Below are 68812 nucleotides of genomic sequence, written 5' to 3' on the forward strand. Positions count from 1 at the left end.
CCCCGGGGAGCTGCCCAGACGGGTGACCCTGCCCGGCGGCGACAGTGACAGATCGAGCAGCCGGCGGCGACAGACACAGCGCAGGCAGCGGGGGACACCGGCACAGCCCTGCCCTGCTCAGCCCTGCCCTGCTCAGCCCAGCCCAGCCCGGTTCAGCCCAGCCCAGCCCGGTTCAGCCCAGCCCAGCCCGGTTCAGCCCAGCCCAGCCCGGTTCAGCCCAGCCCAGCCCGGTTCAGCCCAGCCCTGCCCTGCTCAGCCCAGCCAAGCCCGGTTCAGTTCAGCTCAGCCCGGTTCAGCCCAGCCCGGTTCAGTTCAGCCCAGCCCGGCTCAGCCCAGCCCTGCCCAGCCCAAATGAAATCCCTGTCAGGGAATCCCTTCCCACCCCACTTATTCCAAATGGGATCTCTCAGGGAATCCTTTCCTGCCCCATTTCCACCCCAAATGAGATTTTTGACAGGGAATCCCTTCCCACCCCAGCCGGGAGCAGAGGGGATGTCGGAGCAGAGGGGATTTGGGAGCAGGGGGGATTTGGGAGCAGAGGGGTTTCGGAGCAGAGGGGTTTCGGAGCAGGGGGATTTGGGAGCAGAGGGGATTTGGGAGCAGGGGGGATTTGGGAGCAGAGGGGATTTGGGAGCAGGGGGGATTTGGGAGCAGGGGGGATTTGGGAGCAGGGGGGATTTGGGAGCAGGGGGGATTTCGGAGCAGGGGGGATTTGGGAGCAGAGGGGGATTTGGGAGCAGGGGGGGTTTTGGAGCAGAGGGGATTTGGGAGCAGGGGGGATTTGGGAGCAGGGGGGATTTGGGAGCAGGGGGGATTTGGGAGCAGAGGGGATTTGGGAGCAGGGGGGATTTCGGAGCAGAGGGGGTTTGGGAGCAGGGGGGATTTGGGAGCAGAGGGGAATCCGGAGCAGAGGGATTTGGGAGCAGAGGGGATTTGGGAGCAGAGGGGATTTGGGAGCAGAGGGGTTTCGGAGCAGAGGGGATTTCGGAGCAGGGGGGATTTCGGAGCAGGGGGAAGGCGGGAGGGGCGATTCCCTCACCCGGGGACGGGGACCCAAAATCCCGGCCCGGTTTAATCCCGGTGTGAGCCTCGATTTCCCCGGGGACACCAGCAGGGGACGAGGGGAGGTGACTCAGGAGTGTCCCCGCCCTGTCACCCCCAAACCCGGGAGCAGCCGGGGGTCCCCGGGCTGGGGGAAGGCACCGAGGCTGTGGCTGAGGCGACAGTGCCACCTGCTGCCACCAGCCCGGGGACAGCGACAGCGACAGGGACCGGCCCCACCGCTCCTGCCCTTCCTTCCCAACTCCCAGCAAAGCCCCGACCCGCAGGACGGGAGATTTGGGGGTCAAGGGGGCACAACCCTCTGAAAAACCCTCCAGAAAAGCTTCAAAACCTCCCTTAAAAACCCCTCCAAAATCCTCACAACTCCTCCGAAAACCTCTTCAAAAATCCCTCATAACCTCCCCAAAAAAACCTCATAAATCCTCACAACCCCTCCAAAAACTTCTCCAAAACTCCTCATAACCCCCCCCAAAATCCTTCAAACCTCCCTCAAAACATTCCCCAAAAAAAACCCTCAAAAATCCTCACACTCCCTTCCAAAATCCCCTCATAACCTCCCCCAAAACACCTCAAGAAAAGCTTCAAAACCTCCCTAAAAAGCCCCTCAAAAATCCTCAAAACTGGTCCAGAAACCTCTCCAAAAATTCCTCATAATTCCCCCCAAAAAAACCTCAAAGGACCCCTCACAACCCCACCCCAAAAAACCCTCAAAAATCTCATCTCAAACCCTCAAAAATTCCCTCAAAATCCCCCCAAAAACCCTCAAAAATCTCATCTCAAACCCTCAAAAATTCCCTCAAAATCCCCCCAAAAACACCCTCAAAAATCGCCTCACAAACCCTCAAAAATTCCCTCAAAATCCCCCCAAAAAACCCTCAAAAATCGCCTCACAAACCCTCAAAAATCCCCTCAAAATAGCCCCAAAAACTCCTCAAAAATCTCCTCACAAACCCTCAAATCTCCTCACAAACCCTCAAAAATCTCCTCAAAATCCCCCCAAAAAACCCTCAAAAATCTCCTCAAAACTCCTCAAAAACCTCCCCCGAAGTGCTCCAGGCCTCAGAGCAGCAGAGCCCCAAAGTCAAAGGTATTTTTTATTAAATATACATCCTCTCTTGGCACAAATCTTCAAATATATAAACATTATATAACAAAGTGTCTTCACTGCAATAAAATAGAACTCCAGATCCAAGAAAAGCCGTCAGAATCGAGACACGCGCACACACCGATGGTGAGGACACGGGAAAAAGGCAATTAACAGTGTTTGTGCTAATTAAGAGATGCATAGACCACACAGGCAGTGAGCGGTGCTGGGACACCCTGCAGCTCGTGGTGGTTTTGGGGGGAAATGGGGAAAAAGGGGGAAAAAAGGGGGAAAAAAGGGGAAAAAAGGGGGGAAAAAAGGGGGGAAAAAAGGGGGGAAAAAGGGGGGAAAAAGGGGGGAAAAAGGGGGGAAAAAGGGGGGAAAAAGGGGAAAAAAGGGGGGAAAAAAGGGGGGGAAAAAGGGGGGAAAAAGGGGAAAAAAGGGGGAAAAAGGGGGAAAAAAGGGGGAAAAGGGGGAAAAAAGGGGAAAAAAGGGGGGAAAAAGGGGGAAAAAGGGGAAAAAGGGGGAAAAAGGGGAAAAAGGGGGAAAAAGGGGGAAAAAGGGGAAAAAGGGGGAAAAAGGGGAAAAAGGGGAAAAAGGGGAAGGAAAAGGGGAAGGAAAAGGGGAAGGAAAAGGGGAAGGAAAAGGGGAAGGAAAAGGGGAAGGAAAAGGGGAGGAGAAAAAAAGAGGGGAAAAAAAAGGAGGGGAAAAAAAATGAGAAAAAAAAAAAAAGGAGGGGAAAAAAATGAGGGGAAAAAAAGGAGGGGAAAAAAAAAATCAGCCCCTCCAAGGTATAAAGTGAAAATGCCAAACCAGGAGCTCAGGAATCTTCCCCAAAACCACCCCGTGGTGCCTGAAATTCCTGCAGCATCCAGGCTGGGAGGGGAAAACGTGGCTGGGCTGGTTGAAAAAAGGGTAAAAAGCCGCAATTTTGACGTTCTGGGTGCGTTTTTTTGGACCTGGTTTTCTCGAAGTGCCAGTGCGGGGCTCAAAGTGCAGGAAGAAGCAGGAGGGAGAGGAAAATAAAACCAAAAAAGGATGAAATTGGTGGTGATGCTTTAAGGATGAGTGAGGGAGGTGAGTGGGAAATCAAATTTGAGAGGAATAAAGTGAGAAATGAGGGAACTGCAGGAAAGGAAAAAAAAAAGGGGGAAAACTCCTGTTTTGTTTCTTTTCTCAGAGCTCTTCCTGGCCAGCACACCTCAGGAAAAAGATCTGGAAAATGTCTAAATCCATGCAGGGAAGAAGAGAAGGGAAGGGAACGCTCTGTTTCCAAATCAAAAAAAAAAAAAGGGAAAAAAAGGCTTTTTAAACCAACCCAAAGCAGCAGCACACTCTGAGAAACAGAAGCACCAAAACCATCACAGGCTGAATTCAAAGATCTGCCCCCGGACCAACACCCAGCCTGCAAAATTTGTGGGAAAACTGCCTGGAATTCCACTGGATTCACATCAGGTGCAGCTGCTGATTAAGGAATAATTCTTCCAGGAATTCCTGCTTTTCCCAGCTTGGAGGGGGACGAGGAAGGGACAGGACAGGGGGACATGAACACTGCTGGAATTCCTCCCTCTGGATCAGGGCAGGAGCAGGATAATTGGCTTCTCCATTGGAGAAAAGAAATGGGGGGGCTGAGGGAAGGGAAAGCAGAGCTGAGCCTCTTCCAGCAGCCCCCCAAAAATGACACAGAATTCGTGGCCATCACCTCCAGAGCCTCCCAAAAACCCCAGGGATCTTTAATTCCCAGGGAAATCAGGGAATGTTGAGCTCCTGGGGTTAAATGCCAGTCCCATCCCAGCCCTGGGAATGATCCAGTGCCACCCCCACATCCCCTGATCCCTAAGGAAATATTTGGCATCAGGAGCAGGTTCACGCTCCACAGAAGTGCAAAGACAAAACAAGAAAGGAGAAGGCTGCTCCTGCCCCCCTCGTGCAATTCCTTCCATCCCATCTGCCTGGGACAGCTAAAACACAGGAAAAGGACAGGGTTTAAAATAAATCTTGGGGTTTTTTTTTATCCCTTACATTATGGACTCTGTGGAAAGGGATTTTCCCACCTTGGTTTGTGTCATCTGCTCATCAGAGGAGGCTGAGGGCTGCTCTGACCTCTGTTTTTAACAGAGAATCTGTTAAATTTCCCTCAAAGAGAATCTCCATTCCCTCAAAACCTCTGCAAGAGGAACTCTGAGAGGTTCTGGGCCGTTGGTTGGTGAATCCCAGCTGGGAGGGATTGGCACTGCAGGGTTGATGCTGTGGTGATGAAATCCCAAGAGGAATTTTGGGGATAACACAGCTGAGGGGTGAATTAATGAGCAGAAGTACCAAAAAGGACAAGCAGGACATCCAGGAGCTGGGCTGGGCTCCAGGGACAGCCCCAAACCCAAGGGAACGAAGGCCAGGCTGCAGCAGGGTTTGTTCTCACACGGTGCAGAGTTAACACTGAATAAATCAAACGGGGTTTTTGAAGGGTGGGACAGCTCCTGCCTGGAAAACGCTGCCTTTCTCCAGGGCAGGGCAGCACAGGAGGAAAACACCGACGCAGCTGGAGTGGATCCGGTCTGGGAATCCTGGCACAGCCTTTGCTCGGCGACACCGGCAACGCACAGAGGGAAATTTCATTTATAAAGGGCTCAGAACTCCCCTCCTCTGCTGCCTGCAGTCTTTGGTAATCTCAGAGGGGACACCACAAACGAGGGACAGCGATGCAGCTCAGCCCAAAACCAAGGAAAATTCACGGGGAAAGGGCAAAATTCCCAGCCAGAGAACAAACACATTCAGCTTTGGGAGCAGGCGTAGTGTCCTGGGCCTGCCCTGCTTCCACAGCCCAGAGGAATCTGGAATTCCCTACGGACCACGCTGGGGTATTGCACTTGGCAGGCTGCAGGGAGCTACAGGACTGCCACTTCCCACATCCAGGGGTTCATCCCAGCCCCCTCTTCCATCGTGCACCGCTTCCACCTGCCCTGGGGAGCCAGGTGAGGAGCCAGGAGCAGCACAGGTAGGGTGGGGAGGCTCCACTCCTGGGGCAGAGGCCATCAGAAGGGTGAGGCAGCTGCTTTGGAGCACTCAGCTCTGGGAATTTTTCACTTAGGGAGCGGTTAGGCTTCCAAATCCAAAATGAAGGGAAAAAAAAAATCCAGGAACAACAGGAAGAAAAAAACCAAACCAAACCCAACAAATGGGCGAGTTAGTTCTCAGCTGGAGGAAGCCAGGGAAGAATTAATTGCTCTTTCTCTACACGCCGGGCCGGGGAGCCACTACCTCTGCGCGCCCTGAGGGCCGTGCTGCAGCTTGCGGAGCAGGATCTGCGTCAGGTCGAAGGTGGTGAAGCTGATGCCCACGGCGATGGGGCCCTTCACCCAGTTCATGCTGAGCCCTTTGTAGAGCCCCCGGACCAGTCCCTCCTCGCGCACGATGTCCCTCATGGTGCGCAGGATGGAGCTGTAGGTGTGGCCCAGCACGCCGGCCGTCTGCATGCGGCGCCGCACCACGTCCAGCGGGTACGAGGCCGACTGGCCGATGAGGCCGGCGCACGCCCCGAACAGCAGGCGCTCCGGGGGCGAGGGCTGCGCCCTGCCGCTGTGCTCTGCGGGGAGAACACGGGGAATCTGGGGGATTTATGTGCAATTCAGGCTCGGGGGGTGCAGGGCAGCAGGGTTTGATCCTGAGGTCGCGCTCGCCGTGATTCGCTCCCCAGGTCGCGCTCCCGAGGTTTTGTTCCCCAGATCGCGCTCCCGAGGTTTCGTTCCCCAGATTGAACTCCCGAGGTTTCATTCCCCAGGTTGAACTCCCGAGGTTTCGTTCCCCAGGTTGAACTCCCGAGGTTTCGTTCCCCAGGTTGCACTCCCGAGGTTTCGTTCCCCAGGTTGAACTCCCGAGGTTTCATTCCCCAGGTTGCACTCCCGAGGTTTCATTCCCCAGGTCGCGCTCCCGAGGTTTCATTCCCCAGGTTGCACTCCCGAGGTTTTGTTCCCCAGGTTGCGCTCCCGAGGTTTCGTTCCCCAGGTTGCACCCCCGAGGTTTCATTCCCCAGGTTGAACTCCCGATTTTTCATTCCCCAGGTTGCACTCCCGAGGTTTCATTCCCCAGATCGCCCTCCCGAGGTTTTGTTCCCCAGGTTGCACTCCCGAGGTTTCGTTCCCCAGGTCGCCCTCCTGAGGTTTCATTTCCCCAGGTTGAACTCCCGAGGTTTTGTTCCCCATGTTGAACTCCCGAGGTCTCGTTCCCCAGATCGCGCTCCCAAGGTTTCGTTCCCCAGGTTGAACTCCCGAGGTTTTGTTCCCCAGGTTGCACCCCCGAGTTTTCGTTCCCCAGGTTGAACTCCCGAGGTTTCATTCCCCAGGTTGAACTCCCGAGGTTTTGTTTCCCAAGGTTTTGCTCCCCAGGTCTTGTTTTCCCCAAGTTTTGGTTCCCCAGGTTTTCTTCCCCGAGTTTTGCTCCCCAGATTTTGTTCCCCAGGTCGCGCTCCCAAGGTTTTGTTTTCCCCAGGTTTTCTTCCCTGAGTTTTGCTCCCAAGGTTTTGTTTCCCAGGTTGCACTCCTGAGGTTTTGTTTCCCAGGTTTTGTTTTCCCCACGTCTTGTTTGCCCCCCAGGTTTTGTTTCCCATGTTGAACTCCCAAGGTTTTGCTCCCCAGGTCTTGTTTTCCCCAAGTTTTGGTTCCCCAGGTTTTCTTCCCCGAGTTTTGCTCCCCAGGTTTTGCTCCCCAGGTTTTGCTCCTCAGGTCTTGTTTTCCCCAGGTTTTCTACCCCTGGTTTTGCTCCCAAGGTTTTGCTCCCCAGGTTTTGTTTTCCCCAGCTCTTGTTTGCCCCAGGTTTTGTTTGCCCCCCACATCTTGTTTGCCCCCCACGTCTTGTTTTCTCCCAGGTTTTCTTCCCTGAGTTTTGCTCCCAAGGTTTTGCTCCCCAGGTCTTGTTTACCCCAGGTTTTCTTTCTCGAGTTTTGCTCCCAAGGTTTTGCTCCCCAGGTTGTTCTCCCGAGGTTCTGCTCCCAACTAAGCACACTCTCCACCCAGAAATCCCACTTTTTTCCCCTCCCCAGGACAGTCCCAGCCTTCCTGCAGCTCCCAGAGCCCTCAGACCCCTCCATCCAACCCCCTGGAGCCTCCCCAAAGCCCCCCCGAGTTACCTGCGTGGACTTTCTTCAGCGTCTCGTAGGTGAAGAAGCTGAGGCCGGCGTAGGGGATGACGCCCAGGATGGTGGGAGTGAAGCCCCTGTACAAGGTTTTCAGCCCCTCCTCCCGGGATATCCGGATGAAGACGTGGACAATGCTGCTGTACCTGCCGTGGGGACACGGGGAGAGCACACCTGAGCTGCTCAGGGTGTTCCCAGCAGGGCTCCCCTGATGATTGATCGGTAATTAATTGGGCTCCCAGCTCATCAGAGGGGATTTCAGCCCTCCCACAGCCTTAGCTGTGCTGTCTCTGGGGTCTTCCTGCATCCATCTCCTCCCACATCCACGCCTCTGGGAATGGAATCGCTGCTCAGACCCTGGGGCTTTGTTCCACCAAGGGATCCCAGCACGAAATGCCCCCCCAAAAATGGCAATAAAGCCTAAAAACCCCCCAAAAGTTATGCGTGAGGCGCTTACATCTCCTTGGGTGTGACAGCCATGCGGGCACGGACCATGTCCAGGGGATAGGTGACCATGGCAGCCGTGGTGCCAGCCAGGGAGCCGGCAATGAAGCGAGGGAAAGGCGTCAGTGCCCTGGGGTGAGGTGAGACAAGAGACCAAACGTCACCTGCGGCTGCAAATCCCACCTGGCTGTGGGAATGGCTGGGATGGGGCAGACTGGGACTGGGATTTAACCCCAGGAGCTCAACATTCCCTGATTTCCCTGGGAATTAAAGATCCCTGAGGTTTTTGGGAGGCTCTGGAGGTGATGGCCACGAATTCTGTGTCATTTTTGGGGGCTGCTGGAAGAGGCTCAGCTCTGCTTTCCCTTCCCTCAGCCCCCCATTTCTTTTCTCCAATGGAGAAGCCGATTATCCTGCTCCTGCCCTGATCCAGAGGGAGGAATTCCAGCAGTGTTCATGTCCCCCTGTCCTTTCCCTTCCTCGTCCCCCTCCAAGCTGGGAAAAGCAGGAATTCCTGGAAGAGTTATTCCTTAATCAGCAGCTGCACCTGAATGCCTGCTGGGCATTCCCTGCCATTCCCCAGGGGGAAATCCACGGGGAGAAGAGGCTCAGGGCTGGGCTGGAGCCTGCTGCTTCTCCCTGCTCTTTGTTTTGCCTACCCATTCCCAGTGCTGGAAATTGCTCGTTTTACATCCAGGCCATTTCTTGCTCACGCCTGGACATGGCAGGGCTGTGTCCTCACAGAATGTGCCTTTCCCTCAGCACCTCAAACCCAATCCTTTGGAGCTTCCCCCTCAAAGGTTCCACCTTGGAGCATCCTCCTCACAGCTTCCACCTTGGAGCTTCCCTCTCACAGCTTCCTCTGCCCCAAAGCTTTCACCTCACACCTTCTCCCTTGGAACTTCCCCCTCAGAGGTTTCCCCTCACAGTTTCCCCCTCAGAGTTTCCATCTTGGAGCTTCCCCCTCACAGCTTCCATTTGGAGCTTCTCCTCAGAGCTTTCCCCTCAGAGCTTTCCCCCAAAGCTTCCATCTTGGACTTTCCCCTCACACCTTCCATTTTGGAGCTTCTCCCTCAGAGCTTCCATCTTGGAGCTTCTCCTCACAGTTTCCCCCTCAGAACCTCCACGTCAGGGCTGCCCCCTCAGAGCTTCCAGGTCAAAGCTTTCCCCTCAGAACTTCCATCTTAGAGCTTCCCCCTCACAGCTTCCATGTGGAGCTTCTCCTCAGAGCTTCCATCTTGGAGCTTCCCCTCACAGCTTCCCCCTCAGGGCTGTCCCCTCAGAACTTCCAGGTCAAAGCTTCCCCCTCACAGGTTCCATCTTGGAGCTTCCCCTCACAGCTTCCCCCTCAGAACCTTCACCTCAGAGCTGCCCCCTCAGAGCTTCCAGGTCAAAGCTTCCCCCTCAGAACTTCCATCTTGGAGCTTCTCCTCAGAGCTTTCCCCTCAGAACCTCCACCTCCGGGCTGCCCTCTCAGAGCTTCCAGGTCAAAGCTCTCCCCTCAGAGCTTCCATCTTGGACCTTCCCCTCACAGCTTCCATTTGGAGCTTCTCCTCAGAGTTTTCCCCTCAGAGCTTCCACGTCAAAGCTTCTCCCTCACAGCTTCCATTTGGAGCTTCTCCTCAGAGCCTCCATCTTGGAGCTTCCCCCTCACAGCCTCCCCCTCAGAACCTTCACCTCAGGGCTGTCCCCTCAGAGCTTCCACGTCAAAGCTTCCATCTTGGAGCTTCCCCCTCAGAGCTTCCATCTTGGAGCTTCCCCCTCAGAGCTTCCATCTTGGAGCTTTCCCCTCACAGCTTCCATTTGGAGCTTCCCCTCAGAGCTTTCCCCTCAGAGCTTCCATCTTGGAGCTTCCCCCTCAGAGCTTCCATCTTGGAGCTTTCCCCTCACAGCTTCCATTTGGAGCTTCCCCTCAGAGCTTTCCCCTCAGAGCATCCACATCAAAGCTTCCATTTGGAGCTTCCCCTCACAGTTTCCCCCTCAGGGCTGTCCCCTCAGAACTTCCAGGTCAAAGCTTCCCCCTCAGAACTTCCATCTTGGAGCTTCTCCTCCGAGCTTTCCCCTCAGAACCTCCACCTCAGGGCTGCCCTCTCAGAGCTTCCAGGTCAAAGCTTTCCCCTCAGAACTTCCATCTTGGACCTTCCCCTCACAGTTTCCCCCTCAGGGCTGTCCCCTCAGAGCTTCCAGGCCAAAACCTCCATTTTGGAGCCCCCACCCTCCGGCCTCTGCTGCACCCTGCAGGCCCCGAGGATCCCGGCAGCCCCAGCCCCGCCGCCTCTTACTTTCCCTGGAATCCGTAGTAATTCCCCAGGATCTGCTTGTACTCCTCGTGGGCGCAGAACTGGATGGCGGCGTAGGGGATCACCCTCACCATGGTGGCGGAATTCCCTCTCCAGAGGCTCCAGAAGCCCTCGTTGAGGTAGGTGTGATAGATGAGCCTGTACGCTTCCTGAGGGGACAAAGCAGCCTGTGAGCTTCCTGAGGGGAAAGAGCAAGGCTAAAGGGATAACGGGAATGCTGGGCAAGCAGGTGAGCCCACATCTTAATTAATCCTTAATTTTATCTTCCCTGTATTCCAGGCTCTGTGCTGCCCAGGGTGCAGCTCTGAGCTCACAGTCAGCGTCACTCAGCTCTGCACACAGCAGGGACACAAAACAAATCCTTTCCTGCTGCACACCAAGGACAAGTTTCAGCTCAAAAGCACAAACAACTTCCAGCCCAAAAGCACAAACAACTTCCAGCACAAAAGCACAAACAACTTCCAGCCCAAAATCACAAACAACTTCCAGCCCAAAAGCACAAACAAGGGGGGCTGGAGGGAGGAACAAGAAGGATGGGACCTCACAACCTGGAGCTGGAATTGGACAATTCAACCCAAAAATGCAAATGGAGCAAAAGTTATAAAAGTGTGAGGCCTCGTGACCTGTCATTCATTTGGTGACCATTCTTTGTCCATGTTGTGACAATTTTGGGTCCATTTTTGTGACCATTTTGTGATCATGTTGTGACCATTCTGTGACCATTTTGTGCCCATTCCGTGACCATTTTTGTGTCCATTCCGTGACCATTCTGTGACCATTTTGTGCCCATTCTGTGACCATTTTGTGCCCATTCCGTGACCATTTTGTGCCCATTCTGTGCCCATTTTTATTCTACCTTGGGTGCAGCCCTGGTCAAACCCTGCCCTGCCCAAGGTGTGCCCTAAAGGCCTTTCAATAAATCTCTGCTTTATTCTCCAGCCCCGAAATCACAAGGAAAGGTCCCCAAAACACACAAGGAATGGTTCCAAAATGACTACCAGAAATCCTAAATCACTAAAAGGTCCTCAAATCACTCAAAAAGGTTCTATGAACACAAGAAAAGGTCCCCAAATCAACAGAAAAGGTCCCCAAATCACCAGGAAATGTCCCCAAACCCAAATCCCCGAGTGATGTCACATTTATTGTCATGTCACAGGTACAACCTGGAGCTTGAATCCCCCCAGCAATCACTGTGCTAATTAATCCTATAATTAACAACACCACTCCCAGTCTTTCCCTCTCTGTTTTCACAGAATGCTGCTGATACACCCCCAAAAAAGTGAAATAAAGGCCAACAAAAGATTAATCAAACACTTCAGGACAAAAGCAGACAGACATCACCTTACCTTGGCAGAAAATCGCTTTGAAGACACTAAAAGTAAAAAATAAAAAAAAAATTAGGGCTTGCAAGACATAAAAATTAATATTTGATCCATGAATCCTTAAATAAGGGATAAATAAATAGGTGTTTTGGCTGAAGGGATAAAAATAGAAGGAAAAGAACGATTGCAAGAGGAAATAGAGATTCTTTGTCTCCTAAATGCTCCCATAATTTAGCACAAAAGTCCATTTTTTCACCCTGCACTGCCTGTTAGGAAAATTCAGTTTGCGCGGAATAAATGAATAAATAAAAACAATTAATTAAAGGGAAAAACACATCAAAACTGCACTGTTCACTTGTTTTTCAGAGCATTTCCACGCCCAGATCCCAGCCTAATTCCAGAATCCAGCGAGGAGAGAGCGAAGCTCCACGCAAGAGCAGCTCCATCCCAGCACAACTCAAATCAACTCCCTGATATTTTTATTTTTTTTTTCCCTCTTTGCATCCATCCAAAGTGACAGCACCTCCTTATCCGTGGAATCCACCAGGCAGGGTTTGGGAAGCAGGATTTGTTTGGCAGCTCTGCCAAAGGAGAAGGGAACAAACCCTGGCTGGAAAGCTTTAATGAAACGTGGCTCCAATTAAGGGGCTGCTGCAGCTCCTTCCTCGCTCATCTGAGACTTTGGGAGCCTCTGGAGTGTATCCAACAATTCCATGCAAATCCATTTTTCTCCCCACTGCTGCTCCTCTGTGCAATTCCACGCTTTTATTTTGATTTTTTAAATTTTTTTTTTAAGGAATAAAACTGTCTCGATAAACAGTGATGGTTACCAAGGTGGTTTTTGCTCTTTTAAAAAGGGAAATTTATTGAATTTTGGGATGGTTTGGGCTGGGAAAACTCATCCATTTCCACCCCTCTGCCATGAACACTTTATCCCAAGTCCCATTCCTCAGTTTTTAATTCATCACTTTGATGATCCCAAGATTTTTTCCTTCCTCACAGACAGGGAATAAAACCCCTTAAGGCAGCAAGGACCTAAAAAACCCCACCAGATCCCACAAAACTTCTCCAATTGGAACATTTTAATCCCATCCTTTCGGCCACTGGGATTTTTAGGAATGTGGCCTGTCCAAATTCCAGGTGATTCCCTGGATCAGCTGCTGCCTCAGCCCAGCTCTGTCTCATCCCTTCCCTCTCATCCCTGATATTTCCACCCTAAAATCAACCTGGGTGTGTCTTTTTGGTGGGAAAACCCCAAAATTCAGGGTTTTTTTTCCCTGATCCATATTCCAGCAATCCCACAGCTTCCTGTTCTGCCCAGAACAAAAATCATGTGAGTAAAAATCAATTCTAAATTAAATGTCAGCCAGGGATTAGAGTGAGCCCAATCCAGTTCATCTGGGACGTCACCAGATTTCAAATTCTTGCCTTTCCCAAATGCCCACTGAATTAAAGGCCTGTGCTGTTCCCTCTGGGATAATTAGAGGAATTGCACAGCAACAGATCCCAAAATCCCCAAATCCTGCTAAACACACGGAAATTCTCTGCTCCACTCAGAGGAATTTCGTTCTCTGGTACAATCCAGGGGGGGCAGAGGACACAAATCCAGGGATGCAGCAGCTCCAGCTCCTTCTGCCTCCCAGTTTGGGGAGAGTTGGCACAATTTGGGCATCCAGCCTTCAGCACGAACTCCCCCAGCCCAATTCCCTCTTCCCAGAGTCTCCACATCTCCTGGAAAAGGAGCTGGAGGAGCAGGTGGGAAACTGAAAGAGCTTTTTCCCAAAAAAAATTTGGGAAAAGCCCATGGGACTCACCCTGGAACATGATTTTTGTCCTGTCCAGAGGAGCCACTGCAGTTTTAGCCACAGCCCCAGCCAGTGCCCCGGACATCAGCGAGTTCAGCACTTTCTTCTTCTCCTGGTTATCCTGGGGAAAAAATAAAAAAAGCATTGGATAGTGGGAAAAATAAAAAATCAATGCCACAAGGAATAATAATTCACCTTTTCTGCAGCATTCACCCCAGGGCCAGGATTTGGGTCACAATGTTTCACTAGATTTCCAGCACAGTGAATTCCTGGTTGCATAGTGAGGCAAAAAATTCCAAGAATTCCTCTTGCATGTGCTGTTCTCTCTCTGTTATTTCTCTTTCTTTTCCCTCCCCACGATTTAGGCACGGACAGAAGGGAAGTTTCTGGAAGAGAAGCACTCAAGCCCTATTCCCACATCATTCCCAAGCTCCTGAGGATAAATCCAGGCAGTTTTCCCCCCTCTGATGGGTGGAATGAGAGGGATTTTGCTCTTGGCATTCCTGCCACAGCTCAGATTTACAAAATCAGCATTTTTCTCCCACAGAGAGTAACAAAAATGCCAGGAAATCCAACCCCGGGGAGGTTCTGGAGCGAGAACAAGCCCAGGCTTGACGTGTGAACTTCTGACACTTTGTGGAGGAGAGGAGTTAACATTTTCCTCATTTCCAGGCCCTTTCCCAACCCCAAAGTTAATGTTTATGACCCAAAAAACCCCTGGATCAGCTCAATTCCCCCTCCCAAGCTGTGCCTGGTGAAGCAAAGGTGAACTTCAGCCCCTGGGGCTGGGATAAACCAGAGCAAGGTTCGGCATCACCTCCTTTGTCCAGGGATTCCAACCAGCCCAGGGCAGGGAAATCCTGGATTGGTGGCCCTGCTGCAGTTCTGCCACGTCCCCCAGGGCTGGGAATTGTCCCAACCCCTTCCCAAAGGGATGGGAATGTCTGGATCCCCTCACAGGGGACGCATTCCATGGATTGCACAAACGCTGTGGCTTGGGGGAGATCAAATCCCAGCCTGGCTGGGCTTGGAAGGATCTAGAAATTCATCCCATTCCATGGGCAGGGACATCTTCCATGCCAGGCTGCTCCAGCCCGGCCATGGGCGCTGCCAGGGATCCAGGGGCAGCCACGGCTGCTCTGGGAATTCCAGCCCATTCCAGCCAGGAATTCCTGCCCAAAATCCCACCCAGATTCCCCTTTCCCAGCTTGGAGCCATTCCCTGTGTCCTGTCCCCCCATCCCTCATCCCAATTCTCTCTCCAGCTCTCCTGGAGCTTTCAGGCTCTGGAAACAGCTCAAAGGTTTCTCTGGAGCTTTGCTTTTCCTGCCTTGGGCACTTCCAGAGATCCACAGCTGCTCTGGGAATTCCATCCCAGTCCCTCTCACCCTCACAGCCAGGAATTCTTTCCCAATATCCCCCCCAAATTCCCCATTCCCAGTTTGGAGCCATTCCCTGTGTCCTGGAATTCCATCCCTCATCCCAAATCCCTCTGCAGCTCTCCTGGAGCTTTCAGGCTCTGGAGCTTCACTTTTCCTGCCTTGGGCACTTCCAGGGATCCAGGGGCAGCCACAGCTGCTCTGGGAATTCCATCCCAGTCCCTCTCACCCTCACAGCCAGGAATTCCTGCCCAAAATCCCACCCAGATTCCCCATTCCCAGTTTGGAGCCATTCCCTGTGTCCTGTCCCTCCATCCCTTATCCAAACTTTCTCTGCACGTTTCTTGTGGCTCCTTCAGGCTCTGCAAAGTCCCAATCAGGTGACCCTGGAGCTTTTCCAGGCTGGACAATCCCAATTTTCCCAGCTTTTCCCCACAGCAGAGCTGTGACCATCCTGGTGGCCTCGCTCCAACACCTCCACATCCTTCTGTGCAGGGAGCCAGGGCTGGATGCAGAATTCCAGGTGGGATTTGAGCTGCCCAGGGCAGAATTCCCAGCCCAGCCCCTGCTCTCACCTCTGCTGGAATTCGGGCTGTGACGGGCTCCACATCCCTCTGGAATTCCACTGGACATTCTCTCACACCATTACCCATACCAGGCACGCTCCCACGGGGGCAGGAGAGCTACAGCTCCTAAAGGGAACCCAAAAACCAAAGGAAAAACGTCAAAAGTGGGAAAAACCCCTGGGATAAAACAGGGGCAGGGGGAGTGACCCACCCCCAGGGCCATTCTCAATAGGAAAATTCAATTCCCAGAAAAAAAGGGCAATTCCAGGATTATGCTGCCATTTCCTCCCTTTAAAGGTATAAATGGATTTTTAAGGGGGGTGCTTTGGTGCCAGATAAAAACTGTGCCATTCATACCCCCCCTTCTCACCCCACAGCTGTGATAAAACACCAAAATATCCACAATTTCCAGGGGAAAGGAGCAGATCCTGCCCTCTCCCTGTGAGGATTCTGGTGGCTCCTCAGATACTAGACAAGGAAGGTGGAAATTTAAAACCCTTTGGAAAAGGGGGAAAAAATAGTCCCAGGAATGAGTCCCTGAGGCCAGCCATGAGCAAGTGGAGGTTATTTTTGGGAAGAGAGGGATCCAGTGCCTCACACGTGCCACAAAAGCCCTTCTGAGATTTGATCTGGTGCTTTCAGGACTCCCTTTCCTCCCAGGGCGGCTTGCACAGGTTTTTTCCTGCTCTGAGGTGTCCCAAACCTGCCCTGCAAGAGGAAAGGTCATCCTGACCTTGGCTGCAGAGTGTGGATGAAGAAATAATTCTGTTTAAATGGAGTAATTTGCTTTTTCAGCTTTGACTTTCTGATATTTCTGCCTTTTATTTCAGCCTGGAATATTCAGGACTGGAATTGCTGCTGTGAAAAGCTTGAGGTGGCTCTGGAGCTGCTCTGCAAGGACAAAAATCACTTTTCTGAGCCACAAAGCTGCTCCAACAGGTTAAACCTTCCAAGGAATGTTTCATTAGGAAATGAGAATTCCTGAATTCAGGCACTTCTTACCCACAGCAGTTCCCTCCCTCCAAAGCCTGCGAAACCTCAGGCACAACATTTCACCCATGTGGGAAAAAAACCAAATTAAACACCATTTCCAGCCTCTTTTCCCCCTCTTTTTAACAACCTCAGGTACTTTATGCTTGTCAGCACCTTTCACACTTGCTGACCTGGTTTTTTTCCCCTCATAAATTAATGCCAGCCCTCATTTCCCAGGCCGGGCTGGCAGCACATTTTAAACACAAAGCAGACACGGCTCAGTCCTGGCTGAACTCGGGTGTGACCGAGTTGGGATGAAGGAGCCTCGCTCCAAAAACACACCTGGAGACCCTTAAAAATCCCAAAATTAAAGATGCTTTGGGTTGGGAAGGAATTTCGGGATCATCTCATCCCACCCCACACCTTCCACCACCTCATGCTGCTCCAGGCCGGCCTTGGGCCCTTCCAGGCTCCTCTGGGAATTCCCTCAGCACCAAAATTCCTTCACACAGCCAAAAATTCCTTCCCAAAGCCCCACTCATATTCCCCTTTTCCAATCTGAAGCTGTTCCCCCTTTTCCCGGCACTCCAGGCCCTTGGGAATTGCCTCCCTCCATTTTATTTTGCCGTCCCCCTCAGGCCAATTTCCAATTCCAATTTCAATTTCCAATTTCCAATTCCCAATTCCTGAGGGTGTTTTGGAAATTCAGGGAGGGATAACTCCAGATTTGGGAATTGCCTCCCTCCATTTTATTTTGTCAGCCCCCTCAGGCCAATTTCCAATTCCAATTTCCAATTTCCAATTCCAATTTCCAATCCCAATTTCCAATCCCAATTTCCAATTCCAATTTCCAATCCCAATTCCAATTTCCAATCCCAATTTCCAATTCCAATTTCCAATCCCAATTTCCAATCCCAATTCCAATTTCCAATTCCAATTTCCAATCCCAATTTCCAATCCCAATTTCCAATTCCAATTCCCAATCCCAATTTCCAATTCCAATTCCCAATTCCAATTCCCAATTCCTGAGGCTGTTTTGGAAATTCAGGGAGGGATAATTCCAGATTTTAATGGGATATAACCCCTGACACGACCCAAACAGCACCGCCAGAAAAACTCCCTCACCTCAGGCCAAGCCAACAAAAACTCCACCAGCACCAAGAGCAAAAAATAATCCATAATTATTTTGCACTTGAAGAACACAGTTAATAACTTCTAATTAGTTCTAATTATCTCTAATGACCCGCAGTCATTTCCTTCCCTTCTCATTGCTCCTTATCTGACAGGCCTGGAAAAACTGCATTGTAAAATTTCCTTTTCTTTGGGCCAAAGCGTGAAGGAAATCACAGGTGGAGATGTTCTCCCTGCCCTGCCTGCAATAAAGGAATGTAGGTCACAATATCAGATTTATCCCTGCCAAAAATAACCCTCCTTCCTCCCCCCCTGAAAAAATAAAATAGAAATTGTGCTAAAGGGCTCGGGAATGTAAAATGTAATTTTCTTTTTAAATATAATGATTGAGAAAGAGAGGCCTGAAAGGAATTTGGCCAAATTGATGTTGTTTTTTTTTTTTTTTGCATAAAGATGAGATTCATTAACTCCACAAGATTCCCTTTTATTCTGTTTAGACACATTCCTTTTTTATTTTTAGTGCCCACTGCCCCGAGCCTACAAACACCTGTTTATATGCTCAATTTTACACATCAAATCTGCCCTCAAATGCAAAAATAGCATTTATTTATTATTTTTACTCCCTTTTGCTGGCCTCAGAGCTGCATTTTATTTTGGACTCGGGCTGGATTCTGAGCTCAGGGGGTTGTTGTGACCAATAATTCACATTGGAACCACAGAAAATAAAAATTATCTTAAGATTTAGTCTGAATTTAAAGTTTTGGTGTCAATTTTCAGTGCCTGGCTATTAAAAACCAACCATTATTTTGTATCTACATCAACCTGACTCACTTATTAAGTAACGCAGCAAAAGCCACGTGGAGCAGCTGGATATTTTTGTTAAATCCCTGTATTTTGGATCTCTCCCCACACAGTCATTCCTTGTGTTTACAAAGCCAGGAAAAAAAAATAAAAATAAAAAACCAACCCCAAAGTGGGGATTAAATGTGTTTTTTTCCTAACCCACTGCCGGGTTATTTTTATAGGAGTTACACAAGTCCCTGCCACACATCTGGAGCCTGAACTGCTGCAGAGCCCTGAGGAAAAAAGAGGGAAAAATCACTGGAAAAGGAGAATTTTGGAGGGGTTAAGGGTTGATGAGTAACAGATTCTGTGTTTTTACACCAAAATTCAGGAGCATTTATTGAAAATACAAAGAATTCACACTCAGATCCAGAATGGAACTCAGCCAGGGATCAAAGATTATTCCCCAAATTGGGAAATTAGGGAAGCTCCCTCTTTGGAATATCTGAAATTATCCTAAAATTATTAATTGCTCAGCAGAAGGGCCAATGAGTTTCAAAGAGCAACATCCCAATGAAGAAATAAAACCAAATTGGGCCAGGGATAATTAAAAATGAAGCAAAATTAAAAGGATTTAAACCGGTGCTGAATGCTTGGGGATTATCCAGCAATTCCATAAATCCAAATTTAAATTTTATGGAAAAGTTTAGCTCCACAACCTGCCTGAAATTCCCATTTTCTGTATTTCCCCAGGGCAGAGCAACAGCAAATCCCAACCGCAGGAAGAGGAGAGCTGAAATATGGGGAAAAAAAGGAGGAATTTGGGAATTTTAAAGGTTTTTTCCCAATCTGAAGCATTCCAGGAACGGGGCTGGAGCCAGGCTGGGGCCAGGGCAGGTTCAAATTGGATTTTTGGGAAATTTTCCTGCTGGAAAAGTTTGGCAGAGCAGTGGTGGAGTCCCCATCCCCAAAAGGATTTCACAGCTCCGCATTTGGGGACTCAAATTTGATCCTAAAGATCTTTTCCCACCTCAAAAACACCGTGATTCCTAAATAAATGTGAATTTTGAGCTGTCCCAAAGCTCTGGGAGCTCGCAGGATTCTCATTCTCCTGTCCCCAGCAGGGACAGATGAAGTGCAAAGCAAACAGCCCCTGTTTGCTGAGAAATATTTGCTTTTTCCCCAGAAAACCCCAGCAGGAATGAGGAAAAGAAAAAAGTTTGGAGGAGCACAAAATGGCAAAACTGAGCCTCAGTGCCTGCAAAATTCGGTGTATTCAAAAAAATAAAATTCAATGTATTCAAAAAAATAAAATTCAATGTATTCAAAACAATAAAATTCAATGTATTCAAAAAAAAAATCAGTGTATTCAAAAAAATAAAATTCAATGTATTCAAAAAAATAAAATTCAATGTATTCAAAAAATAAAATTCAGTGTATTCAAAAAAATAAAATTCAGTGTATTCAAAAAAAAAAAATTCAATGTATTCAAAAAAATAAAATTCAATGTATTCAAAAAAATAAAATTCAGTGTATTCAAAAAAATAAAATTCAATGTATTCAAAAAAATAAAATTCGGTGTATTCAAAAAAATAAAATTCGGTGTATTCAAAAAAATAAAATTCGGTGTATTTAAAAAAATAAAATTCAATGTATTCAAAAAAATAAAATTCAATGTATTCAAAAAAATAAAATTCGGTGTATTCAAAAAAATAAAATTCAATGTATTCAAAAAAAATAAAATTCAATGTATTCAAAAAAATAAAATTCAATGTGTTCAAAAAAATAAAATTCAATGTATTCAAAAAAATAAAATTCGGTGTATTCAAAAAAAATAAAATTCAATGTATTCAAAAAAATAAAATTCGGTGTATTCAAAAAAATAAAATTCAATGTATTCAAAAAAATAAAATTCAGTGTATTCAAAAAAATAAAATTCAATGTATTAAAAAAAAATTCGGTGTATTCAAAAAAATAACATTCAATGTATTCAAAAAAATAAAATTCAATGTATTCAAAAAAATAAAATTCAATGTATTCAAAAAAATAAAATTCAGTGTATTCAAAAAAATAAAATTCGGTGTATTCAAAAAAATAAAATAAACAGGAGGAATTTATTCTGAGGAGAGAAAAGACAGAGAGGGAAGCTTAAAGGAGTTTTTAATTCAATAATTGGGAATTGCAACAGGCAAATCCCACACTCAGTTCACTGACACAGGCGTGGATGAAGCCATGATTAAATTTAATTTAGTTAAAATCCATTTTTTAAAAAGCTTTGATGATGTCATTAACAGCACTAATGAAAGCACACAATGAAATTAGGAGGGAACAAAACCCTGCAGGAATTTTCACACCTTGCCCTGGCGGGGGAAGTTGCTCAATTAAATTCAATATTTATTGTTCTGCTGAGGGTGAAAGGGAGGGATTGCAAAAACAGCCCGGGAAAGCAGGGGAAAAGCAGGGGAAAAGCAGGGGAAAAATGGGAAAAACGGGGAAAATGGGAAAAACAGGGGAGAAGCAGGGGAAAAGCAGGGAAAAAGGGAAAAAGCAGGGGAAAAGCAGGGAAAAATCAGGGAAAAATCACGGAAAAAACACGGAAAAAACACGGAAAACCCACAGAAAAATCACGGAAAAACCACGGAAAAAAGGGCTGGAATGCTGAAAGGGGCTGAACTATTGCGATTATTGCGATTATTGCGATTATTGCGATTATTGCGATTATTGCGATTATTGCGATTATTGCGATTATTGCGATTATTGCGATTATTCCGATTATTCCGATTATTGTGATTATTCCATTATTGTGATTATTCTGATTATTTCGATTATTGCGATTATTGTGACTATTCCGATTATTGTGATTATTGTGATTATTCCGATTATTGTGATTATTGCGATTATTCCGATTATTGCGATTATTCCGATTATTGCGATTATTCCGATTATTGTGACTATTCCGATTATTCCGATTATTGCGATTATTCCGATTATTGCAATTATTCCGATTATTCTGATTATTGCGATTATTCCTATTATTGTGATTATTCCGATTATTCTGATTATCGCGATTATCGCGATTATTGCGATTATTGCGAGGGAATCCTGGCAGGCAGAGCAGAGCCCGTTCCTTTATCTGCAGCCGCTTTATCTGAGCCGGGCACAGCTCCCGGGGCAGGAACAAATTCCCTTTTCCAAGAAAACCCCAATAAAAGCCGCGCCCTGCAGCCCCTCCCGAGCGCCCCAAGTTCCTTTGGCTGAGGAAACGGCCTAAAAACGGCGGTGGAATATCACTGAAGGGTCTAGGAATGAAATAGTTAAATGTGATATTTGAGACAGGGAAAATATTTAAATAAAATATTCCGAATAGTCAGAATGGTCAGAGAAAATGGTAAAAAAAATGGTCAAAAAAAATGGAATTAAAGCACAATAAAGCCAAGAACTCCCCCAAGCCCCTTTATCTCCACTCCAGGCTGAATCCTTTTCCAGGATTTCCTTTTCCAGGGATTTCCCTCACCAGGGATTTCCTTCAGGAATCCTTTTCCAGGGATTTCCTTTTCCAGGATTTCCTTCAGGAATCCTTTCCCAGGGATTTCCTTCAGGAATCCTTTTCCAGGATTTCCTTCAGGAATCCTTTTCCAGGATTTCCTTCAGGAATCCTTTCCCAGGGATTTCCTTCAGGAATCCTTTCCCAGGGATTTCCTTTTCCAGGATTTCCTTCTCCAGGAATCCTTTTCCAGGGATTTCCTTTTCCAGGGATTTCCTTTCCCAGGGATTTCCTTCAGGAATCCTTTTCCAGGGATTTCCTTTTCCAGGATTTCCTTCAGGAATCCTTTCCCAGGGATTTCCTTCTCCAGGAATCCTTTTCCAGGGATTTCCTTCAGGAATCCTTTCCCAGGGATTTCCTTCAGGAATCCTTTTCCAAGGATTTCCTTTCCCAGGGATTTCCTTCATCAGGAATCCTTTTCCAGGATTTCCTTCAGGAATCCTTTTCCAAGGATTTCCTTTTCCAGGATTTCCTTCAGGAATCCTTTTCCAAGGATTTCCTTTTCCAGGATTTCCTTCAGGAATCCTTTTCCAGGGATTTCCTTCTCCAGGAATCCTTTTCCAGGGATTTCCTTCAGGAATCCTCCTGGATCACCTGGAAAACCCAGGCAGGGTGAACTGCTACAATTTCCACACACAAAAAAAGGGACAAAATTGAATAAATCTTCCTCCAAACAGCAACAAAATGACTCAAAAAAACCCCCAAAAATGATTCCTGCCTCCTGAGGGCGGCTTTTTTCTTTTTCTGACATCAAACCTGTCAGAAAAATAAATTTTCCTCCAAGTAGCAACAAAGCGACTCAAATAAAAACCCAAAAAATTATTCCTGACTCTTGAGTCTTGTTTTTTTTTTTTATTTTTCTGACATCAAACCTGTCTGACCTGTACCAAGCCCATCCCACGCTCGGGGCTGTGGTTTGAGTTTTATGCAAGCTCCAAAAACCACCCAGAGCTTGTGCAAAAGAGTCAAGAAAAATCAAAATTCTGCAGCTCCCGGGGCTGCCAAATTCCCTCGGAGGGAGAGGATTCCTGCTGAAATCCAACACCCAGGACAGCCCCTTCTCCTCGGAGTTTGTGGTCCTGAATTATCATTTTGGGCTCACAAAAGGACACAAAAATAATTGGAATATCCAGAGCTCTGTGGAGATGGAATCCAGCCCTGCCTGGTGCTTCTGGATTATTTTGAAATCCCTTCACCCACAGGTTGTTGGTGTGATTAAATCAAATATTTTTGTAGCCTCTCTTTCCCCTCTGGTGTTTTTTTTCTCCTCTGCTCCAACGTGGAGTGGCTGAAAACTCAGGAAGTTTTCAAAATGTTTGAAAAAATCCACTTAAACCACAGAAAAAAGAATAAAACATGGGAGGAGCAGCCAAAGTTCCACACACAGCTCAGCAGTAAATGTGATGCAGGAGAACCAAAAGTGACAGCAGCTTCCAAATCATCAGCTAGGAGGAAAAAAACACCATCAACACACATAAAAAAAGGAATAAAAAACATCAATACACATAAAAAAAAGGAAAAAAAGTCCATCGATATCCATAAAAAAAGGAAAAAAAATCCATTAACACACAGAAAAAAAAAGGAAAAAATATCATCAACACACATTAAAAAAGGGGGAAAAATCCATTAACATACAGGAAAAAAAAAGGAAAAAATACCATCAACACACTTTAAAAAAAGGAAAAAAATCCATTAACACACACCAAAAAATGGGGAAAAAATCTATTAACACACACCAAAAAAAAGGGGAAAAAAATCTATTAACACACACCAAAAAATGGGGAAAAAATCTATTAACACACACCAAAAAAAAGGGGAAAAAATCTATTAACACACACCAAAAAAAAGGGGAAAAATCTATTAACACACACCAAAAAAAAGGGGAAAAATCTATTAACACACACCAAAAAATGGGGAAAAATCTATTAACACACACCAAAAAATGGGGAAAAAGTCTATTAACGCACACCAAAAAATGGGGAAAAATCTATTAACGCACACCAAAAAATGGGGAAAAATCTATTAACGCACACCAAAAAATGGGGAAAAATCTATTAACGCACACCAAAAAATGGGGAAAAATCTATTAACACACACCAAAAAATGGGGAAAAAAATCCATTATCACACACCAAAAAATGGGGAAAAAATCTATTAACACACACCAAAAAAAGGGGAAAAAATCTATTAACACACACCAAAAAATGGGGAAAAATCTATTAACACGCACCAAAAAATGGGGAAAAATCTATTAACACACACCATAAAAAGGGGAAAAAATCTATTAACACACACCAAAAAAAAGGGGAAAAATCTATTAACATACACCAAAAAATGGGGAAAAAATCTATTAACACACACCAAAAAAAAGGGGAAAAAGTCTATTAACACACACCAAAAAATGGGGAAAAAATCTATTAACACACACCAAAAAATGGGGAAAAAATCTATTAACACACACCCAAAAATGGGGAAAAATCTATTAACACACACCAAAAAAAAGGGGAAAAAATCTATTAACACACACCAAAAAATGGGGAAAAAATCTATTAACACACACCAAAAAAAAGGGGAAAAAGTCTATTAACACACACCAAAAAATGGGGAAAAAATCTATTAACACACACCAAAAAATGGGGAAAAAATCTATTAACACACACCAAAAAATGGGGAAAAAAATCTATTAACGCACACCAAAAAATGGGGAAAAAATCTATTAACGCACACCAAAAAATGGGGAAAAAGTCTATTAACGCACACCAAAAAATGGGGAAAAATCTATTAACGCACACCAAAAAATGGGGAAAAAATCTATTAACACACACCAAAAAATGGGGAAAAAATCTATTAACACACACCAAAAAAAAAGGGGAAAAAATCTATTAACATACACCAAAAAATGGGGAAAAAATCTATTAACACACACGAAAAAATGGGAAAAAATCTATTAACATACACCATAAAATGGGGAAAAATCTATTAACATACACCAAAAAAAAGGGGAAAAAATCTATTAACACACACCAAAAAATGGGGAAAAAATCTATTAACACACACCAAAAAATGGGGAAAAAAATCTATTAACACACACCAAAAAATGGGGAAAAAATCTATTAACATACACCAAAAAATGGGGAAAAATCTATTAACACACACCAAAAAATGGGGAAAAAATCTATTAACACACACCAAAAAATGGGGAAAAAATCTATTAACACACAGAAACACCTCCCTGACACGTCCAGCCCCGAGGGGAGCCCGGGTTTAAGGCCAGCAGCCCCCAGAGCTCGGCTGGAGCAGCCAATTCCACCCTCACAGGGGCAGGGACAGCTCCGAGTGACCCCGCACGGGCATTTCCAGCATTTCCCATCCCTCTCTGCACTTTACAGCTCCAAGAGGCTCCGTCCATTCCCGCCTCTGAAGGCAAAACGGGGAATTCAACGTGAATTTTGGATTTTTTTTGGTTCTGCCGAGGTGGGAGAGGCAGGAGGGAGCAGCGTTCGGCACCTCCTGTGTCCCCCGGGATCCGTCCCTGAGCACAGAAATCCCCTCGGTTGAAAATAAACAGACAAAAATCGCATTTCGTGTCTGGAGCCGCGCGTTTGGATGGGGAAGGGAAAGGAGCACGGACAGGGGGTGACAGGGAAGGGACACGGGGACAGGGACACGGGACAGGCTGGGAAAGGGACACGGGGACAGGGAAAGGGACACGGGGACAGGCTGGGAGGGTGGCAGGACAAGGGACACGGGGACAGGCTGGGAAAGGGACACGGGGACAGGGAAAGGGACACGGGGACACGCTGGGAAAGGGACACGGGGACAGGGAAAGGGACACGGGGACACGCTGGGAAAGGGACACGGGGACAGGCTGGGAAAGGGACACAGGGACAGGGAAAGGGACACGGGGACAGGGACACGGGGACAGGCTGGGAAAGGGACACGGGGACAGGGAAAGGGACACGGGGACAGGCTGGGAAAGGGACACGGGGACAGGCTGGGAAAGGGACAGGGCAGGGAAAGGGACACGGGGACAGGGACACGGGGACAGACTGGGAAAGGGACAGGGAAAGGTGGCAGGGAAAGGGACACGGGGACAGGCTGGGAGGGTGGCAGGACAAGGGACACGGGGACAGGCTGGGAAAGGGACACGGGGACAGGGACACGGGGACAGGCAGGGAAAGGGACACGGGGACAGGGACACGGGGACAGGCTGGGAAGGTGGCAGGGAAAGGGACACGGGGACAGGCTGGGAAAGGGACACGGGGACAGGGACACGGGGACAGGCTGGGAAGGTGGCAGGGAAAGGGACACGGGGACAAGCTGGGAAGATGGCAGGGCAGGGAAAGGGACACGGGGACAGGCTGGGAAAAGGGACACGGGGACAGGCCGGGAGGGTGGCAGGGAAAGGGACAGGGGGACAGGCTGGGAGGTGGCAGGGAAAGGGACAGGGGGACAGGCTGGGAGGGTGGCAGGGAAAGGGACACGGGGACAGGCTGGGAGGGTGGCAGGGAAAGGGACAGGCTGGGAGGGTGTCAGGGCACCGAGAGCAGCTGGCAAGGTGGGAGCAGGGGCAGGCTGGGGCGCGGAAAGGGTGGAAAAACAGGGAAGGCAGGGGCTGGAAAGGCAGGGAAAGATGGGAAGGGAACAGGGAGAGCAGGCAGGGAAACAGCAGGGAAGGAGGCAGGGGAAAGGCACGGACAGAACCGGGGGGGCCGGCGGCGCAGGCACAGACAGAACCGGGGGGGCCGGCGGCGCAGGCACGGACAGAACCGGGGGGGGCCGGCGGTGCAGGCACGGACAGAACCGGGGGGGCCGGCGGCGCAGGCACGGACAGAACCGGGGGGGCCGGCGGCGCAGGCACCGAGCGCAGGCACGGACAGAACCGGGGGGGCCGGCGGTGCAGGCACGGATAGAACCGGGGGGGCCGGCGGCGCAGGCACGGACAGAACCGGGGGGGCCGGCGGCGCAGGCACGGACAGAACCGGGGGGGCCGGCGGCGCAGGCACCGAGCGCAGGCACCGAGCGCAGGCACCGAGCGCAGCCCGGGCAGTGCGGGCCGGGTCCCCCGCGCGGTGCCGCGGCCAAGGCCGGCTCCGCTCTGCCGCAGCCCAGCCCGGCCCCGGATCCCGCCGCTCCCCCGCACCCCGGGGCGGCCGCGACACGCGGGGGCCGCGCCACAGCCCCGCGGGCCCGGGGTGACCCCGCCAATGTCACCTAGAGCCTGACGCCGCCGCAAGGCGCGCGGCCGCGCGGGCCTCGGCAGCCGGGCCGCGGCGTTAGGGCGGTCGGGCCGCGTCAGCGCCCGCGGCGGGGCCGCGCCGGGCCGGTCCCGCACTCACCGGCTCCGCTGCGCGTCCGCCCCGGCCGCGTCCGCCGCCGCCAGGCCGCCCCCGCTGCGCCGCGGGAGGCGGGGCCCGCCGCGGGGCGCGGCCAATGGGCACGGCGGGGGCAGGGCCGTGCGCGGGGATTGGCTGCGCGGTGAGGATTGACAAGGAAGCCGGCCAATCGAGCGAGGGAGGCGGGGCGGAGATAAGCGAGGGGCGGGGCGCCGGTAGCGGGCGGGGAGCGCTCGGTGCGGGGGCGGAGCGCGGGCGGGGCGGCCCGGGGAGCGCGGGGAGCCTGCGGGGAGCCCGGACAGACCCACCGGGATCCCGGACAGAGCCACCGGGGATCCCGGACAGCCACACCGGGATCCCGGACAGACCCACCGGGATCCTGGACAGACCCATGGAGCCCCGACAGCCACACCGGGATCCTGGACAGCCACACCGGGGATCCCGGACAGCCACACCGGGGAGCCCGGACAGACCCACCGGGATCCCGGACAGCCACACCGGGATCCTGGACAGCCACACCGGGGAGCCCGGACAGCCCCACCGGGGAGCCCGGACAGCCCCACCGAGGAGCGCGGAGAGACCCGAGGGGATCCCGGACAGCCCCACGGGGATCCCGGACAGCCCCACCGGAGATCCCGGACAGCCCCACCGGGGATCCCGGACAGCCCCACCGGGGATCCCGGACAGCCCCACCGGGGATCCCGGACAGCCCCACCGGGGATCCCGGACAGACCCATGGAGCCCGAACAGCCCCACCGGGGAGCCTGGACAGCCCCACCGGGGAGCCCGGACAGCCCCACCGGGGAGCCCCGGCGAGTGCCGGGCTGGAGGAGCGACAATCCCGCCCGGTTCCACCCTGCAGCACCGCTGCGGGGCACGGAGATCCCGCCCGATCGCACCGGGGAGCGCCCGGGGTTCCCAGCCCGGCAATCCCCGTGGCCCCTCAGGGCTCAAAGCCCGGGGCCTCCAGCAGCTCTCGGTTAAAGGGGAAGGAATTTAAATTTTGAGCCGCTGTTCGATTCTCCCGCAGCCTCTGGGGCTGCTTTTCCCCCACCCAAACCCAGCAGAAAGGCAAAGCTCGGGAGCCACGGGCTGCACCGGACCCGCCGCCCTCAGCAATCCTCCCAAACGCGATTCTGCATCTCTCCACCAGCTCCTGCCCCTCTGCCGGGAAGGAGCGCGGCCCTTTCCCCACCGCGGGCTCAGAGCAGCGCACAAACCCCTCCGGCTCTGCCCCGGCGGGCGGAGAGGAGCCGGGCAGCCTCTGCTGCTCCTCCGCGGGGGTAGGAGGAGGAGAGGAGCCGGGCAGCCTCTGCTCCTTCTCCGGGCAGCCTCTCCTCCTCCTCCTCCGGGCAGCCTCTGCTCCTCCTCCGCGGGGGCAGCAGGAGGCTCTGCAGGACTCGCTGACCTCTGCGATCTGTGGAGGTTTCACTCACAAACTCAGGCTCCGAGGAGTTTCCCAGCACCTCGATTTTCCTGCCACACACACACAAAAAGGCTCCACGAAAGAGCCAGGCAGCCCTGGAAGGTTTGTATGGTTTATAAGGTCACTGTTTCTACAGAGAATGTGACATTAAAAACATCCACTCACAAAACCAGCGGCGGGCAGCGGCGCAGGAGGGAGGCTCAGCACCACAACAGCCCCGAGCTGAGACTCCAGAGCCTTTCTGGGCCTGCTCTGCCCACAAATCCACAGTTCTGCCTCAGTCCGTGAGGCTCTTGGCCGCTTCAGTGCAGTCAGAGCACTCCTGGATCCACCCCAGGAGGTGACAGATTCCCCCACTCTGGAATCCCCCCATCACTGCCAGCCCCTGCCTGCTCCCCTCACTGAGGGACAACACAAACCTTCCTCCTGGATGCCAACGGTTCCTTTGGGTGTTATCCCAAATCCTCAGCCTTTTGTTTGTTGTTGTTTCAGACGTTACGCTGGCGGAAAAATCCCAAACACAGCAGCGACACAGGAGTGGGGTGAGCAGTAAAAGAACAGGGAACGGGACGGAAGGAGAATTCACAAACGCTGCGAGATTCCTCCTCATCCTGCCCCTGACCAGGGGGACAAACTGGGACCAGCAGCCAAACTCTGGGCAGGAGAGAGCCCCTCGTGCTGTCAGAGCAGCGGGGACAGCCCCGTCCTGAGCACTGCCAGGGGGAGCAGATCATCTTCAGCCGTGAGATGAGCCAGGGAATGATCACTACACAGAGCAGATCATGCAGCCCGTGGATGCAGAAAGCCATTTGCAGCTGTAGCTCCCGAGGACGGGGAAAAGAAAGTTCCCTGCAGCCTCCCAAGCCGGGCGTTCGCTTCGGATATCCCAGCCAGGCGTTGTTTCTGTGCTGGCAGCTCCTCCCACGAGGTTGCAGGGGTGGAATTCACTGAGCCAGGCCGCCCTTCTGGCCCGTCCACAGCGAGGTTGCAGGGGTGGAATTCACTGAGCCAGGCTGCCCTTCTGGCCCGTGCACAGCGAGGTTGCAGGGGTGGAATTCACTGAGCCAGGCCGCCCTTCTGGCCCGTCCACAGCTCCCGCAGCTCCACGGCGCAGCCCAGGTCCCTGAGGGCAGCCCTGGCCACGTCGTCGCAGTCCCTGTGCGCCGCCCTGGCCTCGCAGATCAGGCTCTCGGCGCCCATCTCCAGGATGGGCCGGGACAGGGCGCGGCTGCGCGACACCAGGTTCCGGATCAGCATGCAGGCCTGCTTCTGGGGACAGGCAGGACAGCGTCACGGGGCTGCGGGGGGCACTGGGGAGGCACAGGGGGCTGTGGGGATGTAATGGGGGCTGGGGGGAGGCACTGGGGTCACTGGGGGCTGTGGGGAGGCACTGGGGGTCATTGGGGCTGTGGGGAGGCTCTGGGGGTCACTGGGGGCTGTGGGGAGGCACGGGGGAGGCACTGGGGGCTGTGGGGAGGCACGGGGGAGGCACTGGGGGCTGTGGGGAGGCACGGGGGAGGCACTGGGGGCTGCGGGGAGGCTCTGGGGGTCACTGGGATCTGTAGGGAGGCACTGGGGGCTGCGGGGAGGCACTGGGAGCTGTGGGGATGTAATGGGGGCTGTGGGGAGGCACTGGGGTCACTGGGGGCTGTGGGGAGGCACAGGGGACTGCAGGGAGGCACTGGGGTCACTGGGGGCTGTGGGGAGGCTCTGGGGGTCACTGGGGGCTGTGGGGAGGCACTGGGGGCTGTGGGGTGGCTCTGGAGGTCACTGGGATCTGTAGGGATGCACTGGGGTCTGTGGGGAGGCACTGGGGTCACTGGGGATGCACTGGGGTCACTGGGGAGGCACTGGGGTCACTGGGGAGGCACTGGGGGTCACTGGGGTCTGTGGGGAAGCCCAGGGGTCACTGGGGTCACTGGGGATGCACTGGGGTCTGTGGGGAGGCACTGGGGTCACTGGGGTCTGTGGGGAGGCACTGGGGTCACTGGGGTCTGTGGGGATGCACTGGGGTCTGTAGGGAGGCACTGGTATCACTGGGGTCTGTAGGGAGGCACTGGTGTCACTGGGGATGCACTGGGGTCTGTAGGGATGCACTGGTGTCACTGGGGTCACTGGGGATGCACTGGGGTCTGTGGAGATGCACTGGGGTCAGTGGGGATGCACTGGGGTCAGTCAGAATTTGATGAGCAAAAGTCCAAAAACCCCCCCAAACCCAGCCAAACAGAGGCAGAAGCATTCCTGCCTGAGCCCGCAGGTGCTGCGAGGCCTCACCTGCACAGCCACCTCCCGAGGGTGAGCCCTCACCTGCACAGCCACCTCCCGTGGGTGAGCCCTCACCTGCACAGCCACCTCCCGTGGGTGAGCCCTCACCTGCACAGCCACCTCCCGTGGGTGAGCCCTCACCTGCACAGCCACCTCCCGTGGGTGAGCCCTCACCTGCACAGCCACCTCCCGTGGGTGAGCCCTCACCTGCACAGCCACCTCCCGTGGGTGAGCCCTCATGGCCTGCAGGGCCGCCAGGGCGCCGCCGCCCTCCACGATGACGCTGCAGCTCTGGGGCTTGCGCAGGGCCAGCATGCACAGGGCTGCACAGCCCTGCTCGCAGATCTGCAACGCACGGCGGGCACCAAAGTGGGCTTGCTTCCCTTTCAGGGTGGGTTTTTGGGGTTGTTTTCAGCGTTTTGAGGTTTTTCCCACCACAGCGTGCAACGCAAACCGAGGGGAGGGTTGGAATAATGATCTTAGAGTTGTTTCCAAGCTTTAAAATTCTGTGTTTTGCACGCCAGAGATGTGATGTAAACACATTTTACACACAGAGATGTGTGTAAAACACATTCCCCATCACTCATCTGATTCAGGAGTAAGAAAAATAAAACACACAGTGGGGAAAAAAAACCCTAAATTCACACAGATATCAGCCAGGCATGCACTCCACAGCCGAGCACTCGAGGAAATAAAAAATAAATAAAATTTCACGTCCTGCAGCCCCATCCCCACCCCAGAGGGAATCCCTGGGCTCTGCAGGGTTACCTGAGGGTTGCCCAGGTGCTGGCTGATGGCCACCACGATGAGCTCGGTGGCCCCGGCGTCCACGAGGGCGTCCTTGACGTTGTCGTTGCCGGCCACGGCGCGGATGGTGCCGAGCACCTGCCTCACCACGTCCTGCAAAAAATAAAAATAAACGGCTCAAAAAGAGTTCTGAGAGATGGGAGAGCAGAGCTGAGCACCCCCAGCTCCTGGAAAACAACAGCTCTGCCCTCAGTCACCCCCTTGTCACACAAAGGGACCTCAAAAATCTCTGCCAGGCCAGCAGTGAAGGTAAAATAAATCAGATATCAACCTGTGGGACACAGGAGATCGGGACATCTGCACACACAACCAGTAGGATTAAACAGAAATTGTCTATTGTTTATATGAATCTATTTTTTTCAACATTTTAAGACCATTATTTACGTGTTTATGCATTACTTGATTGCTCTTTTTATTTTGTCTCTGTGTTTAGCATGCATTTTTTAGGTTAACCTGATTGGTTATAGGTTATCTTTTTGTGTGTCCTTTTTATCCAATTTTTGCATTCTTGGCATTTTGTTTTTTTAGGCTCTTCTTTCTTAATTTAGCACTGCTTCTGTTGTAGTAACCTCGATGAATTCTTGAGAGTTCTGCTAGGAATAACTAAAGATGGTTAGGCTGGTGCACATTATTCTTAAAGCTTTTAAATACATTGCTGTATGAGGTTTGAGCATCTAAATCCTCCTGAATTTCTAGCTGGAAACCAAACCAGGAAGGGTTTCTAGGTGGGAAACCAAACATTCAGCTTTGCAGAGCTCTGCTGGTGGAGGACACAGGAATAATAATTAATTCTGCATATAAATTAATATATAATATATAATTCTATAACATATAATTCTATAATAATTCTATTATTCTATATTTTCTAATATCTAATATTTCTATATTTTCTAATATCTAATATTTCTATATTTTCTATTTTCTAATTTTTCTATATTTTCTATTCTATATTCTATAATTTTATAATTCTATAAGATATAATTCTATAAGATAATTCTATGAGATATAATTCCATGAGATATAATTCCATGAGATATAATTCCATGAGATATAATTCCATGAGATATAATTCCATGAGATATAATTCCATGAGATATAATTCTATGAGATATAATTCTATGAGATATAATTCTATGAGATATAATTCTATGAGATATAATTCTATGAGATATAATTCTATGAGACATAATTCTATGAGACATAATTCTATGAGATATAATTCTATGAGATATAATTCTATAAGGTATAATCCTGCATATAAATTAATTAATAATAATTAATAATAACAATTCCTGTGTGCAATAATTCTGCCAAATTTTACCTGCAGAACATTTAATCCTGCAAATAGAGCTGTAAATAGGGATCAGAGGGGTTTCAACCCTAGTTCCACCTAAAATATTACATTTATTCACTAAAACTCTTTATCCTAAGGGGAACCTCTGTCCTCAGAATGAGATTTTCCCTGCAGGGAGCTCCCAGATGCCCTCCCCACGCTCACCGGGTGCTCCCTGCAGTCACCCAGCAGTGTCACCAGGAAATTGAGGCCCCCCAGGTCCACGATGTCCTGGCAGAACTCGTTCCTGACACAGAGGCGGGACAGGGTGGCACAGAGCTCGCTCAGGACCCCCGGGTTATCCGGGAAGGCTGCAGAGGGGAGAGGAGGGAGGCAGGAATTAATTAGAGGTGCTTTGATTAATTAAATGGGAATCAGCGTGGTTTTGTTTTAAATAGCAAACAGGAGAGGTGACAGAGCTGACTCTGCTCCCAGCAGAGACAACAGCCCCTAAAGCTGTAAAATCCTTCCTAAACACAGAGAGAAACTGCTCTGATGGGCTGGCTGCTCCAGGGGCTACCAAAACACCACTCTGGGCTCTCCCAGGGGACATTTCATCGATAAAATTAAACCCCATTTGAGTGACAAACTCCTGAATCAATAAAATTAAACCCCATTTGAGTGACAAACTCCTGGATCGAGGAGTTAAACCCCATTTGAGTAACAAACTCAAACCCCATTTAAGTGACAAATTCCTGAATCACCTCTGAGGATTTAAAAACCCCACAAACTCCTGAATCACCTCCAAGGGGTTAAACCCCATTTAAGTGACAAATTCCTGGATCACCTCTGAGGAGTTAAACCCCATTTGAGTGACAAACTCAAACCCCATTTGAGTGACAAACTCCGGAATCACCTCCGAGGAGTCAAACCTCACTTGAGTGACAAACTCCTGAATCACCTCTGAGGAGCTTCAAGTTACAAACGAAGCACAAGCGACTCCCAAGACAATGAGAGGAGAAACCCCGGGACATTCCCCATCAGGACCAACACCCCCGGGGGGTTTAATTTCACCTTTTGCAGCCTCGATGAGCACTCTCAACCCGTCGTTCTCCAGCACGATCATCTTGGCGTGGTCGTGGGCGTGCCCGAAGGGCACTCGGATGTCGTCGTCGAAAGTCATGACCCTGAGCGCCGCCGCCGCCGCCTTGACCACGTCGGCGCTGCGGCCGTGCCGGAGGATGGCCCCGGTGAGCAGGGGCAGCACGCCGGCCTGCGCCAGGCCCTGCCGGTTCCCCTCGTGCTTGAGGCAGGCGTGGCGCACGCAGCGCAGCGCGCTCAGCGTCGCCTCCGCGTCCTCCCGCCGCTCCCGCAGGCTGCGCAGCAGCAGCTCCCGCCCGGCCGCGTCCAGCAGGTCCGGCTGCCCGTCCAGCAGGGCGGACAGCGTGGAGAGGGCGTGGAGCAGTAAATCCCTGTCTGCTGAGGCCAGCTGGCAGGCACAGAGCACCACGGGGTAGGCGCCGTTGCGGCCGGCCAGGTAGCGGAAGGCGAGCTGCTCCCTGCACTGCGCCGCGAAGGAGGAGAGCAGCTGGGGCAGCTCGGCCAGGGCCGGCTCTGCCACGGCTCTGCTCAGGAGATCCAGGGTCTGTGGGACACACGAGGGTTAGTTTTGAATCTGAGCTGTGCAGGAGCAAGAGCAGTCTTGTTTTAGGCTGATAATCAGTTTGGTGTTACAGGAGCAAGCTGCTCCCTGCACTGCGCCGCGAAGGAGGAGAGGAGCTGGGGCAGCTCGGCCAGGGCCGGCTCTGCCATGTCCCTGCCCAGGGAATCCAGGGTCTGTGGGACACTCCAGGGGTTAGTTCTGAATTTGAGCTGTGCAGGAGCAACAGCCTGTTCCTGCTCTCAAAAAATCTGTGTATTTCTAAGTGAAAAATCAGTCTGCTGTTACAGGAGCAAGCTGCTCCCTGCACTGCGCCATGAAGGCTGAGAGCTGCTAAGGCAGCTCTGCCCAGGGGATCCAGGGTCTGTGGGACACACCAGGGGTTTGTTCTGCACTTGAACCGTGCAGGAACCAGAGCAATCTGAGCATTTTCAAGTGGAAAATCAGTCTGGTGTTACAGGAGGAATGGCTGTGCCCAAGAGCAGCGTTTGGGCTTCGTGCACAGAACCCTTGGAGGGACAGGGCCTTCCCTCTGGCACCACTGGCACACCTCCATGGGCACCAGTCTGACCAGTACCACATGAACTGGCTCCAACCAGCACATTCCAGCTCTGGAAGTGTCCCCAGCCACGTTGGATGGGGCTTGGAGCAACCTTTGGGGAACTGATGCCCACCTTGCCCCCAGCCCGGAGCCCCCAAACCCCCCTGGGCAGCCCCTGCCACCCTCCCCACGAGCAAATCCCTCCTGGTGTCCCCCCTGAGCCTCCCCTGAGCACCTCTGAGGCCGCTCCCTCCTGCCCCAGCCCCACCTCACCCTCCCACAGCCTTCCCTGAAAAGCACAAGCAGCTCTTGGAACTTTTTTACATTTGCAGAATAAATTGCTTCAAAGAGCTTCCAGAGAAATGGGGCAGAGGCAGGAGGTGGCCTAGTACTTATATTATTACTATTACTATTATTATTATTGTTATTATTATTATTATTAATTACATAATCCTGATCCTCAGCACCAATTTGAGCTCCTACCTGCAGGATTTGATGCTTTTGCCTCTGCCCGTTCTCAGAGGCAGGAGGTCGCACAGCCTTCACAATATTGCTCAGGTCCACACCTAAAAGGGGAAATAAAACCAAGTTTAACCCCGGTCCCAGGATAATTAAGAGTCAAATAAACAGCGTTAGTCCCAGCTCTAGGGAAAAGCTGCCAAGTTAACCAAAGATGAACTTGTTGTAAAGATGCTGAAATGCTCAATGTAAGGTCAAATTCAGCCTGGAACAAAGCCAGATTTCAATTGAGGTGGGGGAATAAAGAAGGAATTTAACTTCACTGCCCGAATTTTGCCCTCCAGCTTCCCTCTAAGCAGTTTTGCAGTCATAATTAATCCACAAAACCAAGCCAGCGTTAACGGTGTCCCCGTTCCACTTCACAGAGGCTCCTGCCCAAGGCTGCAGGAGCCTTTCAAACCCTGGGGTTTGTAAAACGCGCAATACCTTGGGACTCGAACTGCAGCACCGCCTCCCTCACGGCCTCCTCGGGCTCCATCTCGAACTCGGTGATGTTCTCCTGCACCGCCTCGTCGAACGTCTCCTGGGCGATCTGCTTGGAGCCCATCTTCCCTGGAGGGGAGGGATCCACCCCTGTGCGCTGCCGGCCACGGAGAACAGCGCTCGTTCGGTGAAAAACCCTCTAATGCCAACCACAGACCGAGCGAGGGGCAAAACCCTCTAATGCCAACCACAGACCGAGCGAGGGGCAAAACCCTCTAATGCCAACCACAGACCGAGCGAGGGGCTGCTTCTCCCTCAACACAAATCCTCACAGCTCCGGATCCAAAATATACACGGCCGCTTTTCTGCTTAATGGGGGAAATGCGGCAATTAAGAGGTATTTCAGGGTTTAGATGGGGTTTCAGGCACCGCTCACGGCTCCCGGCCCCTCAGCCCGCCCTGCCCCGCTTCCCCCGGGCTCCGCCGCATCTCACACCCCCTCAGCAGGCCCCGCCAGCCCGCGGGATCCCGCCCCGCAGCTCCCAGCGATGCGGAGAGAGCCCCGGAGGAAGGCGGCGGTGCTGCGGGAGCCCCGGGCCGCAGCCGCGGCCCCGCTGCCCCTCACGACCCACCTGGGCTCCCGCGGGCCGCCCCCGCCGGACAAAAGGCGAGGGAGGAACGGCCCCACTCGGCCGCCGTACGCCGGCCCCGCCCCATCTGCGCATGCGCCACCGCAGGAATTCGCGCCGCTCGCCCTCACCCCGAGCGAAAAAGAGCGCGGGGCTCCGCAGCGCGCGTGCGCACCGCTCCCGCGCGCGGCCGCCCCCACGCAGGCGGAGTACGCGCAGCGTGCCCGGGCGCGCCCGCAGGGGGCAGCGGCTGCTCCCTTGGAACGGGAGGCCGCCGGCCGCTCCCCTCGCTCCCGTCCCGCTTACCGGCAGCGCGCCCACACCGTTAGTACCGGTCCACGCCCGCACCGCCCGCCTGCAGGGGATGAGGCGGCGCCGCGCGGCGCAAGCGCGGCGGGGTCCGGGGGCGTGGTTTACCCACGAGGGGGCGTGGTCACAGTGAGGGCGGGGCGCGATTAGGCCGGTATTGGGCGTGGCCTAGACGGGGCGTGGCCTATAGAGGGGCGTGGCCGCCCGCTGTCTCCGTTACTCCCGGGAGCGGCGGGAGGGGCGTGGCCATCAACGGGAGGGGGCGTGTTTACCGGCAAAAGGGGCGTGGCCAGCGGGAGCCCCCGGTGTGGCGGCGCCGGGGCCGCCTCAGTGAGGGCGGGCCGGGCTCGGGCTCCGCTCCGGCTCCGCTCCGGCTCCGGCTCCTCCTCCCGGCGCTGCGCGGGGGGCGGCGGGGAAGCGTGAGGGCTCCCCTCAGGCTGCGCGTCCCCCTCAGGCCGCGGCGGGAGCCCGGGCCGCGCCAGGCCGTGCCGTGGCCCCGTGAGGGGGAAGATGGCCTCTCGCAGGATCACCCGCCACACGTTCGAGGCCGTGGTGCAGGACAAAGTGAAGCGGTTCCGCATGGAGCGCGGCGATGCCGCGGGGGACTCCATCCATCGCTTCAAAGGTAGGCAGGGACGGCACCGCCTGCCATTGATTCCCCTTGTGCCGCTGCTTTTCCACACCCCTATTTTATTTTATTTTAATGGAAGAGGCGAACAGCTGGGGAAGGACTGACACGTTAATGAGGGAGGGAGAAAAAAAAAATGGGAATTCAGACAAAGGAATTCTGTTGAGCATCAGAGAGTGGGTCCAATTTCAGCCAGGGCTCCAGGGACGCTGCTGCAGGATGGAATTGTGGTGATGGCTGGTAAGTTAAATAAATGTAGGAGTGCGCTGGAAGCCTTTGGGTCTTTGTGTTTGGTGTTATTTTGGGGGAAAAAAAGCTCAAAGCAGGGCGCTGACTTCATGAGCAGAGCACAAAACGTGGTCCTCAAATGATTTTACCTCCTAAATTTGAGCTATAAAAGTCCAGCATTGGAGCACATTGACAGGGATGGGCATTCACAGGAGAGCTGTACAATGAATTATTTTTAGAGTTGTATGAGCCCTGAAGAAATCATTTCTATTAAACACCTCCAGTTTTTTCCCGTTTTTTACTTTCTGGATTGAACTTCTGGGATTGGGGGACAAGGATCTTGGATAAGGAGAAATACTCGAATTTCCTGGTCTGGGTGACGAGGTGGGGATTGCCCAGAGCTTGGAGATGATGGTCTTGGAGGTCTTGGACAAATTTAATTCTGGCAGAGCTGAAAGCTCAGGGCTTTGATGGTTTTTGTGCCTCAGGAACGCCAGTAGAAGATCAAGACTTGAGCAAGTGAGGAGCAAAGAAAAATTTGATTTAGGGGGAGAATTTGAGCTTCTGTGGGAGATCAAGACTTGAGACAGCGAGGAGCAAAGAAAAATTTGATTCAGGGGAGAACTTGAGCTTCTGTAGATCAAGGCTTGAGAAAATGATGAGGAAAAAATGATTTAGGGGAGAATTTGTGCTTCTGTGGGAGATCAAGACTTGAGAAAGTGAGGAGCAAAGAAAAATTTGGTTTAGGGGAGAACTTGAGCTTCTGTAGAAGATTGAAGCTTGAGAAAATGATGAGGAAAAAAGATTTGATTTAGGGGAGAGCTTGAGTTTCTGTGGGACATCAAGACTTGAGAAAATTATGAGAAAAAAATTTTGATTTAGGGGGAACTTGAGCTTCTCTAGAAGATCGAGACTTGAGAAAACAATGAGCAAAGAAAAATTTGATTTAGGGTAGAACTTGACCTTCTGTGGGAAATCAAGACTTGAGCAAGTGAGGAGCAAAGAAAAATTTGGTTTAGGGGAGAACTTGAGCTTCTGTAGAAGATTGAGGCATGAGAAAACGAGAAAAAAAAAAGATTTAGGGGGAACTTGAACTTCTGTAGATCAAGACTTAAGAAAACAATGAGCAAAGAAAAATTTGGTTTGGGGAGAACTTGAGAAAATGATGAGAAAAACCAATTTGATTTAGGGGGAACTTGAGCTTCTGTAGATCAAGACTTGAGCAAGTGAGGAGCAAACAAAAATTTGATTTAGGGGAGAACTTGAGCTCCTCAATGCATGTAGGGATCAGAACACAGGAGTGGGAATATCCTGAAAAAATCCATCTACGTGGATTCCCATCAGAAATTTCGCCATTTTGACTCTTTTAAGCCTCTGAACGTTTCCTTCCCCCAGCTCACGCCAGGCCTCCACCACGACCCCGCTACAACGAGAACTTCCCCGATGCCACGAGGGCTTTCCCCGCTCACGCCAACTCTCAGCACGAGGACTGGAGCGAGGAGGATTACCCGGGTGGGGATTACCCGGGCGGGGATTACCCGGGCGGGGATTACCCGGGTGGGGATTACCCGGGCGGGGAAGATTACGATTACCCCGGCCCGTCGTACGGGCCCGCCAGCCACAAGGACAGCTATTTCCACGGACACGCGGCGGCGCGCCGGGAGCGGGAGCTGGGCCGGGATGGCTACGGGCGCCCCGCTGGCCAAGGCAGGGAGTTTGGGCCCGGCAGGGAGTACGGGCAGCAGCACGGCGGGGCTGGCAGCCGGGAGTACGGGCAGCAGGACCGCGGGTACGGGCACGACTACGGGCACGACTATGAGTACGGCCCCGCGGATCCCTGGGAGGCAGCCGGGCCCGATTTTGGCGGCTCCTCGGGTGTTTTGGGGGATTTCAGGTCTCCGGGGTTGATGGAGGAGGAGTATGGAGGAGAGGAAGGGCAGCAGTACCAGGCGGGGTTCCGGCTGATGCCACCGCGCAGGGGAGGCGCGGGCAGGGGGAGAGCGCCCAGGGGCAAACGCCTGCCCAGAGGGGCGGCCAAACCCAAGGGCTTCAAGGCAGACCTGCAGAGCTCGCCCCTCAAGAAGTGGAACGTGAAGAACCCGCAGCCAGGCGTGGATCCCAAAGGTGTGGACGAGGCGCCGGACGCGGCCGGGCAGAGGCAGCAGCACCCCCTGGCAGCGCAGAGAGCCGCCCTGAGGCTGCCCAAACCCGCCCACGCCTTCAGGAGCCTCAGCTTCGACCTGGTGGACAAGTCGGACATCTTCTCCACCTTCGGCGTGGAGATCATCAAGTGGGCCGGGTTCCACGCCATCAAGAACGACGCCGAGTTCTCGCGCCTCTTCGGGGCCCTCTTCGAGCTGGAGACAGAGACCTGTGCCAAGATGTTGGCGTCCTTCAAGTGCTCGCTGCGGCCCGAGCACAGGGACTACTGCTTCTTCACCATCAGGAGCCTGCAGCACGCCGCCCTCAAGACGCCCAAGGTGGGTTTGATTTGTGTGGTAATTTGGATTTACGGGGGTCCCCGGGGAGAGTTCTAGGTGTGTTGTATTTAGATTTACAGGGGTCCCCGGGGAGAGTTCTAGGTGTGTTGTAATTTAAATTTAGGGGGGTCCCCAGGGAGAGTTCTAGGTGTGTTGTATTTAGATTTAGGGGGGTCCCCGGGGAGAGTTCTAGGTGTGTTGGAATTTAGATTTAGGGGGGTCCCCGGGGAGAGTTCTAGGTGTGTTGTAATTTAGATTTACAGGGGTTCCCAGGGAGAGTTCTAGGTGTGTTGTATTTAGATTTAGGGGGTCCCCAGGGAGAGTTCTAGGTGTGTTGTATTTAGATTTACGGGGGTCCCCAGGGAGAGTTCTAGGTGTGTTGTAATTTAGATTTAGGGGGGGTCCCCGGGGAGAGTTCTAGGTGTGTTGTAATTTAGATTTAGGGGGTCCCCGGGGAGAGTTCTAGGTGTGTTGTATTTAGATTTAGGGGGGTCCCCAGGCTCTAGGGGTCGTGGGTGTTGCATGCTGGCAGGCAAGGAGAGTCCAGAGGGCTGGTGAGGTGCTGATGGGATGAGGATTTATTGGGAGTTCGACCCCAGGAAGGCAACATGGTCACTGGGGGAGAAGGGGAAGGGGAGAAAGAAGGGGAGAGGGAAAGGGAGAGGGAAGGGGAGAGGGAAATGGAGAGAGAAGGGGAGAGGGGAGAGGGAAAGGGAGAGGGAAGGGGAGAGGGAAAGGGAGAGGGAAGGGGAGAGGGAAATGGAGAGAGAAGGGGAGAGGGGAGAGGGAAAGGGAGAGGGAAGGGGAGAGGGGAGAGGGAAGGGGAGAGGGAAGGGGAGAGAGAAGGGGAGAGGGAGAGGGAAAGGGAGAGGGAAGGGGAGAGGGAAAGGGAGAGGGAAGGGGAGAGAGAAGGGGAGAGGGAAGGGGAGAGAGAAGGGGAGAGGGAAGGGGAGAGGGAAAGGGAGAGAGAAGGGGAGAGAGAAGGGGAGAGGGAAGGGGAGAGGGAAGGGGAGAGAGAAGGGGAGAGGGAAGGGGAGAGGGAAGGGGAGAGAGAAGGGGAGAGGGAAGGGGAGAGGGAAGGGGAGAGAGAAGGGGAGAGGGAAGGGGAGAGAGAAGGGGAGAGGGAAGGGGAGAGGGAAGGGGAGAGAGAAGGGGAGAGGGAAGGGGAGAGGGAAGGGGAGAGAGAAGGGGACAGATAAGGGGAGAGGGAAGGGGACAGAGAAGGGGAGAGGGAAGGGGACAGGGAAAGGGAGAGGGAAGGGGACAGATAAGGGGACAGGGAAGGGGACAGGGAAGGGGACAGGGAAGGGGAGTGCAGCAGAGCCTCTGGAGGCCCCCAGGGCAGAGAGGGCGAGCCCTCTCCGTTTGCACCCTTAACACAGAGGTTCAAAGTGGGTGCAGTGAGATTCTCCAGGGTTACAGACACACAATTCTGCAGGGGAGGTTACAGACTTGGGATAAACCACACACTTCCCAGGAGTGAGCCACAGCAAACCATTTCAATAAAATGCAATCCCACAAAGGTGGACAACGAGTTCCTCAACATGCTGCTGGACAAGGGGGCGGTGAAAACCAAGAACTGCTTCTTCGAGGTGATCAAACCCTTCGACAAGTACATCATGAGGCTGCAGGACCGGCTGCTGAAGGGCGTCACGCCGCTGCTGATGGCCTGCAACGCCTACGAGCTGAGCCTCAAGACCAACGGGGGCTTCAGCGACCCCCGCCAGATGGCCGGCGCCTTCGAGACCACCGTGTCCCTGTGCAGGAAATCCCTGGCCCTGCTGGGCCAGACCTTCGCCCTGGCCTCGGTGTTCAGGCAGGAGAAGATCCTGGAGGCCGTGGGGCTGCAGGAGGTGGCGCCGGCGCCCACGGCGTTCCCCAACTTCGACGACTCCACGCTGTTCGGGAGGGAGTACATCGAGCACCTAAAGGCGTGGCTGGACAGGAGCGGCTGCCCCATCCAGGTGAAGAGGGCAGAGCCCACGGGGCAGCCCCAGGCAGCGTCCCCTGACAGCAAAGGTAACGGGGACGGGCTGCTGGAGAGGCTCTGCGGGGTGGGCTGGGCTTTAGGGGTTCCTTCAGGGCAGGAGTTCCAGGTGAATCCAAGGGTGGGCTGGGCTTTAGGGGTTCCTTCAGGGCAGGAGTTCCAGGTGAATCCAAGGGTGGGCTGGGCTTTAGGGGTTCCTTCAGGGCAGGAGTTCCTGATTCTGGGAGTTCCAGGTGGATCCACAGGGTGGGTTTGGTTTTTAGGGTTCCTTTAGGGCAGGAATTCCTGATTCTGGGAGTTCCGGGTGAATCCACAGGGTGGGTTTGGTTTTTAGAGTTTCCTTCAGGACAGGAATTCCTGGTTGGTTTTTAGGGTTTCCTTTAGGACAGGAGTTCCTGACTCTGGAAATTCCGGGTGAATCCTCAGGGTGGGTTTGGTTTTTAGGGCAGGAATTCCTGGCTCCTTTTAGGGTTTCCTTCAGGGCAGGAATTCCAGGTGAATCCACAGGGTGGGTTTGGTTTTAGGGTTTTCTTTAGGGCAGGAATTCCTGATTCTGGGAATTGCAGGTGAATCCACAGGGTGGGTTTGTTTTTTAGGGTTTCCTTTAGGGCAGGAATTCCTGGTTGGTTTTAGGGTTTCCTTTAGGACAGAATTCCTGATTCTGGGAATTCCTGGTGGATCCACAGGGTGTGTTTGGCTTTTAGGGGTTCCTTTAGGGCAGGAATTCATGGTTGGTTTTTAGAGTTTCCTTTAGGGCAGGAATTTCTGATTCCTGGAATTCCTGCAGGTGAATCCCCAGGGTGGGTTTGGTTTTAGGGTTTCCTTTAGGGCAGGAATTCCTGGCTCTGGGAATTCCAGGTGAATCCAAGGGTGGGTTTGGTTTTTAGGGTTTCCTTTAGGACAGGAGTTCCTGACTCTGGGAATTGCAGGTGAATCTGCAGGGGGGATTTGGTTTTTAGGGTTTCCTTTAGGACAGGAATTCTGGGTGAATCCACAGGGTGGGTTTGGTTTTAGGGTTTTCTTCGGGACAGGAATTCCAGGTGAATCCAAGGGTGGGTTTGGTTCTTAGGGGTTCTTTAGGGCAGGAATTCCTGGTTGGTTTTTAGGGTTTCCTTTAGGACAGAATTCCTGATTCTGGGAATTCCTGGTGGATCCACAGGGTGGGGTTGGTTTTAGGGTTTCCTTTAGGGCAGAATTCCTGGTTGGTTTTTAGGGTTTTCTTCAGGGCAGGAGTTCCTGGTGAATCCACAGGGTGGGTTTGGTTTTAGGGTTTCCTTTAGGGCAGAAATTCCTGGCTCTGGGAATTCCAGGTGAATCCAAATCATGGTTGGGACAGGGAAGGAAATCTCAAATTTCCATGGCGTGAAAACACCAAAAAATTTTAAAAATTCTTACAAAATCAAAAAAAAAAAAATTAAAAAAATTTAAAAAAAAATCCCAACTCCTTGCTGCGAGACAAAACAACGATCAGGAGAGTTTATTTTAATTTTTTTTAATTTCTTTCTCCCCACAGCCCCCCAGCGAGCTGATAGGAAAGTGGTGGACACCATCGAGCAGCTGGTGAGCAGCGTGGTGGCAGGAACTGTGTCTGCCAAGGACAGGAACGCCCACAAGAACTGCCCCGAATATTGGTGGGTGTGTGTGGGGGGATATTTGCAGCAGATGTAATTCAAATTTCACCCTTTCGCTCAGTGGGAAAGATCAAAGCCTTTTTTTTTTGTTTTTTTTTTGTGTGAGGGATGTTTTCCTGGAGTTAATTATCCCTAGAAAACGATGCTGGTGTTGGTGGTGTTGCTTTTGATGTGCCAATAATGGCTCTTTGTGGGTCCAAATTTGAGGTGTTTGAAGGAAATTTGAATTTTAGGAGCAAACAGGCAGCAGGGTTTAGAATTCCAGGAGAAACTTTGGGAAAAGGGGGAGCTGAGAGGGCTCCAGGTGTGTGGCAGCACCTCTCGTGTGTGAGCTGATTAATTACCCATTAATTCTTGTCATTAATTATTTATTTCCTTGGCACGCTTTCCTTGCTGCTTGTTATTCCCAAAAATTCAGTGTTCTCGGGCTCGTGCTAAACACCTAGGGGAAAAAAAAACAAAATACAAAAACCTGAGGAAAAAAACCCAAAATAAAACCCCTGGGGGGAAAAAAACCCAAAAAAAAAACCCTGGGGAAAAAATAAAAAAAAAACCAAAAATAAACAAACAAACAAACAAAAAACCCTGTGGAAAAAAAACCACCAAAAAAACCCTGGGGAAAAAAAAAAACCAAAAAAAAACCCTGGGAAAAAAAAACCCACAAAAAAATCCCAAAAAACCCCTGGGGAAAACAAACAAACAAACAAACAAAAAACCCTGGGGAAACCCACCCCACTCCAAAAAAAATAACCCTGGGGGGAAAAAAACCCAAAAAAAAACCCTGGGGAAAAAATAAAAAAACCCCCAAAAATAAACAAACAAACAAACAAAAAACCCTGTGGAAAAAAAACCACCAAAAAAACCCTGGGAAAAAAAAACCAAAAAAAAACCCTGGAAAAAGAACCCTAGGGAAAAAACAAACAAACAAAAAACCCTGGGGAAACCCATCCCACTCCAGAAAAAAAAACCCCTGGGGGAAAAAAAACCCAAAGAAAACCCCAAAAACAAAACAAAAAAAACCCAACAAAAAATAAATTAAAAAACCCAAAAACAACAAATGAAAAAAACCCCAAAAGCAAAAAAAACCCAACCCATAAAAACCAACCAAAAAAACCCTAAAAAACCAAAACAAAACCAACAACACCAACAAAAACCCCCCAAACCAAACCAACAACCAACCAAAACAAACCCCCCCATAAAGCTGGATTGCTGAGGGATCTTTTGCATTAAAAATTTCATATTTCCAGCTGATCTTTGCCCTCTTTTGTGTGTTTTTTGCAGGTTCCTGTCGGACGAGGACAGCCTGGAGTACAAATACTACAGGCTGAGGCTGTCCGAGGTGCAGAGGAGCAGCGTGGCCGAGGAAGGAGCAGCCCCAGAGTCCCTCAGGGCCATGCTGTATGCCAGGAGAGTGGCCAGCATCAAGAGGAAGCTTTTCAAGAGGAAAAATAAAAACACTTTTGTGCAAAAAACTGCATTTTTAGCCCTCCGTGGCAGCAGGGTGGGCAGGAAGGTGAGGAGAGCAAGCACGGGCACGCAGACCCTGCTGTCGGCCGGCACCGTGCTGAAACACCAGGACAAAAATCTGCCAGGTCCCGGGCAGGGAAAAGCTCCCCAGGCAGAGCTGTGCCACCACAGCCCTGTCCTGGATGTCACCTGTGCCCCACAAAGTGCCACCAGCTCCGGGGTGGCCGTGGCAGCAGAGGGGACAGAGGACCCCGAGGGTTCGGCGGCAGCGCCGCCTTTGGGCGCGCGGTTTCCTGATGGTGAGTGAGGGGTTGGGGTTGATTTGGGGGGTTATTTTTTTGTTATTTTAGGGAAAATAAAACACCCCACGGACACGGGGTTGGGTTTGGTAAATGTCAGATTTAATGGTGAGGGTGGAATTTTAATGGTGAGGTTGGAATTTTAATGGTGAGGGTGAAATTTTAATGGTGAGGGTGAAATTTTAATGGTGAGGTTGGAATTTTAATGGTGAGGTGGAAATTTTAATGGTGCGGGTGAAATTTTAATGGTGAGGGTGAAATTTTAATGGTGAGGTTGGAATTTTAATGGTGAGGTTGAAATTTAATGGTGAGGTTGAAATTTTAATGGTGAGGTTGAAATTTAATGGTGAGGTTGGAATTTAATGGTGAGGGTGAAATTTTAATGGTGAGGTTGAAATTTTAATGGTGAGGTTGAAATTTAATGGTGAGGTTGGAAATTTAATGGTGAGGGTGAAATTTTAATGGTGAGGGTTGGAATTTTAATGGTGAGGGTTGGAATTTTAATGGTGAGGTTGGAATTTTAATGGTGAGGTTGAAATTTTAATGGTGAGGGTGAAATTTTAATGGTGAGGGTGAAATTTTAATGGTGAGGTTGGAATTTTAATGGTGAGGTTGGAATTTTAATGGTGAGGGTGAAATTTTAATGGTGAGGGTGAAATTTAATGGTGAGGTTGGAATTTAATGGTGAGGGTGAAATTTTAATGGTGAGGTTGGAAATTTAATGGTGAGGTTGGAATTTTAATGGTGAGGGTGAAATTTTAATGGTGAGGTTGGAATTTTAATGGTGAGGTTGGAATTTAATGGTGAGGTTGAAATTTTAATGGTGAGGTTGAAATTTAATGGTGAGGTTGGAATTTTAATGGTGAGGTTGGAATTTTAATGGTGAGGTTGGAATTTTAATGGTGAGGTTGGAATTTAATGGTGAGGTTGATATTTAATGGTGAGGTTGGAATTGAACAGATTTTGTGTTCTTGCTTCTCTCTCTGTTGCCTCTTTAAACCTTAAATCCAAAATTTTCACCTCATTTTCAGCACCTCAAGGCAGGGAGGCCAACCTGGAACTGGTTTAATTACAGAGTAAAAATTTGCATATCTGCAACTCTGAAGGTGTCACCAGCACCACTTTAACCAGATCCAGCTGCAGCAAAAAAAAATAGGAATAAAACCCAAAAAAACCCCCAAAAAACTTCTTCTAAAATCCAACAGAATTCCTGCTGGGAACCCCAAATAGAATTTATTTTATTTTACATTTCTGAGGTGAGTGATTGACCTTTGCAGGCTCTGTTGTGAACCTTTTGTTCCTTGCAGTGGATGCCAAAACCATGGAAACTGCAGAGAAACTCGCCAAGTTTGTGGCTCAGGTAGGGCCAGAAATTGAACAATTCAGCATTGACAACAGTGCAGACAACCCCGACCTCTGGTGAGTCCCAAATCTGCATTTCCCTCCTTTTTTTTGGCTGAAATCTCTGATTTTGGTGTGTTTGGAGCAGAGGGTTTGGGGGGAAATTCCCCCTGGTGCCTTCAGCACCTCTGTGAATGGTGAATAAACCAAATATCTGAAATAAACCTCATTTATGTGAATTATTCAGGTTTATTTCAGATGTTTTATGAGCATGAGACTCCCACAGATGAATTAGTTTCTTTTTTAATCCTAATAATCAACCCAAATCCTGAAACAGGGAATTTTCCGGAAGATTCCAATGAATTTATTCTTCCCAGAAGAATTTGGGAAGTGCTGCTGAGCATCACCTGAAAGGGGAAAAATTCAGTTTGTAGGAAGGGAATCCCTCATTTCTCCCCAAAAACACCTGGAATGACCCCTCCAAAATCAAGCAGAGATTTGTCCCTAATATCTTACATCACTCCAGCGGAAGAAAATCTGCTTTTGACCTGAATTTCCCTGGATTTTGGACCTGAATTTCCCTGGATTTTGGACCTGAATTTCCTTGGATCTTTGACCTGAATTTCCTTGGATCTTTGACCTTAATTTTCCTGGATTTTGGACCTTGTTTCCTTGGATTTTTGACCTTATTTCCTCAGATTTTTGATCTTATTTCCTCTGGAATTTTGACTTCATCTTCCTTGGATTTTTGACTATAATTCCCTGGATTTTTGGACCTTCTCTTCCCTGGATTTTGGACCTTATTTTCTTGGAAATTTGACCTTATTTCCCTGGATTTTTGACTGAATTTCTCTGGATTTTTGGACCTTATCTTGCCTGGATTTATGACCTCATTTCTTTGGATTTTTGACCACATTTCCCTGGATTTTGGACCGTATTTTCTCTGGATTTTTGACCTTATCTTCCTCGGATTTTTGACCTTATTTCCCTGCATTTTGGACCTTGTTTCCCTGGTTTTTTGGACCTTATTTCCCCATGATTTTCAACCTTATCTTCCTTGGATTTTTGAACACATATCCCTGGATTTTGGACCATATTTCCCCATGATTTTCAACCTTATCTTCCTCGGATTTTTGACCACATTTCCCTGGATTTTGAACCATATTTCCCCCTGATTTTTGACCTTATCTTCCTTGAATTTTTGACCTCATTTCCTTGGATTTTTGAACCATATTTCCCCCTGATTTTTGACCTCATCTTCCTTGAATTTTTGACCTAATTTCCCTGGATTTCAAACCTTATTTCCCTGATTTCGAACCTCAATTCCCTCAGATTTCCGACCACATCCCCCTCCATTTTTCCCCCCCTCATTCCCCCTTCATTTTTATTTATTAATAACCAGGATTTTTGACCTGATTTTCCTGTAGTTTTCACCATATTTCCTTGGATTTTTGGACCTCATTTCCTTGGATTTTGGACCGTATTTCCTCTGGATTTTCAACCTTGTCTTCCTTGGATTTTTGAACACATATCCCTGGATTTTGGACCATATTTGCCCATGACTTTTGACCTTATCTTCCTCGGATTTTTGACCTCATTTCCCTGGATTTTTGGACCTTATTCCCCCACGATTTTTGACCTTATCTTCCTTGAATTTTTGACCTCATTTCCCTGGATTTCAAACCTTATTTCCCTGATTTTGAACCTCAATTCCCCCGGATTTCTGACCACATTTCCCTCCATTTTTCCCCCCTCATTCCCCCTTCATTTTTATTTATTAATAACCAGGATTTTTGACCTGATTTTCCTGTAGTTTTCACCATATTTCCTTGGATTTTTGGACCTCATTTCCTTGGATTTTGGACCGTATTTCCTCTGGATTTTTGACCTTGTCTTCCTTGGATTTTTGAACACATATCCCTGGATTTTGGACCATATTTGCCCATGATTTTTGACCTTATCTTCCTTGGATTTTTGACCACATTTCCCTGGTTTTTTGGAAGTTATTTCCCCACAATTTTTGACCTTATCTTCCTTGAATTTTTGGCCTCATTTCCTTGGATTTTTGACCACATTTCCCTGGATTTTTGGACCTTATTCCCCCACGATTTTTGACCTTATCTTCCTTGAATTTTTGACCACATTTCCCTGGATTTTGAACCATATTTCCCCCTGATTTTTAACCTTATCTTCCTTGAATTTTCGACCTCATTTCCCTGCATTTCAAACCTTATTTCCCCGATTTCGAACCTCAGTTCCCTCAGATTTCCGACCACATTCCCCTCCATTTTCCCCTCCTCATTCCCCCTTCATTTTTATTTATTAATAACATTTTTTTTTGCTCTTTTCTCTCCCTCCCAGGTTCCTCCAGGACCAAACCAGCTCCGCTTTCAAATTCTACCGCATGAAAGTCCTGGAGCTGTGCCCCTCCATCACCTTCACCCCTCAGGCTGCAGAGTCCCCCAAACCCCCAGGGACCACCCTGGACTCCGAGGAGGACGAGGAGGAAGAGGAAGAAGAAGAAGAAGACGAAGAAGAAGAAGAAGAAGCTGAGTTTGAACCCTCCCAACCCCTTGGGGACGAGGAGGAGGATGAGGAGGATGAGGAGGACGTGGCAGCAGGTAGAAGGGTGACAAACCTAGAGGAAGATTTGCTTCCCAGAGCAGCAGAGGAGGTGTCAGGAGGTGAAATCCGGCTCTGCAGCCCCTCTGATGGTGCTGTCCCAAATCTGTCGACACAGGCACCCGCCCCGGCCCCCGGCTTCCCCCGCAAAAGGGTCAGCAGCAAGTCCCTCAAAGTGGGCATGATCCCGGCCTCCAAAAGGATCTGCCTCATTGAGGAGCCCAAAGGTGGGTGGGAAACAAAATGTTTGATTTTTGTATAGAAAAAAAAGAGAATTCGGGCAAAAATTGTGATTTTTTCGATGTTATCCTGCTCAAAAATCGCATTTTTTCATACAAAAATCGACTTCAAATCTTCATTGAGGCAAGGATCTGCCTCATTGAGGAGCCAAAGGTGGGTGAACATCAAGATATTTCAGTTTTATATAGAAAAAGAGAATATTTGGGCAAAAATCCCATTTTTTTTGGTGTTTTCCTGCTCAAAAATCGCATTTTTTCATACAAAAATCGACTTCAAATCTTCATTGAGGCAAGGATCTGCCTCATTGAGGAGCCAAAGGTGGGTAAACAACAGGATATTTCATTTTTATACTGAAATAACAGAGAATTTGGGTGAAAATCCTGATTTTTTAAGGTTTTTTTTGATGGTCATTGTTTAAAAGTGGCATTTTCTCATACAAAATTGACGTTGAATCTTCATTCAAGTGGGAAAGGATCTGCCTCATTGAGGAGCCCAAAGGTGGGTGGGAAACAAAATATTTTATTTTTATACTGAAATAAGAGAGAATTTGGGTGAAAATCCTGATTTTTTTTGGTGTTTTCCTGCTCAAAAATCGCATTTTTTCATACAAAAATCGACTTCGAATCTTCATTGAGGCAAGGATCTGCCTCACTGAGGAGCCCAAAGGTGGGTGGGCAACAAAATGTTTGATTTTTGCATAGAAAAAAGGGAGAATTTGGGAAAAATTCCTGATTTTTGAGGTGTTTTGTCGCTTTAAAAGATGACATTTCTCAAATACAAACTCAGCAGCAAGTCCCTCAAAGTGGGGATGATCCCGGCCTCCAAAAGGATCTGCCTCATTGAGGAGCCCAAAGGTGGGTGGGAAAAAAAAATCTTAATTTTATACTGAAATAACAGAGAATTCGGGTGAAAATCCTGATTTTTGAGGTGTTTTCCTGCTCAAAAATCGCATTTTTTCATACAAAAATGGACTTCGAATCTTCATTGAGGCAAGGATCTGCCTCACTGAGGAGCCCAAAGGTGGGTAAACAACAGGATATTTCATTTTTATACTGAAATAACAGAGAATTTGGGTGAAAATCCTGATTTTTGAGGTGTTTTGTTGGTTAAAAACCTCGCATTTCTCTAATGCGAAACTCAGCAGCAAGTCCCTCAAAGTGGGGATGATCCCGGCCTCCAAAAGGATCTGAGCCCAAAGGTGGGTGGGAAACAAAATATTTCAGTTTTATATTAAAATAACAGAGAATTTGGGTGAAAATCCTGATTTTTTCGGTGTTTTCCTGCTCAAAAATCGCATTTTTTCATACAAAAATCGACTTCGAATCTTCATTGAAGTGGCAAAGGATCTGCCTCATTGAGGAGCCAAAGGTGGGTGGACAACAAGATATTTCAGTTTTGTATAGAAAAAAAAGAGAATTTGGGTGAAAATCCTGATTTTTTAGCTGTTTTCCTGCTCAAAAATCGCATTTTTTCATACAAAAATCGACTTCGAATCTTCACTGAGGCAAGGATCTGCCTCATTGAGGAGCCCAAAGGTGAGTGAGCATCAAAATATTTCACTTTTATACTGAAATAACAGAGAATTCGGGTAAAAATCCCAATTTTTTTGGTGTTTTCCTGCTCAAAAATCACATTTTTTTCCCTACAAAAATTGATTTTAAATGTTCATTCAAGTGGGAAAGGATCTCCCTCATAGAGGAGCCTAAAGGTGAGTGAACATCAAAATATTTCAATTTTATATTAAAATAACAAAGGATTTGGGCAAAAATCCTGATTTTTAGATGTTTTTGTGCTGGTTTGTTGCTCAAAAATTGGATTTTTTCATACAAAAATTGACTTTAAATCTTCATTGAAGTAACAAAGGAGAAGCTGAATGGAAGAGTCCAAAGGTGGGTGAACATCAAAATATTTCATTTTTATATTAAAATAAAAAAGAATTTGGGCAAAAATCCTCATTTTTTAGGTGTTTTGTTGCTTTAAAAATTGGATTTTTTCATACAAAAATTGGTTTTAAATCTTCATTCAAATGGCAAAGGAGAAGCTGAACAGAAGAGCCCAAAAGTGGGTATCAAAAATATTTCATTTTTATATTAAAATAAAAGAGAATTTGGGCAAAATCCTGATTTTTTAGATGTTTTGCCACTTTAAAAATTGCATTTTTTCCTACAAAAATGAACCAAAAAATTGGAATTTAAATGTTTAAAGTGGCAAAAGAGAAACTGAACAAATAATTTGTGTTTTGGGCCAACAGCAAAGTTTATCTCAAACATCTCCCAATATTCTCTGAGTTTATATTGATATTAAATTGAGTAGATTTTAAATTTTTTTATCAATTCTCATCTTTTCTTTCGGTCTCATTTTTTTTTATTTCTTCTGTTTTAGGTGCTGGCATCGAGTTAGGATTAAAATGCATTTTTTGGAGGTTTTTTAGTTTAAAAAACTCCTTGTTTTGGAGAGTTTTAACTGCAATAATTTGAATTTCCAGCTGAATTTTGTGGTTTTTTGCCTTGCAGTGCACGAACCTGTCAGGATTGCTTATGACAGACCCCGGGGCTGCCCTGTCACCAAGAAGAAAAAGGTAAAAAATTCAGATTTCTGCCCCAAAATCCGACTGAAAATGAGGAATTTTGGTGAAAAAAATCCTGAGTTTTCCAGGAAAAAAATCTGGGCTGAAGCTCCTCTGTGAAAATTTTCTTTATTTTAGGTTTTTACCACCAGTGTCAAAATTAAACTTTTTTTGAAGGATTTATTTAAAGGATTTTTAAAGGATTTTTTAAAGTATTTTTTTTTAAATGCTTCAAAAGAAGGAAATTCATTTTTTAAAAAAGTCTTTGAAAAATTTCATTTAAAAAGAAGGAAATTCCTTTAAAAAAATCCCTTAAAGAAGAAGGAAAATCCATTTAAAAAAAAGGAAATTCCTTTAAAAAATTGCTTTAAAAGACTGTAATTTCCTTAAAAATTCCTTTTAAAAAGAAGGAAATTCCTTTAAAAATTCCTCGAAATGACAGAAATTCCTTTGAAAAATTCCTTTGAAAAAAAGGAAATTCCTTTCTAAATTTTCCTTTCAAAAGAAGAAAATTCCTTTTTTAAAATTCCCAGAAAAAAAGGAAATCCTTTTTTTAAAAAATCCTTTTAAAAATGAAGGAAATCCTTTTAAAAATCCCTTTAAAAAAAGGAAATTCCTTTAAAAAAAATTCAATTTACGCCCGCCCTGCTGCGAATTCAAACCGCTTCACCAACCGAATTTCACCGAATTTAAACCCCATTCCCACACTAATAAATTTTATATTTTTTTCCCATTTTTTTGCTGCAGAAAGCCAAAGATTTGGAGTTTTCCCAGAAGAGGCTGAGCCCCAGGAACGTGGGGTTCCAGATGCTGCAGAGGATGGGCTGGCAGGAAATTCCTTTAAAATAAAATCCTTGAAAAGGAGGAATTTCCTTTAAAAAAAAAATCCTTTAAAATTCCTTAAAAAAAAATGAAATTATTTTTTAAAAATGAAGGAAATCCCTTTAAAAATCCCTTTAAAAAAAGGAAATTCCTTTAAAAAAAATTCAATTTACGCCCGCCCTGCTGCGAATTCAAACCGCTTCACCGCCCCCATTCCCACTCTAATAAATTTTATATTTTTTCCCATTTTTTGCTGCAGAAAGCCAAAGATTTGGAGTTTTCCCAGAAGAGGCTGAGCCCCAGGAACGTGGGGTTCCAGATGCTGCAGAGGATGGGCTGGCAGGAAATTCTTTAAAAAGAAGGAAATTCCTTTTTAAAAATTCCTTGAAAATTTCCTTAAAAAAGAAATAAATCCCTTTTAAAAAAATCCTTTTAAAAAGAAGGAAATCCCTTTAAAAATCCCTTTAAAAAAAGGAAATTCCTTTAAAAAAAATTCAATTTACGCCCGTCCTGCTGCGAATTTAATCCACTTTACCAACCTAATTTCACTGAATTTAAACCCCATTCCCACACTAATAAATTTTATATTTTCCCTTTATTTTTTGCTGCAGAAAGCCAAAGATTTGGAGTTTTCCCAGAAGAGGCTGAGCCCCAGGAACGTGGGGTTCCAGATGCTGCAGAGGATGGGCTGGCAGGAGGGGCACGGCCTGGGCACGCGGGGCAGGGGCATCCGCGAGCCCGTGCACCTGTAAGGGCTGGGGAAAAATGGGGTTTAATGGGGGTTTAATAGGGGAAATATGGGGGTTTTAATAGGGGAAATATGAGGTTTTAATAGGGGAAATAGGGGGTTTTAATGGAGAAATAATGGGGAAATATGGGGGTTTTAATGGGGGTTTAATAGGGGAAATAATGGGATTTTATTGGGGGAAATAAGGGGGTTTATTGGGGTTTTAATGGGGGTTTAATGGGGAAATAAGAGGGTTTTAATGGGGGAAATAAGGGAGTTTTAATGGGGGTTTAATGGGGGAAATAAGGGGGTTTTAATGGGGGAAATAGGGAGGTTTTAATGGGGGTTCAGTGGGGGAAATAAGGAGGTTTTAATGGGGAAAATAGGGGGAAATAAGGGGTTTTAATGGGGGAAATAGGGGGGTTTTAATGGGGTTTAATGGGGGAAATAAGGGGGTTTTAATGGGGGAAATAAGATGGTTTAATGGGGGTTGTAATGGGGAAAATAAGGGGTTTTAATGGGGATTTAATGGGGGAAATTAGGGAGTTTTAATAGGGGAAATAAGGGGATTTTAATGTGGGAAAAATGGGGTTTTAATGGGGGAAATAGGGCAGGTTTAATGGGGGAAATAAGGGGTTTTAATAGGGGAAATAAGTGGGTTTTAATGGGGTTTTAATGGGGTTTAATGGGGGAAATAAGAGGGAAATAAGGGGGTTTAAATGGGCATTTAATGGAGGAAATAAGGGGGTTTTAATGGAGGTTGAATGGGGGAAATTAGGGAGTTTTAATAGGGGAAATAAGGGGATTTTAATGGGGTTTGAATGGGGCTTTTAATGGGGAAAATAAGGGGTTTTAATAGGGGAAATATGGGGGTTTTGATGGGGGAAATAAGGAAGTTTTAATGGGGGAAATAAGGGGGTTTGAATGGGGCTTTAATAGGGGAAATAAGGGGGAAATAAGAGAGTTTTAATGGGGTTTAATGGGAGAAATAAGAGGGTTTTAATGTGGGAAATTAGGAGTTTTTAATGTGGGAAATTAGGGGGTTTTAAGGGGAAAATAAGAGGTTTTTAATGGGGGAAGTATGGGGGTTTAATAGGGGAAAAATGGGGGTTTTGATGGGGGAAATAGGGGCTAATGGGGGAAATAAAGGGATTTTAATGGAGTTTTAATGGGAGAAAATAGGGGTTTTAATAGGGGAAATTTAGAGTTTTTAATAGGGGAAAACAAAAGTTTTTAATAGGAGCAAATAGAGGAATTTAATACAGGAAAAGAGAGATTTTAAATGGGGGAAAATTCCTGAAAATTCCCATAAAATTCCCTTTTATCCAGAATTCTGTGGCATTCCCCGCTCCCTCCTCAAACCCTGTTGACTTGAATTCCTGAAATACCAAAATTAAGAATTTTTGAGGGGCATTTTTCCAAAAATTTCACCAAAACCCACAAAAATCAACATTTTTCTCACCATTTCCCACCAGAAAACCAAACCTAAACCAGAATTTCCTCTCCCACCTGATTTTCCCCCCTAAAAAAATCTCATTTTCCAACTGGAAATTCACCTTTTAATTGTCATCGAGGGGGAATAATTTAAAATAATCACTCCCAACGATGCAAAAATGGTTGAAAAAATCCAATTTTTGGTTCTAATCATGAATGTTTTCCTCTCCAGGGGTGCAACCTCTGCCGGGGAGGGTTTGGGAGTGGCAGGGGAAGAAAATCAAGAGGACGCTTTCGATATTTTCCGCCAGAGAATGATCCAAATGTACCGACAGAAAAGGGCAAATAAATAGGTAAGAGCCCAAAGCAGGCTGGAAAATTGAATTTATTCTCAGAAATCTTCATTTTCCTGGGGATTTTGGGGAAGTTTTTGTGGGTTTTGAGCATCTGGAGGTGCTGAGTGGCCCCAAAATCTTCATTTTTTGGGAAGTTTGTCTGATTTTTGAGGTTCCAGAGGTACTAATTTTTTCTCTTTTTTCTCTTTTTTTTTTTCTCTTTCTCTCTTTTTCTCATTTTTCTCTTTTTTCTCTCTTCTCTTGCTTCTCTCTTTTCTCTTTTTTCCTCTTTTTTCTCTTTTTTCCTCCTTTTTCCTCCTTTCTCCTCCTTTCTCCTCTTCTCTTCTTTCTTTTCTTCTCTTCTTTTTTCTTCTCTTTTTTCTCTTCCTTCTCTTTTTTATCTTTTTTCTTTTTTTCTCTCCTTTTTCCCTCTTTTTTCCCTCTTTTTTCCCTCTTTTTTCCCTCTTTTTTCCCTCTTTTTTCCCTCTTTTTTCCCTCTTTTTTCCCTCTTTTTCCCCCTTTTTTCCCTCTTTTTTCCCTCTTTTTTTCCTCATTTTTTCCTCATTTTTCCCTCATTTTTCCCTCATTTTTCCCTCATTTTTCCCTCATTTTTCCCTCATTTTCCCCTCATTTTTCCCTCATTTTTCCCTCATTTTCCCCTCATTTTTCCCTCATTTTTCCCTCTTTTTTTCCTTTTTTCCTAATTTTTCCCTCATTTTTCCCCTCATTTTTCCCCTCATTTTCCCCTCATTTTTTCCTCATTTTCCCCTCATTTTCCCCTCTTTTTTCCCTCATTTTTCCCTCATTTTTCCCTCATTTTTCCCTCATTTTTTTTCTTTTTTTCCCTCTCCCTCCAGGCTCTCCCTGCAGCCCCAGCTCTGCTCCCTCTCCCTCCCTGGTGTCTCTCTGGTTTTTCTCGGATTTTCTCCTCCCCTCCATCTGCAATTTCCTCCTTTCCCTGCAGGAGCAGCACCTCCCACCCCAAGAGAAGAAAAATCCAATTTTTCCCCTATTTTAGTGCAAGTGAACCTTTGGTAGGAACGTTCAAACCTCTCAATAGCTGCAATAAAAGTAGAGCTGGACAAGTCCTGGCTTTGTCATGTTTTAATTTGCATTTTTCCTCCTGAGTTTTGGCCATTTGTAAGAGATGTGCATTTTTATTTCCTTTTTTTTTATGTTAATTATTATTTTCTGCTGAAATTTGGAATTCCTGTGGGTGCAGAGCAGGATTTTGGAGGCTAAAATCTCTTTTTCCTCACCAAAAAAATGGAATTAATGCCCGTGCTTAGCCTGGTTCTGATCCATTCTCCAACCAAAAATCTTCTCCAGTTCTGATTTTTCCCAAAATTCACATTTTAAGGCTCCATTTTGGGGGTAAATCATCCAATTTCCTGCATTTTTTCCTTTTCTCCACCCAATTTCCTGAGGGAAGGGAAATTTTCTGTGCTGCTCAACGGTGAGAAGCCAAAAATCCACCCCTGATTTTCCTTTTCATGCACCAGAAACCTGCAGCACTTTTCTTTTTTATTTATTTTTCTTAATTTATTTCCTTTTTTTCTTTATTTTTCCCCTTTTTTTCTTTATTTTTTCCCCTTTTTTCTGTTTTTTTTTCCTGGGTTTCTGGGTTTTTTCTGGGTTTTTTCTGGGTTTTTCCCCCCTTTTTTCCCCCCTTTTTCCCCCCTTTTTCCCCCCTTTTTCCTCCCTTTTTCCCCCTTTTTTCTCCCTTTTTTTCCCCTTTTTTCCCCCTTTCCCCCCTTTTTCCCCCCTTTTTCCCCCCCTTTTTTCTCCCTTTTTTCCCCCCCTTTTTTCTCCCATTTTCCCCCCTTTTTTCTCCCTTTTTTCCCCCCTTTTTCCCCCCTTTTTTTCCCCCTTTTTCCCCCGTTTTTCCCCCTTTTTCCCCCTTTTTTTCCCCCTTTTTCCCCCTTTTTTTCCCCCTTTTTCCCCCCTTTTTTCTCCCATTTTTCTCCCTTTTTTCCCCCCTTTTTTCCCCCTTTTTTCCCCTTTTTTCCCCCTTTTTCCCCCCTTTTTTCTCCCTTTTTTCTCCCTTTTTTCTCCCTTTTTTCTCCCTTTTTTCTCCCTTTTTTCTCCCTTTGTTTCCCCTTTTTCCCCCCTTTTTTCCCCTTTTTCCCCTTTCCCATCCCTCCATGATTTCCTGTTGCCTTCAAATCCAAATTCTTTTGGGTTTAGTTTTTATTTTGTTTCTTTTCTTTGGTGTGGAATAAATTTTTCCTATTTATTTTGAGGGGGTTTGTTGCGTATTATTATTATTATTATTATTATTATTATTATTATTATTATTATTATTATTATTATTATTATTATTATTATTATTATTATTATTATTATTATTATTGAGTTTTTTGGGGTGATTTTTATAATTTTTTTAGAAGACACTACACCATCCTCAGTGTAAATAATTAATCATTTCCCAAAATCAACATAAAACATTTTTATTTTCCTTTTGACCCCTGCTCTGCTTTCACAGCACCCAAATAAAACCTGGCCTCAAAAAAATCCAAATTTTTTTAGATTTTTTTTTTTAGATTATTCTGGATTCTTTTGGCTTCTTTCCTACCCTACAACGGCTCCATTCTCTAATTAAAAAATATAAATTAAATGTTTTTAATCACCTTTTGGATCCTCCATATCTCCCCCCTGTGAAATTTGAGCAATAAAACACCTGAAAAATGAGAATATGCTCAAAGCAACGAGGGGCCCTTCTGAAATAAATCAAATTTTGGGTTTTTTTGGGTTGGTTTTTGTGACTTTTGGGTTTTTTTGTGACTTTTGGGGTTTTTGTGACATTTGTGGGGTTCTGTGGGCAGGGAAGTTGAACAGCTCCAGGATTTGGGGCGATTTCCTGCGGTTTGGGGGGTCCGGGGTGGGGCTGGGGGGGAGGGACATCAAAACCTGGCTGGGGACACCTTGGGGACACCTTGGGGACATCCTGGGGACACTCCTGGGACAGCCTTGGGGACAATCCTGGGGACATCTTGGGGACACTCCTGGGACAGCCTTGGGGACAGTCCTGGGGATAGCCCTGGGGACATCCTGGGGACACTCGTGGGGACACCTTGGGGACAGTCCTGGGGACACTCGTGGGGACACCTTGGGGACATCCTGGGGACACTCGTGGGGACACCTTGGGGACAGTCCTGGGGACACTCCTGGGACAGCCTTGGGGACATTCCTGGGGTACCCTGGGGACAGCTCTGGGACAATCCTGGGGACGTTCCTGGGGACATTCTGGGGACACCTTGGGGACATTCTTGGGACACCCTGGGAACAGCTTTGGGACACCCCTGGGGACAATCCTGGGGACAACTTGGGGACATTCCTGGGACAGCCCTGGGGACAATCCTGGGGACGTTCCTGGGGACGCTCCTGGGGACACCTTGGGGACATCCTGGGGACACTCCTGGGACAGCCTTGGGGACAATCCTGGGGACAGTCCTGAGGATATCTGTGGAGACAGCCTGGGGATATCTTGGGGACACTCCTGGGGATACCCTGGGGACACTGGGGACACCCTGGGGACATCCTTGGGGACATCTGTGGAGACGCCCTGGGGACATCTCTGGGACACCCTGGGGACTCTCTGGGGACATTCCTGGCACAATCCTGGGGACATCCTGGGGATACCCTGGGACACCTTGGGGACATCCCTGGGGATACCCTGGGGACATTCCTGGCACAATCCTGGGGACATCCGTGGGACAGTCCTGGGGACACTCTGGGGACACTTTGGGGACATTCCTGGGGATACCCTGGGCACACTCTGGGGACACCCTGGGGACATTCCTGGGGACACCCTGAGGACACTTTGGGGACATTCCTGGGGATACCCTGGGCACACTCTGGGGACACCCTGGGGACATTCCTGGGGACACCCTGAGGACGTCTCTGGGACAGCCTTGGGGACACAATGGGGACACTCTGGGGACACTCCTGGGACAATCCTGGGGATATCCTGGGGACACCCCTGGGACAGCCTTGGAGACATTGTCCCTGAGGACACCTTGGTGACATTCCTGGGGACATCCTGAGGACAATTCTGAGGACATCTAGGGGACAGCCTGAGGACACCTTGGGGACATCTTGGGGATACCCTGGGGACACCCTAGGGACACTCTGGGGACACTCTGGGGTCACTTTGTGCCACCCTGGCTGGCTCCAGCCTGGCCTTGGGCACTTCCAGGGACGGAGCAGCCACGGCTGCTCTGGGAATTCCAACCCAGCCAGGAATTCCTGCCCAAATTCCCCCCAAATTCCCATTCCCAGTTTAAATCCATTCCCTGTGTCCTGGAATTCCATCCCTGCAATCCCAAATCCCTCTGCAGCTCTCCTGGAGCCCCTTCAGGCTCTGGAAGTGGCTCCCAGGATTCCCTGGAGCTCCCATTTCCCACTTTCCTTGGATATTCCAGGGCTGGAGCAGCCGCAGCTGCTCTGGGAATTCCACCCCAGCCCCTCCCAGGCAGGAATTCCTTCCCAAAATCCCCCCAAATTCCCCATTCCCAGTTTAAATCCATCCCTTCTGTCCAGGAATTCCATCCCTGGAATTCCATTTTTTTATCTCAAATTCCTCTGCAGCTCTCCTGGAGCCCTTCAGGCTCTGGAAGCAGCTCCAAGGTTTTTCTGGATCCTTCTCCCACCTTTCCTTGGACATTCCAGGCCTGGAGCAGCCACAGCTCCTCTGGAATTCCATCCCAGCCCCTCCCCACCAGGAATTCCTGCCCAAATTCCCCCCCAAATTCCCATTCCCAGTTTAAATCCATCCCTTCTGTCCAGGAATTCCATCCCTGCAATCCCATTTTTTATCCCAAATCCCTCTGCAGCTCTCCTGGAGCTCTTCAGGCTCTGGAAGTGGCTCCAAGGTTTTTCTGGATCCTTCTCCCACCTTTCCTTGGATATTCCAGGCCTGGAGCAGCCACAGCTCCTCTGGAATTCCACCCCAGCCCCTCCCAGGCAGGAATTCCTTCCCAAATTCCCCCCCAAATTCCCATTCCCAGTTTAAATCCATCCCTTCTGTCCAGGAATTCCATCCCTGGAATTCCATTTTTTATCCCAAATCCTTCTGCAGCTCTGCTGGAGCCCTTCAGGCTCTGGAAGTGGCTCCAAGGATTCCCTGGATCCTTCTCCCACCTTTCCTTGGACATTCCAGGGATCCAGGAGCAGCCACATTTTCTGGGAATTCCATCCCATTCCCTCCCCACCCTCCCAGCCAGGAATTCCTTCCCAAAATCCCACCCAAATCTTCATTTCCCAGTTTAAATCCATTCCCTGTGTCCTGGAATTCCACCCCTCATCCCAAATCCCTCTGCAGCTCTCCTGGAGCCCCTTCAGGCTCTGGAAACAGCTCCAAGGATTCCCTGGATCCTTCTCCCACCTTTCCTTGGATATTCCAGGGTTGGAAGCTCCTCACAATTCTCCTCCCATCGCGCCTTTGTTTCAAACCAAAGAGAAAATTGAGAGAAAATCTCCATTTAAAGCCGGATTTCCTCTCACCCTCTCCTCCCTCACCAGTTTAAAACTTCAGCAGGGATCATTCCCCTCCCCCAGAGCAGAGAAATCCCCCAAAAAATACCCAAAAATCCCCAAAAATCACAAAAAATCCACCAAAAATCCCCAAAAATCACAAAAAATCCACCAAAAATCCACCAAAAATCCCCAAAAATCACAAAAAATCCACCAAAAATCCACCAAAAATCCCCAAAAATCACCAAAAATCCACAAAAAATCCACCAAAAATCCCCAAAAATCACAAAAAATCCACCAAAAATCCCCAAAAATCCCCAAAAATCACAAAAATCCACCAAAAATCCCCAAAAATCCCCAAAAATCCACCAAAAATCCACCAAAAATCCCCAAAAATCCCCGGAATTTGCACCAGCTGCCCCTTTTAACCCCCAAATTCCCTCCCTGGGCTCCTTTTTTCCACGCACGGGCACAAATCCCTTCCCAGAGGGGGCCCTGATCCACTTTCCTGGGACGCTGGGCTTGCCCAATTACAGAAATTAATCCTCCAGCAGCTAAAAATATCCCGAATTCGGCTCCCTCCCCTTCAGCTTTTCTGTTTAAAGCAGCTCATTAAAGCCCCCAGAGGCTGCTGCACCCTGGATTTAGGGGAGGTGAAATCAGTTCTCACTGGCCAGAGGTCTAAGGGATTTTTTTTTCCCCCTTTTCTTCTCATTTTTCCCCATTTTCTTCTCATTTTTCCCCTTTTCTTCTCATTTTTCCCCATTTTCTTCTCATTTTTCCCCATTTTCTTCTCATTTTTCCCCATTTTCTTCTCGTTTTCCCCCATTTTCTTCTCGTTTTCCCCCCTTTTCTTTCTCATTTTTCCCCCTTTTCTTCTCATTTTCCCCCTTTTCTTTCTCATTTTCCCCCCTTTTCTTTCTCATTTTCCCCCCTTTTCTTTCTCATTTTCCCCCCTTTTCTTTCTCATTTTCCCCCCTTTTCTTTCTCATTTTTCCCCCTTTTCTTTCTCATTTTTCCCCCTTTTCTTTCTCATTTTTCCCCCTTTTCTTTCTCATTTTTCCCCCTTTTCTTTCTCATTTTTCCCCCTTTTCTTTCTCATTTTTCCCCATTTTCTTCTCATTTTTCCCCTTTTCTTCTCATTTTCCCCCCTTTTCTTCTCATTTCCCCCCCTTTTCTTCTCATTTCCCCCCCTTTTCTTCTCATTTTCCCCCTTTTCTTCTCATTTTTCCCCCTTTTCTTTCTCATTTTTCCCCCTTTTCTTTCTCATTTTTCCCCCTTTTCTTTCTCATTTTTCCCCCTTTTCTTTCTCATTTTTCCCCCTTTTCTTTCTCATTTTTCCCCCTTTTCTTTCTCATTTTTCCCCATTTTCTTCTCATTTTTCCCCCTTTTCTTTCTCATTTTTCCCCCTTTTCTTTCTCATTTTTCCCTTTATTTAACCTCCCAAAACGATTTTCCCTGCTTTTTTTTTTTAATTATTTTTCCCCACTTTATTTTTATTTTTTATTTTTTTTTTTCCAGGGGGTTTTATCCGCTGGCTGTCTGGAAATGAGGATCCTTCCAGCATTCCTTCACCTAAATTCCCATTTTTCCAGGGAATTTTATCCATTGGATATCTGGGAATCAGGAATTTGTCCTTGAGGATGGAGCCGGGATCCTTCCAGCATTCCTTGACCTAAATTCCCACTCCTGATAGGTAAATTTAATTTAAAAAAAAAGGGAATTAATGCTGCAGCACGGGAAGAGCTGGAGATGGCCCTGCTCCTCTTTGGGGACATTCCTGGAATTTCCAACTTCATTCCCAAAAAATCCTGAATCTGGAATTTCCAACTCCATTCCCAAAAAATCCTGAATCTGGAATTTTCAACCCCATTCTCAGCAAATCCTCGCCCTGGAATTTCCAACCCCATTCCTAAAAAAATCCTGAATCTGGAATTTCCAGCCCCATTCCCAAAAAAATCCTCACCCTGGAATTTCCAACCCCATTCCCAACAAATCCTGAATCTGGAATTTCCAGCCCCATTCCTAAAAATTCCTCACTCTGGAATTTCCAACCCCATTCCCAACAAATCCTGAATCTGGAATTTCCAACCCCATTCCCAACAAATCCCCTCCCTCTGGGCTGGGTCCGTGCCCATCCAATTACCCCTAATTAAATATGTAAATGTGTCAAATAATTAAAGCTCCGGGGCGAGGCGGGAGCAGGCGGTGCGGGAGGCTCCGTGCCCCAATTTCCGTGGGGTTTGTCCTTCTGTCCTTGTGTCCCTCTGTCCCTCTGTCCCTCTGTCCCTGTGTCCTTGTGTCCCTCTGTCCCTGTGTCCCCCTGTCCCCCTGTCCCCCTGTCCCTTTGTCCCTGTGTCCCTGTGTCCCTCTGTCCCTGTGTCCCTTTGTCCCCCTGTCCCTCTGTCCCTCTGTCCCTGTCACTGCCGGAGGGGACAGGAGGCTCCTGGGGACGCTCCTGGCGGGAATTCCCGGAGCGAGGCCACCAAAAAATCAGGAAATGGCGCCAAAATTCCTCTGAGATGGCACCTGCCAGCCTGGGGACACACACGGTGTCACCTCAGAGCTCAGGGACACACATGGTGTCTGTCACCTCAGAGCTCGGGGACACACAGATAGTGTCACCTCACACCTTGGGGACACACAGACACACGGTGTCACTTCATAGCCTGGGGACACAGCTTGGGGACACACAGAGTGTCACCTCAGAGCTCGGGGACACACACACGGTGTCACCCACCTCACAGCTTGGGGACACACCTTGGGGACACACAGACATTGTCACCTCATAGCCTGGGGACACACAGACATTGTCACCTCACACCTTGGGGACACACCCTGGGGACACACACACTGTCACCTCGCACCCTGGTGTCACTCGGTGTCACCTCACACCCTGGGGTGGCACACGCGGTGTCACCTCGCACCTTGGGGACACACCCTGGGGTGGCACACGCGGTGTCACCTCGCACCTTGGGGACACACCCTGGTGTCACACGCGCGGTGTCACCTCGCACCTTGGGGACACACCCTGGTGTCACACGCGGTGTCAGCGCAGGATCGCAGCCGCAGCGCGGGATTCGAAAAGCGCAAAAGCCAAAATCTGAGAGCGCCGGCAGCCAGCGGTGCCACCGGGGTGTCACCAGGTGCCACCAGGGTGTCACCGGGGTGCCACCGCGCTGTCCCCGCCAGGTGGTGCTGCCGGCGCCGGGAATAAAGCCCGGGAGAAGAAAAGCGGCCGAACGTGAGCGGGATGGGGCGGAGGGAGCGGGGAGGGAGCTCGTAGGGACCGGGAACGGACCGGGAACGGAGCGGGAACGGAGCGGGAACGGAGCGGGAACGGACCGGGAACGGACCGGGCAGGGACAGCGGGGACAGGGCAGGGACAGCGGGACCGGGCAGGGACAGCGGGACCGGACACGGACCGGGAACGGACCGGGCAGGGACAGCGGGGACAGGGCAGGGACAAAGGGACCGGGCAGGGACAGCGGGATCGGGCAGGGACAAAGGGACCGGGCACGGACCGGGCAGCGACAAAGGGACCGGGCACAGATAGCAGGGACCGGGCACAGATAGCAGGGACCGGGCAGGAGCAGCGGGAGGAGCCGGGGCAGAGCCGGGCTCCGGTGAGCTCTCGGTACCGCTGCCGGTGCCGCTGCCGGTGCCGGTGCCGCGCCCTGTGAGCTCCCGGTACCGCTCCCGGTACTGCCCCGGTGAGCTCCCGGTGCCGGTACCGCTCCTGGTACCGCTCCCGGTCCCATTCCCTGTGAGCTCCCGGTGCTGGTGCCGCTCCCGGTGCCACTCCCTGTGAGCTCCTGGTACCGGTACCGCTCCTGGGAGCTCCTGGTACCGCTCCCGGTGCCGGTACCGCTCCTGGGAGCTCCCGGTGCCGCTCCCGGTGCCGCTCCCGGTGCCGCTCCCGGTGCCGCTCCCGGTGCCGCTCCCGGTGCCGCCCTGCCCCTCTCAACAGCAGCAGCAGCAGCGAAGCTTCAAAGTGAAATTCCGGAGGAAATTTAAAGAGCATCCGGATCCGGAGAGAGACAGAAAGAAAGAGGAAGGGGGAGAAGGAGGAGGAGGAGGAGGCGGAGGCGGAGGCGGAGGCAGGACCGGCACCGGCACCGGGAGCGGAGCGGCGACACCGCGGGGATGGGGTGAGCCCCGCGCCGCGTTCTCGCTTTTGTTCCCGGGACAGAAATCCCGGGGTTAAACCGCGGGGTTTGGGGTTTTTGTCGCGTTTTTGTCCCTTTTTTTTCTCCCCACGGTGGAAAGTTGAGCTCCGCCTTTCGCTGTCGGGATAAGGCAGCGGCGACCGGGACCGGCCGCAACTTCTGCAACACCCGGGGAGGGCTCGGGGGATCCGCGGGGGAAAATCGGGAAAAAACCGGGAAAAAAATCCCGCCGGGATCTCCGCTGGTGCCTCCCAACTTTCCCCGGAGCCCCAGAACCGGAGGGATTTGGGATTTTGGCCGGGTTTGCTCCGGCGCTGGGGAAAATGGAAGCGATCCCTGCAGAGCTCCAGCCCTGACCCCGCGGCTTTCCCGGATTTCCCAAAAATTCCGCGTGGATGCGGGGCCGGGGTCCGGGCGGGGCAGCGGGGGCTCGGTCTGGGTTTAATTAGTGTTAATTAGTGTTAATTGTGAGTTCTGAGTCTCGGCCACGCAACTTTCGGAGGAGCCGAGCGTCGCTGTGAGTTTGGTTGTGCAATCGGGGCTGCGGGGCCGGAGGGATCCTGTCGGAAAAACCCCTCCAAATTCCAATTTATTCTCAATTCCAGCTGGAATAAATAATTCCGAATTATTTTTAATCCAGTAATTCGGAATAAAAAATTCCGGGGGGGGATGGGAGGTGTGGGGGGCTGACTTTTTTTTTTTTCTTTTTTTTTTTAATTTCCATTTTCCTCTTTTTCAAAAAATTTGTGATTAATTTAATTTATTTTAAACACTCATTCCATTAAAAAAAATTCATTTCATTTAACATTTCACGTCATTTCAAAACCCCATTTAATTTAAAAAATTAATTTAATTTAAATTTTTTTCCCCTTTTTGGACTAGATAGCTAAAACAACCCGTCGTTTAATTGAATTTAATTTAAAATTTAATTTAATTTAATTTAAAATCTTCCCTTTTTGGGCTGCCTGGATGAGGCAGGCAGATGGGAGAGGCAGGGGGGGCAGGATCCCTTTGAAGCTGGCAGGGTTTGAGCTGATCCAGGTTAAATCCCAGCTCCTCCTTCTCCTGTCACTTCTCCCTGTCACCTCCAGAGTCGCTGGGAAAACTTCCAGAGCTGCCAGGAGAGGTTTTAACAAGGCCAGGACTAAAATCCTCCTCGGATCTCCTGCGGGTTCTTCCCCAGCTCCACGGAAAGTGTTGGGGTGCTGTTAATTACAGGCTGTAATTAGCGCTGGTGGAGCAGCAAAACCAGGAATTTCCAGCCCGAAATTCCCTAATTTCCACTTCACTCCTGGAGCAAAAACACTGCTCAGCCAGACTAGCAGCAAAACCAGATTTTGCACCCCAAAATTCTTCATTTACATTTTACTCCTGGAGCAAAACCATTGTTCAGCCAGACTAGCAGCAAAACCAGGAATTTCCAGCCCGAAATTCCCTAATTTCCACTTTACTCCTGGAGAAAAAACAGGAGTTCAGCCAGGCTTTTCCAGCCCAAAATTCCTCATTTTCATCTCACCCCTGGAGCAAAAACACTGCTCAGCCAGACTAGCAGCAAAACCAGAGTTTTGCACCCCAAAATTCTTAATTTACATTTTACTCCTGGAGCAAAACCATTGTTCAGCCAGAATTTTCCAGCCCGAAATTCCCTAATTTCCACTTCAGTCCTGGAGCAGAACCATTGCTCAGCCAGACTAGCAGCAAAATGGGACTTTTGCACCCCAAAATTTTCTCATTTCCACTTCGCTCCTGGAGAAAAAACAGGAGTTCAGCCGGGCTTTTCCAGCCCAAAATTCCTCATTTTCATCTCACCCCTGGAGCAAAAACACTGCTCAGCCAGACTAGCAGCAAAACCAGAGTTTTGCACCCCAAAATTCTTAATTTACATTTTACTCCTGGAGCAAAACCATTGCTCAGCCAGACTAGCAGCAAAATGGGACTTTTGCACCCCAAAATTCTCATTTCCACTTCACTCCTGGAGAAAAAACAGGAGTTCAGCCAGACTTTTCCTCCTCCAAAATTCCTCATTTTCATCTCACCCCTGGAGCAGAACCATTGCTCAGCCAGACTAGCAGCAAAATGGGACTTTTGCACCCCAAAATTTCCTCATTTCCACTTCACTCCTGGAGAAAAAACAGGAGTTCAGCCAGACTTTTCCACCCCAAAATTCTTATTTCCAGTTCACTCCTGGATTGCAGCGTGGCTTTGGTGCTGCAGCTCCCAGCAGCGTCTGTGGCCACAAAAGAGATTAAACAGCACCTCCAGGCAGTTGATTTTAGCAAACTCCTTTTTAGTAAACTCCTTTTCAGTAAACTCCTTTTTAGTAAATTCATTTTTAGTGAACTCCTTTTCAGTAAACTCCTTTTTAGTAAATTCATTTTTAAAGCAGGGATTCTCCTTTCCTCCCGCCCTGTGAAGGTTTCTCTGCAGCGTTCTGGTTGCAATATTCTGCTTTTCCAGGTGAATTCTCCGTGGATTCATTTGTGTCCATGGAATTCAGGTGTTGAAGGGGGCAGCTGGAAATAACACCCTGATCCCCAGGGAAAGGGGAATTCAGTTTTCACCCAGCTGAGCCTTAATTTGCCACGTTTCTGCTGCTGTTGGAAATCATAAATATTGTAAATTGTAAATATTGGGAATTAGAAATCCTGCAAATTGTAAATATTGGGAATTATAAATACTGTGAATTATAAATATTGGGAATTAGAAATCCTGCAAATTGTAAATATTGTGAATTATAAATATTATGAATTATAAATATTGTGAATTATAAATATTGGGAATTATAAATACTGTAAATTATAAAGACTGTAAATTATAAATACTCTGAATTATGAGTGCAGGGAGGTGCTGATGGACTGTCAAATATAAATACAGGGAGGTGCAATTTGCTGGCTCCTAATTAGAGCAATGACGAGTTTATCCCAAATTAATTCAGCCACTCTCACCTTGGCCCCGTCCTTGTCACGGAGTTCCCGCTCCTGGCAAGGACAGGCAGGGAAAAAACAGCAAAAAAATTGTAAAAATAACAAAAAAACCCCAAAAAACCCCAAAGTTGTGGGGGGACTTTGCCCAGGGAAGGGATTCACGCCTGGAAGTGGAAATGTGGAGAGGCGGAGAAATGTGAGGAGGAAAGGAGCTGAGGAGAGACTTTGATTTATTGTGGCTGACAGACAGACAGACACAGACAGACAGAGAGACACAGACAGACACAGACAGACAGAGAGACAGACAGACACAGACAGACAGACAGACACAGACAGACAGAGAGACAGACACAGACAGACAGACAGACAGACAGAGAGACAGACACAGACAGACAGAGAGACAGACACAGACAGACAGACAGACAGACAGAGAGACAGACACAGACAGACAGAGACAGACAAACAGACACAGACACAGACAGACAGAGACAGAGAGACAGAGAGACAGACACAGACACAGACAGAGAGACAGACAGAGACAGACAGAGACAGACAAACAGACACAGACACAGACAGACAGAGACAGAGAGACAGAGAGACAGACACAGACACAGACAGAGAGACAGACAGAGACAGAGAGACAGAGACACAGACAGACACAGACAGAGAGACAGACAGAGACACAGACAGACAGAGAGACAGACAGACAGAGACAGACAGACAGACACAGA

General features: G+C 49.0%; 4 protein-coding genes across 9 annotated transcripts in view; 2 read left to right on the forward strand and 2 right to left on the reverse strand.

Annotated features, from left to right (window-relative positions):
* Positions 1-2738: 2738 nt before the first annotated feature.
* SLC25A42 (solute carrier family 25 member 42) lies at positions 2739-26965 on the reverse strand. Of its 2 annotated transcripts, XM_063403534.1 has the most exons (8): positions 26858-26965; positions 15099-15215; positions 13155-13266; positions 11365-11390; positions 10001-10167; positions 7732-7848; positions 7269-7420; positions 2740-5729 (listed from the first exon to the last, which is right to left on the reverse strand). In XM_063403534.1, exons 2-8 carry the CDS (start codon positions 15174-15176, stop codon positions 5401-5403), a joined length of 981 nt encoding a protein of 326 aa, XP_063259604.1. In that variant the 5' UTR covers positions 15177-15215; positions 26858-26965; the 3' UTR covers positions 2740-5400. The 2 variants fall into 2 exon arrangements, with proteins under 2 accessions (XP_063259605.1, XP_063259604.1); XM_063403535.1 differs by lacking the exon at positions 26858-26965 and having other exon boundaries at positions 2739-5729; positions 15099-15194.
* Positions 26966-28378: 1413 nt separating this feature from the next.
* On the reverse strand, positions 28379-36838 carry ARMC6 (armadillo repeat containing 6). 3 transcript variants are annotated; one of them, XM_063403465.1, is made up of 8 exons: positions 36704-36838; positions 35772-35925; positions 35310-35392; positions 33700-34270; positions 32851-32996; positions 31314-31445; positions 30753-30890; positions 28379-29549 (listed from the first exon to the last, which is right to left on the reverse strand). In XM_063403465.1, the coding sequence occupies exons 2-8, from the start codon at positions 35890-35892 to the stop codon at positions 29337-29339; spliced, it is 1404 nt and encodes a 467-aa protein (XP_063259535.1). In that variant the 5' UTR covers positions 35893-35925; positions 36704-36838; the 3' UTR covers positions 28379-29336. The 3 variants fall into 3 exon arrangements, with proteins under 3 accessions (XP_063259535.1, XP_063259534.1, XP_063259533.1); XM_063403464.1 differs by lacking the exon at positions 36704-36838 and adding an exon at positions 36401-36603; XM_063403463.1 differs by lacking the exon at positions 36704-36838 and having other exon boundaries at positions 28379-29546.
* Positions 36839-36894: 56 nt separating this feature from the next.
* SUGP2 (SURP and G-patch domain containing 2) lies at positions 36895-57085 on the forward strand. Of its 3 annotated transcripts, XM_063403401.1 has the most exons (11): positions 36897-37331; positions 38958-40042; positions 41566-42061; positions 43543-43660; positions 44942-45426; positions 46734-46845; positions 49129-49616; positions 52143-52207; positions 53629-53765; positions 55411-55531; positions 56371-57085. In XM_063403401.1, the coding sequence occupies exons 1-10, from the start codon at positions 37217-37219 to the stop codon at positions 55529-55531; spliced, it is 3222 nt and encodes a 1073-aa protein (XP_063259471.1). In that variant the 5' UTR covers positions 36897-37216; the 3' UTR covers positions 56371-57085. The 3 variants fall into 3 exon arrangements, 2 of the variants coding, with proteins under 2 accessions (XP_063259470.1, XP_063259471.1); XR_010081097.1 differs by lacking the exons at positions 53629-53765; positions 55411-55531; positions 56371-57085 and adding an exon at positions 52943-52980 and having other exon boundaries at positions 36896-37331; positions 49129-49388; positions 49508-49616; XM_063403400.1 differs by lacking the exons at positions 53629-53765; positions 55411-55531; positions 56371-57085 and adding an exon at positions 52943-53570 and having other exon boundaries at positions 36895-37331.
* A 7914-nt stretch (positions 57086-64999) lies between these two features.
* HOMER3 (homer scaffold protein 3) overlaps positions 65000-68812 on the forward strand; it is a 23235-nt gene continuing 19422 nt past the window's right edge. The window contains exon 1 of the mRNA XM_063404832.1: positions 65000-65139. The gene's annotated coding sequence lies outside the window, so the exon portion shown is untranslated. The remainder of the gene's footprint in view (positions 65140-68812) is intronic.

The sequence above is a fragment of the Prinia subflava genome, chromosome 8, assembly GCF_021018805.1.
Source record: "Prinia subflava isolate CZ2003 ecotype Zambia chromosome 8, Cam_Psub_1.2, whole genome shotgun sequence".
Classification (NCBI taxonomy): domain Eukaryota; kingdom Metazoa; phylum Chordata; class Aves; order Passeriformes; family Cisticolidae; genus Prinia; species Prinia subflava.

Bases quoted from the DNA above. Each gene is read 5' to 3' on its own strand.
- ARMC6 (XM_063403464.1), bottom strand. From the start codon at position 36,493: ATGCGCAGATGGGGCGGGGCCGGCGTACGGCGGCCGAGTGGGGCCGTT. The intron at 32,997-33,699 runs GTGAAATTAAAC...TCCCCTCTGCAG, and splicing joins GCTCATCGAGGCTGCAAAAG to CCTTCCCGGATAACCCGGGG. The intron at 31,446-32,850 runs GTGAGCGTGGGG...TATTTTTTGCAG, and splicing joins GTGACTGCAGGGAGCACCCG to GACGTGGTGAGGCAGGTGCT.
- SUGP2 (XM_063403401.1), top strand. From the start codon at position 37,217: ATGGCCTCTCGCAGGATCACCCGCCACACGTTCGAGGCCGTGGTGCAG. The intron at 45,427-46,733 runs GTGAGTGAGGGG...TGTTCCTTGCAG, and splicing joins GGGCGCGCGGTTTCCTGATG to TGGATGCCAAAACCATGGAA. The intron at 46,846-49,128 runs GTGAGTCCCAAA...TCTCCCTCCCAG, and splicing joins GCAGACAACCCCGACCTCTG to GTTCCTCCAGGACCAAACCA.
- SLC25A42 (XM_063403535.1), bottom strand. From the start codon at position 15,176: ATGGGTAATGGTGTGAGAGAATGTCCAGTGGAATTCCAGAGGGATGTG. The intron at 7,421-7,731 runs GTAAGCGCCTCA...TCCCCACGGCAG, and splicing joins GCTGTCACACCCAAGGAGAT to GTACAGCAGCATTGTCCACG. The intron at 5,730-7,268 runs GTAACTCGGGGG...TTCTCCCCGCAG, and splicing joins GCTGAAGAAAGTCCACGCAG to AGCACAGCGGCAGGGCGCAG.